The sequence below is a fragment of the Neltuma alba genome, unplaced genomic scaffold (assembly GCF_004799145.2).
Source record: "Neltuma alba isolate B1F8T4 unplaced genomic scaffold, ASM479914v2 tig00005664_pilon, whole genome shotgun sequence".
Taxonomy (NCBI): domain Eukaryota; kingdom Viridiplantae; phylum Streptophyta; class Magnoliopsida; order Fabales; family Fabaceae; genus Neltuma; species Neltuma alba.
Window position 1 is genome coordinate 296,669 of NW_021634192.1, and position 72,089 is coordinate 368,757.

At 33.5% G+C, this 72,089-nt stretch overlaps 1 protein-coding gene and 2 long non-coding RNA genes across 6 annotated transcripts; 1 reads left to right on the forward strand and 2 right to left on the reverse strand.

The window, feature by feature from the left end:
• Positions 1–20,724: 20,724 nt before the first annotated feature.
• Positions 20,725–23,606, reverse strand: LOC114748285 (uncharacterized). 4 transcript variants are annotated; one of them, XR_003740449.1, is made up of 5 exons: positions 23,105–23,606; positions 22,736–22,849; positions 22,506–22,592; positions 20,983–22,259; positions 20,725–20,806 (listed from the first exon to the last, which is right to left on the reverse strand). It is a non-coding gene; the product is annotated as an uncharacterized LOC114748285 (long non-coding RNA). The 4 variants fall into 4 exon arrangements; XR_003740448.1 differs by having other exon boundaries at positions 20,725–20,809; XR_003740450.1 differs by lacking the exon at positions 20,725–20,806 and having other exon boundaries at positions 20,847–21,092; positions 21,827–22,259.
• A 9,797-nt stretch (positions 23,607–33,403) lies between these two features.
• Positions 33,404–37,840, forward strand: LOC114748280 (receptor-like protein kinase FERONIA). Its single transcript, XM_028936636.1, has 2 exons — positions 33,404–35,222; positions 37,007–37,840. The coding sequence occupies exons 1-2, from the start codon at positions 33,413–33,415 to the stop codon at positions 37,723–37,725; spliced, it is 2,529 nt and encodes an 842-aa protein (XP_028792469.1). The 5' UTR covers positions 33,404–33,412; the 3' UTR covers positions 37,726–37,840.
• LOC114748281 (uncharacterized) lies at positions 34,156–46,654 on the reverse strand. Its single transcript, XR_003740445.1, has 3 exons — positions 46,643–46,654; positions 41,620–41,627; positions 34,156–34,229 (listed from the first exon to the last, which is right to left on the reverse strand). It is a non-coding gene; the product is annotated as an uncharacterized LOC114748281 (long non-coding RNA).
• Positions 46,655–72,089: the final 25,435 nt, after the last annotated feature.

Here is a 72,089-nt window from a genome sequence, read left to right on the forward strand (position 1 = left end):
AATTTTGTTTCAAATGTTCACAGAAGAAGGAGGATCAGAGCATTGCACGTAATCTCTCCAAGAGTACGAACTCAAACCATTCACAACAAATCTCTGAAGAATCTCATCGAGCACATGACGGAGGAACTGATAATAATACTCAGAAAGTCGAAGAGAAAGGCAAAAGGAGTTTCCAGACTGAAGAAGAAGAGGTTATGAACTTCGTGCGCATGGATTACGGGGGAATGGCTCGCCGCAAGCCACCCATCAACAATGACGAACCCAGAAATTGATCACACATATATATATGTATGTATTTATAGTGATGGCCTGCTAGATAATATATCGATATATGTGTAGCTAGGCTCACAATTTTGCCCCCTATTAACAAGTAACTACGAGTTTGACCTAGATATAATATATATAGAGGCCTTTTTTTTTTGGTTTGGTTTTGATGAATCATAGGCAGTTATATATAAGATCTAGTTTTTTTTTTTACCTGAATATATAAGATCTAGTTAACGTAAACTTGTTTAATTTGTTTTTTCTTTTGTTCGTTCAATCACACCGGTGTAGGAAAAGATTAAAAAAAATTATAGTAGGGGTTGGTGTACATTACATGTATTGTGGTTAATTATTAAATTAAAAGACATTTTTATTTTTATCCTCAAACCATTCTTGTAGTGATATTGAGCATCCTAAACTATTAAGTGGTCTAATATTATTTGATGGAATATGGGATAAGGACAATTATTATTAGATGGGTTAATATAATTTTTATTTCTTTAAATTTGTCTTCATTTTAGTTTTGATCCCTAAAGTTTCAAACAATTAGATTTTGATCTCTCAAGTTTTTTTTTATATTTAAAATGTTGATTTCTATAATTTAGTAAAAACCTATAAGGACTAAAACATATGGTTTTGAAACTTAAGGAAAAACCAAAATGGGAGCAAATTTGAAGAATTAAAGATTACATTAACTCTTATTAGATTAAATTTAAAATTTTATTATTAGGATATGATTTAGATTATTATTTTAATTTATTATTGTTTTATGATTTTAAGACTCTTAGGATTAGCATTTATTATTATCATTACTATTATTATTATTATTTACTTTATATTATATTGTTAGTATTGTCAAATATGGGAGATTTTGAAAGAAGGGCGTGTTGGGAAGCACCAACTTAATTTTGATGCCAAAATTGATGTGAAACAAACAAAATAGAGGAGAAGAGATCAAGAAAAGAAGGCATTAAGGAGAATTGAGAGGGAAATTGAAATCTGGATAATTCAATTAATATTCAAAATCTACACAATCTTGACAATACTTATAAAGTAAATAATAACAACAACAACAATAATAATAATAAATGCTAATCCTGAGACTTAAAATAATAAAACAACAATAAATTAAAATAATTCTAAAATAATAATCTAAATCATATCCATATAATAAAATCTTAAATTTAATCTAATAATAATTATTATCCTCATCTCATATTTCATCATTATCACTTTCAAATTTTAAAAAAATTGCAATGTGGTCCTAGCTGTTAAAAGAGAATATTAAATATGTGGTGTCGGGCATACCTATATGTTCATGTATGCCTTTAATAGATGTTTGCTTGCCTGTAACTATTGTAGGGCTTTGTGACATTTTATTATTGTCTTTTGTTTAGTTTGTATGATACTTGCATAGTGTATGATTCAAGTCAAATCCTAGGCTTTTATATTTTATAGAATAAAACTCTTCTCGTACATTTAGATTGTATAACGCCAAATTACTTAAAGTAAACTAATCCAAACATCCATTTAGTGCTTATGTGAGAATGGTTCAGGCTTCATTTTGTGAGATGGCATTAAATATTAAAAGCACAAGTAGTTTGTGTTTTCCAATTTTATAGTTGATTTTGACATGCACGAAAATATTTATTAAAACAAAAGATAATCATGATTTTAAGTCTTCATCTTATGAATTAACTTTTAATTTAGTTGCAACTTAACTCTTTAAATTTAACTTTGTAATTTAGTTTTTAAAATTTATATTCCACATAACAATTTCATCCTCAATAATAGCAGCTAAGATGAAAACTTTTTCCTAAGCCACCTTCATGCGGATCATTACCTCAATTCAAACTTAGCACAACGGTCATAAGGTACATATCGTATAAAACAGTAATTAAATTAACAAGAGTAAAAATAAAACATGATTTTTTTAAAAACTAATTCCACATTTGCTTCACATATGTTTTTTTTTTTTTGCGAGACACATGTAAATATGCAATTATTATGAGGATAGGTAACAACTAACAGTGATAATTGTTTAATTTATTATTACTAATTTCACCGGCTAAATTGTTAACCGCAAAGACGCTCCTCCGTACCGCTAGAGGCTTCGTTTGGATTGCCAATGGAGACGGAAAAAACACATGGGAAAGTGTGTAACTAAGGTTTGTGACTTATTTGGAGTTAATTGATTGTTTGGATGGCCTTCTTCGCCAACCGACTTATGGGGGGAAAATGACTTCTACATTAACGCTGGGCAGAGCAGCTTCTCAGCGTTTGAAAATGCAATCTACCGTTAAATAAGCATTGAAATTTTCACCTGTCAAATTTACCCCTCATATTTTTCCCTTCTTGACCGAGCTCTTCTCCTCTGTAAGGTGTGCTTCTGTTGCTCTCTCTCAGAACAGAAAGATTCGACCGTTGTTCTCCCTCCCTCACTTTCGGCAAGTATTCTCCTCTCGTTGCTTTCACCGGCGCTTGTCCGTCCATCGCTCTTGCCGGCTGTTCTCCCTCCGTCACTGTTGCCACAGCAAAACATATCTCTCTTTCTCTACTGCAGCGACTGGGTTTGGCTGAGTGGGGCTAATCTTGCGAGTGACGAGGGTGGGGACACGGAGTGTCAAGGGGCTAACCTCTCTCTCTTTGGTTGGCTATATATCAATGTCTTGGTTTTGCTTTATAAATTTTGTATAATATCATTGTTAAATAAAGAGAGCATCGGTGTAAGTATAATGTTCTTCCAAATTTTTTGGGTAACAAACGTTTTTATTTTATAATTTTCCAAATAAACTATTTTTATTTTATCATAATAATTTTATGTATTTTTTAAAACTATTATCATATTAAAAACATAAAATTTCAAATACTATTATTCAATAAAGTTTATGTCCTTTTCAGTAATTTTACAACTAAACTAACTTTTCTATTAATCATCCAAACAACTTTTAACTTTTTTAACTGACTTTTTAAAAGCACCTATCCAAACATACCTTAACTGACTTTTACTCTAACTTAAGTTATAAAAGTCAGTTGGACTAAAAATCAGTTTTGCCCAGCGCCAATCCAAACATACCCTCTGAGAGTGCATATCACGCCGCGCGATCTTCCCGTCACCGCCTCTGTTCACACACTCGATACAAACACAACGGCTTTTTCAAATCTTTCAATATAACTCAGTCCCTCGCACTTTCCGTCGCCCTCCTCTCAACGGTTACTTCTCCTCTCGGCTCTCGATCTCCTCTTTCTCTCACTTTCTACTTCCTTCTCTGCCTTGTTTTCTCTCGGTTCTCGGCGTGAATACGTGCGGCGATTATTAACAATCAAGACGCACAACTTTCTGCCGGATGCTCCGTTGAGCCGCCATATGGCGAGTATGGCGCCGTCGTCGCGTCACCGCCTCGGTTCAGATACCTAATACACAAACGCACAACTGCTTCTTTAGATCTTTCAATTTACTCCCCATCCCATCACGCTTTTTGGATCCCTCCTCTCAACGGCCTCTTGCTCTTTCCTTTCTCTCTCTTCTTTTTTTTTTTTTTTAAACCAAAATCTCGGCTTTCTACCTTTTCTCTGTTCTCTCAACTCTCTGTCTCCTCTTCCTCGCTTTTCTGCTCATGGCATGCCGACTTAGTCGAATCAAGGGAAAGAGAATCTTGCTTCCTCGCCCTTGGAGACTGAATTCACAGTCTGGAGAAACTTTCAAGAGAAAATTGGCTGAGGCCTTTTTCGTGAATCGCGTCAGAATGCTGGCCTTCAAGAACAAGCCATCAACCCTGAAAGAGCCTTCTTCTCCTACTCTTGGTTACAAATCCTCCAATCGCTTGCGAGATATTCCTCAGGTAACTATTTTGTTCATAATCGAAGTTTTCTAGTTATACATTTTCTTTTTGCAGTTTTCTAGATATTCCTCCAGTCGCTCCTGATGGATGGAATTTAGCCATTGTTCTTAACGATTCTCATTGGGATTTCATCATAGATAGGAAGGTATAACATTTAGGTTCTGTGAACAAGTGAAAACCTTTTATTTATTCTAGCTTAACAATAAATTGCAACCTTTCTTCCGTTTCCCACGGTTTTCCTGATAATCAACTCAGATTTTGTAGATGGCAGAGCTCCCTGGTCATACATCCTCAATTATATTTCTCTAATAGGATTGATTCAGCTGGAGAGAAAGGATTATTTAAGACATTCAAAGTTACTTCCTATGAACCGAATGATTGTCTTGAACTTTTTTCTCTTAGTTGAAATTTCTTGAACCTTTGTTTTCCAAACAACGTTATAAAGATCCTAGGTTTTAAAACAGTTAATGTGATTACGAGGGAGCTAAATGTTACAGCATGTACTCTGTTGTCAGACTAATTGCGGGAGACCTAAGTAGGCAGGGGGAACTTGCCCTCAAAGCTAGGTTGCAAGAGGAAAGAGCAATCTTCTTAATAGCCAGTAGCCTATTGTCTTAACGGGCATATATGTGCTTTTGCTAAGCTGGGCTTATATAATTAGTATATATCTAAACTCTCTACTTTTTGAAACATTATCGTATAAAACCCAAGTCATTGATATTTTGTAATGTTCTCCTACTAAAGCTTTATACCTGGTTTTTGTGGGGCATGCTTTCTAAATTTAATGTACTACCCAATGTCAATTCTAGATTAAATTTCTATTCCATGTATGAGGTCTCCATACCGTAAACAAATCATATTGTGCAATTTAATGATTCCTTTTATTCTCGCTTCTGTCATATTTCTGACTGTTTTCCATGACCATGTTTAATTTTCATTTTCTGCTCCCTCAATATGATTGGTAACTTATTTCTTTTAATGGATGGGCAGGATCAATAAACTGTAGGTTCTCGTTCTAGCCCATGGCGATCTTCTCCTGCATCTAATGGGGAAGCTATATCATCTAATTACAATACGAGGTAGGCCGTTCACCAAACTGCACTGTATTATCTCTCCGTGTTTCATTATTACAATGTTAGCTCTTAATAATGACTTTTTAGCAATTTGCTCGTTGGCTTCAGATTTTTATTTTCTTTAAGTGCCAATTATGAATTTTGACTTTTCTTAACTATCATTCTTTGAGTAGGGCAAGAGATTATGCAGCTGAGTTTGAGCTTTGCTTTAAGCTTGAGTATCTAAGTTGGATGTCGGAAACAACTCTGAAAATATTACTAAAGTTACTCCTAGAGGGAATCCATAAAATTATATACAATTTCATTATTTGATCCTGTTCTTAAATGATTCCTAAAGCAAACATCTAAAGAAAAGTAGTTGTAGTGACACAAGAATTTGAGAATTCTTAAAATCAGCAATAACAAATTAATTAGTTAAGTAAGTTAATATCTAAAAAAAGCGGAAAGGGAGAAGAAACAATGGGTATGGTTGAAGGTGGTAGTAGTAGTGACAATAATAATAATAATTAGATTTGCATGTTTCATAATTATATTTAAATTTTAAATTGATTGCAACAGAGTAGGTATAACAACCTAAAAATGATAAGGATATTAATGAAAGAAATAATTTTGAAATGAAAAATAATGAATATTAATATCTCATTGTTATATTAATGTTTATAAAATTATCAAAATATCTCAGTAAAACCCACGCTTGTTTTCATGGCTTTGATTCATGCTTGATTGGTTTTTTATCCTTGTAGGCTAGGTGTCTACGCTTGTTCTCGTGGTTTCAAGTCACACTTACTTGGTTAGTTACTCTGATGTATGTGCCCACTTTTGTTGCTTCATTCTAAGTCACATTTGATTGTTTATTTACCCTTGCATGTCCGCATTTGTCCTAGTGGTTTCAAGCCATGCTTGCTAGGTTCCTTACCTTTATGGACTCTCTGTCCATGCTTGCCTAGTTGGTTACCTTCATGAACTGTGCATCCACATTTGTTTGTTCGTTCTTTTTAGCCCCCACTAAAGAATAAAATTTCAAGATTTTGAGTTGCACTTTTCGGTACAAATAGTTTTGTTTATTTAATGTTGTTTATACGAGTAATTTGTGCTATATTTCATACATGGCAAAGGCAATGGTTTGGACGTGTTATGAAGATAAAGGTAAATTCATAGGGGGAGAAAAGGGAAAACTATCACGCCACTCTTCTCTGGTTCTTGAAGTTTATCTTCCTTCTTACCTCAATTTGTAGCCTTTTCTTTCACTATTGCAAGTGACAAGCGGGATTCCATTTTCTACTCTCCCCATTCAAAGTAGAAGAGGATTTGTGGTATTGATTAGTTGAAACCATTGAAGGAGAAAGAGAACAGCTTCTTTTGTGAGGTATTTTTGTAGCATTTTTTTTTCCTGGCTTTCTTTATGAAGATTTGAAAAATATAATCTCATTTTTCAAGTTTGATTTCCTCCTTTTCCAATGCTAAATTATGTCAATATCTTTAAGGGCTTCTCTTTCTTTTTGTTTGTTAATGGTAATTTAATTCCATACATAATTGAAAATGTTTTTTAGAAGATTGAGTACAAATTGCTGATTGTGTTGGCACATAGAGCTAGCAGGACTCAATTGATTATGTGTCCACGTTTGTCACTCGTAGTTTTAAGCCATGCTTGATTGGGTACTATGCGTCCCCACTTGCTTGATAAGTTATTATCGTGGATTATTTGTCCACGCTTGTTATTTCATTCTTAGTCATGCTTTATTGGGTTTTTATTCTTATGAACCATGTGCCTGTGCTTGCCATGTTTGCTTCGTTACCTACCTTTGTGGACACTTGGTTAGTTGCTCTCATAGATTCACATCTGCTTGATTAGTTACCATTAGGGATCACATTGCCTATCAATTTGTTTTGGGCTTGCTTTATACGTCCCCACTTGCTTGATTAGTTATCCTTGTTATTTCATGCTTCAGTCATGCTTCATTGGGTTTTTATTCTTGTGAACTATGCCTAGGCTTGCCATTTTTGCGTGGTTACCTTCATAGATTAATTTGTTTTGTTGCTGAAGAATCAAATTTCAAGATAAGTTAGTTAGATTTAGGTTAAAAAAAAAAAAGATTAGTTAGTTAGAATTATATTATATTTTTAGAAAATTTTATTATTACTTTCAACAAATAAACATCATGTAGAACGAGAGAGAAACAAGAAGAAAAAGGAAATTGAGAAGGAAAGTTGAGAGAGAAAGTAATTGCAATAGGTAATTTAATACCTAATATGCCATCAAAACGAAAACCTTAGAAATACTTATAATAAAATAATATTTAATCGAAATAAAAAAAATTCTAAAGTATTATAAAAAATCTGCACAAGTAGTAAAATCAAAATGATGATATACAAAATAAATCCACACCAATTAGTTTAGATATTGTCGCATCACCTCATAACTCACCACCGGGGGAGTCAGGCATTTGTTGAGGAAGGCGGGTCCACATGAAACGCATCTGCATGATCTACTGTGAAAGATAAAGGGGACCCATTGCCTTAGTAGTCGGCATAACATTAGGCGATGGTGAAGTTGAGGCACCGAGCTGAGTAGTTGTAGGAACAAGAGTCTCAACATTATTGGATTGATAAACATGTTTTACTTAGTGCTAATATATACTTTTTTGATCCTTAATATAAGACCTATTTAATTAAATTGATTAGATTAAGAAAGTTAGGTAAGTTAATTAATTATAAGAAATATGATATGTTTTTTCTAAAATACTATAATCATCTTTCTTAATATCCTCTCTTTCTCTTCTATTTGATTATGGTTGAGGGGTAGTTGTCACTCATGCTGATGTCCTTAATATAGGATTTATTTGTTGAGTTGAACATATCTAAGGGTGTGTTTGGATGAAACTAAACCGTGGTTTGGAAAAGTAATTCTGGAGAATAGATTCTGAGAAAAAGTAATTCTGAGAAGTGAGAGTGTTTGGATAGTTATTACTAGAAGTGTTTTTTACATGTAGAAATTACCAAAAAGGGTATAAGTTAATATGATAATTATATAAGGGATAGATTTTATGATTTATTTTGATTTGAAGAAATAAAATTGTTAATGAAATAATTTTTACTAACATAATTAATAATATATAAGATAATATAATTAATACATAATTAATATGTGTACATATATTTATAAAACATAATATTAAATATGTTTATAGAAAAATAATTTTTTTTATAACAAAAAAATATTAATTTTGTTTAAAGATTGTAAACGTGAAATCCCATAACATTTTTTTACAACTACTTTTTGTAATAACATACTACATGTATAATAACCTCTGATGTTTAATACAATTAATTAATTAATTGTCACCACACATATATTCATAAAATATAAGAGTGAAAAATATTTTTAGAGAAGATGAATTATTTTGTTGCAAACAGAAAGTCATGTATTTTTCATGAAGATTATAAACATAAAATGGGATGATATTGTTTGATAAAATAGAATAAACACGTCTTAAAATAATTTATTAATTATTCAAGTAAGTAATAATTAGCTTGAGAATATAAGGCATAATATTAATAAGAGAAATATAAATAAAGAAGTGTCATAATCATTAAGATGATGCATCGATACAAAGCATTTGTAATAGGTTTTGTTTTTAACTACATATTACAATCTATGATAAAAGGAAATAAATAAGACATGACTACTATCCTCGTATTGAATTAACAAGTTTGTCTCTTATGCTGTCACGAACCTGAACCATGTAAGATGAAGATTGAGTTGATGAATGTATACGTGAAAATCTAACCCCATCATCATCATCTTCTGCATAAGTACCTTCTTCTTCCAACTGAACGAATCCAGGATCAGTAATAGATGTCGTTCTAATAAAATTATGTATAGCCATCGTTGCACAAACGATTTTAACTTGTGTTTCATAATCATAGGATGGCATGCTTTGTAAGATTGCGAACTTTTTTTTCCAAACTCCGAAAGTTCTTTCAATTGTACTCCTTAAACTTGAATGGAAATAATTAAATATCTCATTGTCATTTTCAAACCCAGATGTCCTTCGAAAATCAGGCAGATGGTAACGCTCCCATCTGTATGGGCCGAGATATCCATTCGGTGTTGGGTATCTAGCATCCACCAAATAATATTTTCCTATATAAAAAATGAAATTATTGTAAATTATGTTTCTATTGTTAAACTAAATATAACAAAAATTTAGGAAATAAAAAAAAACCTTCAGGTGGATGGGGAAAGTTCATTGAAGGAGTTGTGAGGGCATGATCAAATATCCGAGCATCATGTGCGTTACCTTCCCATCCGGCCAAAACAAAAGTAAAACACATGTCCCAATCACAAACCGCCATGACATTTTGTGACACTGTTCCTTTCCTAAAGATAAATTTAGTTTGATCTGTTGCACTGACAACGCAGGAAATATGTGTGCTATCAATTGCTCCAATAGCATGTTTAAAAAAAGGCCAGTATTTACCAAACCGAATTTTTGTATGAACATGCCGGAATGTTGGATCTTTTGGTTTGATATTAGACATGACAAGTCTACAGCATGCCATTAGGACATTATGAAAATGTCTGCTAATTGTCTCCCCTGAATGTTGAAATCTTTCTTGTTGCATTCTGCTACTAAGTGCATGGCCAATGGTATGTAAAAACATTGCAACTGATTCATGTAAACCTATATTTTTAGTTTCTTTTAGACCATGTTGTTGTAATTGTTCCACCAGACTTAAGAACACACCCCGTTCCATCCTAAACATGTTATAGCAACGACTGGGATTGCCATGTAAAACATCCCTTACCAATAAACAACCTGTATAAACACTTGTATGCCGAGGTTCCTTACACAAGTTCAAAGTAGCGTATGCACCAACCAATGCTGCAACTTTGTTAACCCTTTTTTTCGTCCCTTAGCATGCTCTTTCACATGTTTAATTTCATCATCCATATTCGTTTTATCCTGTGCACATACACATAAAGTTTAGAATTCCTACGTAGAAATTACGATAAAAGTAACAGAGTTGTCTGATTCATATAACAATCCACTAGTCACATAAAACGATACACATATGAAACTGTCTAATATAATAAACAAGTCATAAATCCCTAGTGTAAAACTCCAAAATAGGCAGAAGTTGTTCCTTCTGATCCTTCAGAGCTGCATACATTTCCCGTGCCTCTGGCCGTTCCATAAGGAGTTGTGTGCACCGTCTAAAGAAATTAGGATCACTGACAACTTCAGGAACTGTTTTGAGGTGAGACAGGACTCCCCTAATTGAAATCTCATAAGCACGCGCTTCTTCTGCCAACCTTCTAGCTTCTACTCGTGAAATGATCTCATTGCCACGCTCAGCCTCAGAAATATTTGTTTCAGCAATCTTACTAAGTGCATCTGCTATTTTTATAGAGGGAGATGTGCGTTTCTTGATGACTTCACTCTTCCTTCTGACCCCCAGTGAACTACTAGGTCGACTCCCACCTCTGCTCGTACCCCCACCACTTTTATCCTGCCTCAATTCAGTGTTGCCCCTACTACCTCCACTATTGTCATTGAAGTTCACTGAGTTAAATTCTCCACTTATACCAGTTGGTGCATCTAAAATTTCATCATTATCTCCAGACCCTTCTTCCAAATCTTCATTCGGTGTTCCTTCACTTGGAAGTGTCATGGAAGAAGGTGCCCATGCTTGTAGACCAGTTGCAGCCACACTCCCAAATAGTTGAGTTAATTGATCCCTAAATTGAAGTCCTCTTTCTCTGAATTTTTCGTAGTTTGGAACTTCTTGCACATTGGAACTTCTTGCACATTAGACACCAATAATATCATACAATATTCCAAAAACAGTAAATATATACAAAACATTAACAAGTAGAGAAAATGTAAGATTAAAAGGTTCAATAATTACCCTTATTTTTCTCTCCCACCAATCATCAGTTGCACTGACAGTATTCCTTTCAGTATCCCATCCCAATCCCGTCTCACGAAGCAGCCTATCCCATGTTTGCCTTCGTAGGGAATCATATTTATTCTTAAATTGAGCTTTTTCATACACTCTTCCAGTTTTGGCATTAAATTTATCACCAAGAATATCCCAAGCTTTCTTTGTTAAGCTAGTACCTTTTCTTTTCCCTTGTTGCACAAGTTCAATGCATAGGTCAATAAACACTTTCGTGGTTCGTAGGTCCCAGGAAGCTTTCACCGTATTCTTACCCATTATGCTATAGCACAATTACAGCTCTTCAGTCATCACAGGTTAATCAACTCAAAATCAATTGAAATAACAAGCGTCATTGTTACCCAAATCAACTATGAATACCATATTAACATTTTTCTTTCCTTCATTTTTATTTAAAACAAAAAGAAATTCATTCTATGTTTTTATAACATGTAATTAATTTTTTTAATCCAACATAAAATGAAACTATGTTCCCATTCCTTTCATGACAAGAAAAAAAATTAAATAAATTAATTTTGATTACCACAAATACAACATCCTATAATTTTGTTTAAAACAGGATTACAAATATATCTCTAGAAAAACTAGTCAAACTATATGAACTGAAAACTGATCCTCTGGCTCTGAAAGCAAAGACCATCCCTGAGAGTAGCACGATGTTTCGGTTTCAACAAAGGAAGCAAACTGAAATCAGATAAACCAAGCTACACAAATGAATCCATGAATGAAAATTAACCCACCATTGAAAGCAAAACGTCAGCCACAACTATCAATGAAGAAAAATCAGCAACAACTAAACACCTCAAGCCAGCACTGAAAAAAAAAATTCACTACAGTCAAGCGACAAACCGTGATGCGACAAAAATTATAAATGTTGAACATTTTTGTTATCATGATTCAAACATTTAACACAAAGATTTGCATTTGGTATATTTGTGCATAAGATAAACATATCTCAGAACCAAAAAAAAAATCAGACATTATAAACCAACCGAAAATACCATATATTAGGCTCAAACCAACCGAATAATTTCTGTCCTATGCCACGCATAAACCAACCTAATATTAATAAGCAAGATTACTAAACAACATCAATATTCAAATCAAAATTTTTCCGAACGGATAATTAACGGGTCAAACTCTTGTGGCAAGTTCACGATTCCTAAACCCAGCAAGCATCAACGACAAACGATTCCTAAACCCAGCATCAACGATTCCGAACGGATATCATTTCACAATTCCTTACCCAAAAAACAATCCAACACATCAATTATCTGAAAATATAATAAACCATCCAACATCAATTATCTGAAAATTAATCGGAAGATGTAAAACAATCCAATCAATCGAATCGGACGAAGCTGTGAGCGAAAGGGACTATCGAAAGGCAGAGCTGGAGCATGAGAGAAAGAGCTAACAGAGATTGATGGAGTTTGTGGGTGAGGCGCCGAACAGGTGAGGGACAAAGGGAACTAGAAGACCCTGTTATTTTTCGGTTTCATTAAAGGCAGAAGAAGACCCAGAACCAGAAACAGAGGAAGAAACACGCCGATTAATTTACAGAGGAAGAAACAGAGGCTATGGAGAAGAAAATTGCGGATCTGAGCCACCTTACCTGAGCGACGGATCTGAGCCAGGGAACACCGACCACAGCCAAATGCTTCACACCAAACCTAGGCGCCAGAAATAGCTGCAATCTTCTTCAACCATGGAGCTGCGATTTCTCTCACCGGCGGTGACTTCTTCAAACCGTGGCTAGACAACGACTTCTTCACCGGCGGCGACTCGTTCTGTGAAGGAGGAGAGGAAGACCGTGGACTCGACTGGTGTTCTGTGAAGGATGGTGTTGTGTGGGGTGCGGGGACCGACGGGAGAAGGTGTGAACCAGAGGAGAGGAATTATTGAACACATTCAGAGCAATAATTGGAGCCTTTGGTCATTTGTGGAAGGGCCCACCGTTCCTTTCAGCAAATGATCCGAAAAGCAGATGAGATATGCTGCTACCCAAACCATGGTTTCACTGGTTGAAACCATGGTTTTACCAAAACCTTGGTTTGTTTAATTTGCATGACCGTTTGGATGGCATTTTGGCCAAACCTTGGTTTGGGCTTCCAAACCAAGGTTTGCAATGTCAACTTTAAAGAAATCATGCATACATAGATGAGTCCAAAATCAAAGCGTGACACATATTTTGTCATGAGATTGAAAAGGTGGGCTCACCTGCTAGCATTAACTAATTGTTTTCTAAATAAACTCAACCTTAGTAATTCTTAAATGAATACGAGATAAGTATAGGAAAAAAAAACATTTTCTAGGCTTATAATCATGATGTTTTTTTTGCTTTAAGTACTGATTGAGAAACTTCAATGCCTTAATAGTTTGTTTGAGTAGTAGTGAACTCAATGTGTCCGAGCCTGCCCCACAGATGTATTCGAAATGGTACCTTGAGACGGATGTAATAGCTTCTGCTCCAAGACCAAATGCTTATATGATTTTTTTTTAAAAAAATTGATTAATTTATTTAGATAATAATTTGTTCTATTGAACTTTAGATAAAGATTTAATTTCTATTAATGTGCCAATATTTGATAAGAGAGTTTTTATACTTATATAATTTTATGATTCTATAACTTTAATGCCTCACATTAAAGTTGGGTACGAAACCTAAAAAAGTTGGCCCATTTAAGCTCATGGGAAGTAAAAACTTTCAAAACAAATTTACACTTTAGATATCTTTCACAGGTACTTGATTTTGAAAGTCCACCAAAATGATTATAATAGAAGGAAACACTAGAGTTTATCACAGATAACTGCTATATAGTAGAAATGAGAATATTAGTTTGGACTCTTTTAAGAACAAGCAAGCTCAATGATATTATTAAATGAGACTTTTTGGTTAACAGTACCTCGAAGCCCAAGATGCTCATCTAATTAGAAGTAGCTTCAAAGTAAAGGTGGAGGATGCTTTATGAAAAGGCCATGCGAAGCTTGACGTGATTCTCATCTTGAAAAAGTCTGAAAAAGTCTTAGGCACCGTTTGGATTGCATTGCAAACCTTGGTTTGGAAGCCCAAACCATGGTTTGTACAAAATGCCATCCAAACAGCCAGACAAATTAAACAAACCAAGGTTCAGGTAAAACCATGGTTTCAACCGGTGAAACCATGGTTTGGATGGCAGCATATCTCATCTGCTTCTCGGGTCCAATTGCTGAAAGGAATGGTAGGCCCCTCCACAAATGACCAAAGGCTCCAATTATTGCTCTGTGTTTAATAATTCCTCTCCTCTCGTTCACGCCTTCTCCCTAGTCGGTCCCCGCAACACCCCACACAACACCATCCTTCACAGAACACCAGTCGAGTCCACGGTCTTCCTTTCCTCCTTCACAGAACGAGTCGCCGCCGGTGAAGAAGTCGCCGTCTAGCCACGGTTTGAAGAAGTCGCTGCCGGTGAGAGAAATCGCAGCTCCATGGTTGAAGAAGATTGTAGCTATTTCTAGCGCTTAGATTCGGTGTGAAGCATTTGGCTATGGTCGGTGTTCCCTGGCTCAGATCCGGCATTTTCTTCTTCTCCATAGCCTCTGTTTCTTCCTCTGTAAATTATTCGGCGTGTTGCGAGCTGGACCTTCTTCTGGTTCTGGGTCTTCTTCTGCGTTCAATGAAACCGAAACATAACAGGGTCTTCTAGTTCCCTTTGTCCCTCACCTGTTCGGCGCCTCACCCACAAACTCCATCAATCTCTGTTAGCTCTTTCTCTCATGCTCCAGCTCTGCCTTTCGATAGTCCCTTTCGCTCACAGCTTCGTCGGGTTCGATTGATGTGTTGGATTGTTTTATATCTTCCGATTATATTTTCAGATAATTGATGTTGGATGGTTTATATCTTTTTGGGTAAGGAATCGTGAAATGATATAGATGCCGTTTGTCGTTGATGCTTGCTGGGAACTTGCCATGAGAGGTTTTACCCGTTAATTATCCGTTTGGAAAAATTCAAGAGCGAGGTTTGGAAAAATTCAAGAGCGAGGTTCTGATTTGAATATTGATGTTGTTTAGTAATCTTGCTTATTAATATTAGGTTGGTTTATGCGTGGCATAGGACAGAAATTATTCGGTTGGTTTGAGCTTGATATATGGTATTTTTGATTGGTTTATAATGTCTGATTTTTTTTTTTTTTTGGTTCTGAGATCTGTTTATCTGACACACAAATATACCAAATGCAAATATTTATGTTTAATGTTTGAATCATGATAACAAAAATATTCAACATTCATAATTTTTGTCTCATCACGGTTTGTCGTCTGACTGTAGTAAATTTTTTTTTTCAGTGCTGGCTTGGGGTGTTTGGTTGGTGCTGATTTTGCTTCATTGATAGTTGTGACTGACGTTTTGCTTTCAGTGGTGGGTTAATTTTCATTCATGGATTCATTTGTGTAGCTTGGTTTATCTGATTTCGGTTTGCTTCTTTTGTTGAAACCGAAGCATCGTGCTACTCTCAGAGGATCAGTTTTCGGTTCATATAGTTTGACTAATTTTTCTATAGATATATTTGTAATCCTTATGTTTTATTTTTTGTAATCCTGTTTTAAACAAAATTATAGGATGTTGTAAAAACATAGAATGAATTTTATGTTGGATTAAAAAAATTAATTACATGTTATAAAAACATAGAATGAATTTCTTTTTGTTTTAAATAAAAATGAAGGAAAGAAAAATGTTAATATGGTATTCATAGTTGATTTGGGTAACAATGACACTTGTTATTTCAATTGATTTTGAGTTGATTAACCTGTGATGACTGAAGAGCTGTAATTGTGTTATAGCATAATGGGTAAGAATACGGTGAAAGCTTCCTAGGACCTACGAACCACGAAAGTGTTTATTGACCTATGCATTGAACTTGTACAACAAGAGGAAAGAAAAGGTACTAGCTTAACAAAGAAAGCTTGAGATATTCTTGGTGATAAATTTACTGCCAAAACTGGAAGAGTGTATGAAAAAGCTCAATTTAAGAATAAATATGATTCCCTACGAAAGGAGTGGCAAACATGGGATAGGCTGTTTCGTGAGACAGGATTGGGATCGGATACTGAAAGGAATACTGTCTCTACTTGTTAATGTTTTGTGTATATTTACTATTTTTGGAATATTTTATGATATTATTGGTGTCTAATGTGCAGGAAGTTCCAAACTACGAAAAATTCAGAGAAAGAGGACTTCAATTTAGGGATCAATTAACTCAACTATTTGGGAGTGTGGCTGCAACTGGTCCACAAGCATGGGCACCTTCTTCCATGACACTTCCAAGTGAAGGAACACCGAATGAAAATTTGGAAGAAGGGTCCGGAGATAGTGATGAAATTTTAGGTGCACCAACTGGTATAAGTGGGGAATTTAACTCAGTGAACTTCAATGACAATAGTGGAGGTAGTAGGGGCAACAGTGAATTGAGGCAGGATAACAGTGGTGGGGGTACGAGCAGAGGTGGGAGTTGACCTAATAGTTCACTGGGGGTCAGAAGGAAGAGTAAAGTCATGAAGAAACGCACATCTCCCTCCATGAAAATAGCGGATGCACTTAGCAAGATTGCTGAAATAAATATTTTTAAGGCTGAGCGTGGCAATGAGGTCATTTCACGAATAGAAGCTAGAAGGTTGGAAGAAGAAGCTAGAAGGTTGGAAGAAGAAGCGCGTGCTTATGAGATTTCAATTAGGGGAGTCCTGTCTCACCTCAAAACAGTTCCTGAAGTTGTCAGTGATCCTGTCTTACATGGCTCAGGTTCGTGACAGCATAAGAGACGAACTTGTTAATTCAATACGAGGATAGTAGTCATGTCTTATTTATTTCCTTTTATCATAGATTGTAATATGTAGTTAAAAATAAAACATATTACAAATGCTTTGTATCGATGCATCATCTTAATGATTATGACACTTCTTTATTTATATTTCTCTTATTAATATTATACCTTATATTCTCAAGCTAATTATTACTTACTTTAATAATTAATAAATTGTTTTAAGACGTGTTTACTCTATTTTATCAAACAATATCATCCCATTTTATGTTTATAATCTTCATGAAAAATACATGACTTTCTGTTTGCAACAAAATAATTCATCTTCTCTAAAAATATTTTCACTCTTATATTTTATGAATATATATGTGTGGTGACAATTAATTAATTAATTGTATTAAACATCAGAGGTTATTATACATGTAGTATGTTATGATAAAAAGTAATTGTGAAAAAAATGTTATGGGATTTCACGTTTAAAATCTTTAAAGAAAATTAATATTTTTCTGTTATAAAAAAAATCATTTTTCTATAAACATATTTAATATTATGTTTTATAAATATATGTACACATATCAGTTATGTATTAATTATATTATCTTATATATTATTAATTATGTTAGTAAAAATTTTTGCATTAACAATTTTATTTCTTCAAACCAAAATATATCATAAAATCTATCCCTTATATAATTATCATATTAACTTATACCCTTTTTGGTAATTTTCACATGTAAAAAGTGCTTCTGGTAATAACTATCCAAACACTCTCACTTCTCAGAATCACTTTTTCTCAGAATCTATTCTCCACAAAATTTATTCTCCACAGAATCTATTCTCCAGAATCACTTTTTCAAACCACGGTTTGGTTTCATCCAAACACATCCTTAGAATTACATATGTAGAAGATTCAAGTCTAAATACATTGTGTTATGGATCATTTTGAACCCAATTCTCAAGAATTATGATTTGAAAGGAGTCTATTAGAGCCATAATTTGAACTACAATTGCATAAAGGTCTAAGAAGATTCGAGAATACAGATTTTCCTTATTTTAATTAGTTAGTATTAGGATCATTTTGAACCTAATTCTCAAGAATTATGATTTGAAAGGAGTTATTAAGCCATAATTTGAACTACAATTGCATAAAGGTCTAAGAAGATTCGAGAATAAAGATTTTCCTAATTTTAATTAGTTAGTATTAGTTACCAATTACGGTTTTGATGCTAGGGTTTTCAAGAGTTTTAGTTTATAGATAATTCAGCATGTACTCTTTTCAGGGGGAGATGGAGATGATTTGAATAATTTACAATATGGAGATGATTTGTGGTAACTTCATGACTGTCTGGGGTTATAAGAGGCAAGCCCTCTTAAGATTTCATTTCACTCAATACTTGTTTCTAGCAGGTCCGTATCCGTACGTTTCCTTCATATTAATAGACTTGGTTATTGACAATCCTACCTAATGAAATAAAGCTTATTACACATAATAACGCTACTAATAGTTTGTCACACTTTGTCACACAATTGAGAATGACAACCTAGAAAATCATTAAATACAAGTAGTTAATAACTAGACTTTTAGCATTGAAGGTCACAATAAATTCTTGAAGAACAAACTCTAGAACTATCATGGCTAAAGTATACTTTTAGTCTTTTAATTTTAGTCCTTTAATCCTAAAACTAAATTACTAAGAATTTTAAGTTTAATTTTCAAAACAACCATAATTGTTATAAAAAATCATTTACAACAAATAATTTTAGAGTTAAAGGACTAAAAGCATATTTTTTAAAGTTATTAATGGATTTTTTTTTTCTTAGAACGAGTTTGCCACCGGCTAAAATCCATTTTTTGCTGGTAATGTTTATTTTATTGTAATTAACTTATTATAATTGAATAAGTTAAACAAAAACTACTAACCATATTAATCATTAATTACTTTTAAAATTATATAATTATTAATTTAAATTTATTATGTTAATATTGCTTAATCACCTGATAAAAGGGGGGGAAAAATTATCAACAAAAACTGTCACCTTAAAAAAGAGTTTTGTGTATTCAAGTAAGGGAGTTTGACCGAGTATCCGGAAGCACCATGAAAATATGTGTACTAAATTGTACATCACTAAAATGATAAGAGTGGAGTAAGCTGAGAAGAGCAATGATATATAAAGGAATTTTAACATACCTTCAACAAGTTAATATAGTGGGGAACACAACTATTTTCACTAGCAACTATTTTCACTAGCATAGCCAACAACCAGAAGTGTGGAAAACCAATAAACCACACAATCAAGGAAATTTTGCTGAGCAATTGACAACTAAACTTGATGGTAGGATCTCCGCCAATAACTTATGAAAGGTATTAACATGATGGTAAAATGGATTAGTTATAAAATCGTTCCTATATTGATCCCTTCTATGAAAACTAATTACAAAAGTACTAGAGTAGGTTGAAACGTGTATCCATAAGGGCTGTTAAACCTACATGGTTTAACAGAGGTAAAAGATGGGGTGGAAGAGATTATGCGATAGTAAATAAATTTCCGAATGGTTTCGAAGGAGAGACCTCTTTTTGTAATGACAACATTTGCTTTCCTCCTAGACATTCGAGGGTACATTAGGCATTATTTAAGGAAGATCGTAGTCGCGGTGGCTAATCTTATCCCCCTTTAAGCTAAACATGCCTTCACATTAGTATTTTGGCAAATAAGATTCTAAAAACACTCCCATACCACAGATGGGAGAGCAAACATAATCCTCCCAATGCTTATGGCTAATCAAATTGTGAGAGGAGGGGAGCATGCTTGAAATGTTAATAGAGTCACACTTCAAATTAGGATACTGTGAGTGAATTTGACTTAGCCTTGGGAGAAATCCTACAGTGAATATGGCTAAAAAAAGAGGTAAAGAATTTAAAAACTCACTAGGTTTTAGGATATGATACTTCTAGCCAACCTCGAGGAGATTGTTACTAAGCGGGGATGGATTTGACTGAATGTGGGAAGAGTCTCCTATGGGATAGAATTAGGTTGAAGAAGAGATATATAAGTGGAGCCGTCTCATATGCTTCATGTTGTTGGTGTTGGCCCACTCTCTCTTTTCAGAAGAGAACAATTGTGCAAAGCAAGAGATATGTAAGGATATAAATTGCTTAGATTTTTTTTTTTTTTTTGACAGTAATAATCAAATGCAGAAACTCATTAACTAGTTCTAGTTCAAGAATAAAATTATATTCCAAAACTAGATAATATATTGTATGTCCCACGCTTAGAATATATCATAGAAACAGAAGCGGTGAACACACCATAAGCCCTAAAAGGGACATTTTGAATGCGTCACAGCTAAAAGGAAACCAGAAACATTTGTCAATGGTAGTTGCACTCTACATGCATATTAAACGGGGAAAAATCATTTGAAATAAATTAAAATGATCCGTACATCTCTCAAAGGACAAGGATTAGTTTTGAATTTCAAGAGCTTGTAAAAACCTCGTCTGATTCTCTCTAAGCAGGGGCCAAAAGGAAAAAGGTTCTATAATAACCAGGTTCAATAAACATTACCACTCCTCTCTAGATATTAGTTTTGAATTTCAAGAGCTAGTAAAAACCTCGTCTGATTCTCTCTAAGTAGGGGCCAAAAAGAAAAAGGTTCTATAATAACCAGGTTCAATAAACATTACCACCTCTCTAGATATTAGTTTCAAAAATTATTCAAGGACAAGATTAAAGAATAAAATTATAAACGATTTTATGGATTATCTCACGGAGTAACTTTACTAACCTCCTTGGAGTGCTTCCCAACATTCAAATTTAGATCCTCAAGCTTAGAGTAGAGCAAGGCTCAAACTCAACAGCACAGTCCCTCACCCTACTGACAAAAAAGATATAAATTATAGTTTTTAAAAAAAAGCTAGAATTTATAATTGGTGCTTAAAAAAATAAAAATCTAAAACCTATAAGTTGCTATAAAGTCATCATTAAGAGTTAATATGGTAATAATGAAACATGGAAACATAATACAGTGAAGATTAGTAAACTATCTACCTCTTATTAGATGATACAGCTTCCCCATTAGATACAGGAGAAGATGGCCTTAGGCTAGAATGAAAACTTACAATATATTGATTTTGACCATCCATTAAACTAGCATTGTGCTGCCAAATATATTGAGGGATCAGAAAATGAAAATCAAACATGGCTATTGAAAATAGTAAGAAATATGATAGAAGCGAGAAGAAAAGAAATCATTAAATTTTGTTTACTTTATAGAGACCTCATGTAACTTAATCTGGATAATTGACATTTTGAAGCCAAAGAGTATCATGGTATTAGTAGCATGTTAAATTAGAAACAACGCCCTCCAAAAACCAAGTTTACAGAACATTACAAAATATCAATTACAGGGCCTCTATATGATCATATAAAGTTCAGATCACTTTATCACTTTACAGTTATATGCCAATTATATAGCACAACTTAGCAAAAGGATATATATACCATGTTAAGACCGTAAGGTAATTTATGTGGCTCTTTAGGGGGTGGCTCTCTCTCTTACAAGCTGGTTTTAAGGGCACATTCCCCCTTCCTGCTTAGGTCTTCGCTAATTAGTTTGACAACAGAGTAGAAGCTCTACCCTTATTTGGAAAACAAAGTTTCAGGAGATAAAAGTTCAAAACATTCATGCGGTTCAAATGAAGTAACTCTAAAGGTCCTAAAGGTCATTATAAAAAATCCTCTCTCTGCAAGTGAACCAATCCTATTAGATTAATATAACTGAGGATAAGCAATCCTACGAGAAGATGGCTGATATTAAACAAATATAACATGATGCATTACACCTAATCAAATCAAGAGATCAAAAATAGAATGCTCCATATACATCTACTACTTATGTGTGAAAGCAAACGAGATGGCAGCCAGTCTTATAATGGGTCAGGAGAGCAATCGTAAATACTGATCCAATGAAGACATTACGGGAGACGTAATGTTGCATGCAAAGCAAAAACTATTCCCACATGGCTTTCAACAAATCAACACAAATTGCTTAGATTAAGTAATAATCAATTCAAGAAACTCATATGTAAACTAAATCAGCCATAAAAAAAAAAAAAAAAAACTCTAAAACTACATTAGATAATAAATTATATGTTTCTCACTTAGAATCTACATATCAGATAAACTGAAGAGTTGAAAGGACCATTGGTCCTGAAAAGGAGTTTTAAAAGCCTTGAAAGCTGAAGGGGAACCAGAAACGTTTGTTGGTAGTATCAGCACTCCTCATGGCAACGACAATCGTAAAAGCACTGCAAGTGGTGAAATATCTTGATGCCCCACATAGGACAATTGAAATGCACACAATTGGCGATAGGACAAGTTAGCAATGCCAATTAAAAATGCAGTAGAAAAAGCTATTTTTCATCAAACAGAAATGAACACAGGAGAAAATAAAGAAAGTTAAAGAAATACCCTTTATATATATATAAATATATATATATATAAAATATAGACCAAAGTGATTGCCTTTAACTTCAAAACTAAGCCCTTCCTATCCTCAACGGATACAGTACCTATTTTTGGGTCTCCAAACACATCCGAGATATGCAAGCTTTCCTCAGCAGCCACTTATTGGACGTATAACCAGTAAGCTCTGCCATCTTGAGGATAGAAGGATATTTTCGAAGTGAGCTGATTATCAGGAAAACCGTGCAAAATCAATAACGGAAGAAACGTGGGAATTTATAGTTAAACTAGAATAAATAAAAGGGTTTAATTTGCTAATAGAACTTTAATATTATACCTTCCTATCTATGATGGAATGTCAAAAATATGCATGAAAATCGTTAAGAACAATGGCTAAATGCCATCCGTCGGGAGCCCAGCTACACTTGTAAGCGGACCATCTTCCTCATCGCTTTAGACGATTTCCGAAACAGAGACGTCAAGTAATTCCATAAAGCTACAGCACAAAGGATATTGCTGGTAACACAGACCAGTAAACTTACTGAGAAGTTGTCTATGCCATAATGAAGATGATGTGATTTCTTCTGTGGTTTTGAAATCATTTTAACAGGCAAAAACTCAACACTACGAACAATTTATAATTAGACCGAAAAACTGAAAAAAAAATGCATAACTCGAAAACTTGGATTATGAACAAAAAAGCTACCTGAGGAATATCTCCCAAGCGATTGGAGGATTTGCAAGCCAGTGTGGGAAGGAGGCTCCTTCCAGGTCGATGGCTTGTTCTTGAAGGTCAGTATTCTTGATTTGCAAAGCAGGCATGCAGGGTGCAGAAAAACGAGAACGAGAAGACTGAGAGTAGAGAGAACAAAGAGACAAACAGGAACAAAGCGGGGGTTTCAGTTGAAAAAAAAAAGGAAAGAACAAGAAGCCAAGGAAACAGAAAGAGAGATAGCGTGGGAACTGGGAAGTAAATCGAAAGATTTGAAGAAGCCATTGTGTGTTTGTCCATTAGGTATCTGAACAGAGGTGGCGACGGGAAGACGGCGCCGCACTCCCCATAAGGCAGCAAAGCGGAGAGTCCTGAAAAAAGTTGTGCCTCTTGATTGTTAATAAACGCCTCACGTTTTCACGTCGAGAACGTCCTCTCTGTGGATCCATCACAGCCGAATGAGGGAACAGGCAGATAAGGAAGCAGAAAGCGAGAAAGAGGAGATTGAGAGCTGAGAGAATAGAGAGTCGTGGGGGAGAAGGCGAGCTAGGGATTTCAGTTTGAAGAAAATCATCGAGAAACAAGTAGCCGTTGGAGCGAGAATTCAAGAAGGCTGTGCTTGTGAGCCGTTGGATTGGGGCGTGTGAACAAAGGCGGTGATAGGAAGATGGCGTGATTCGCACGCACCCTACGACTGTTGGGCAGGAGCGTCTTGGCATCTTGACCGTTGAAATTAATAATAATCTAGTGATTATCAGTTTACCCATGCTAATAGAATGCTAATAATTGTATTATATATATCTGAAACAATGGTTTGATAAGAGTGCCTTGAGAATTTTTAGTCTTGGGATCTTCCAACACTTTTAGTCTTCATAATAAAGTTACGAGGGTTTAATTTGGAGATCCCGAGCTCGAAACCAAGAGGGTCTTGACATCTTGATCATAAAAATTAATAATAAACGGCTAAAGTATATGCTATTTTCAATATTTAATATAAAAGCTAGTTGATTAATTTGAGTAGATTAAAAAAATTTATTGAGCTAATTAGTTGTAATAATTAGGTGTTGTCTTCTCTAAAATATTCTTACTAATTATGTATTAGTTAAAATTATTATTTAATTAAACATTTAACATGTGCAATTATTATAAGAACTATTTTTAAAAAAAAAGATAAATATGGTAGATAAAATAGATTAAAGTATTATATTTAGGATCAAATTAAAAGTCAAATTAGCTCTTATATTTGGGTTTGTTATTGAATAGGTAAGAGTTGAACCGAACAAACCGGTGTGAGTTGGTGAAAAACTTCAAAAACCAATGATGAATTAGTTTGGATAATTATGTTATTATTGGTCATATTTTTTCTCATTCAATTCTTAATATCTCAGTTACTGCAAATTTGAATGAATTTTAATAATAATTTTGATATTAAAGATTATTAATTTTAGTTATTGATGAATCTCAAAAATCAAAATTCTCAATATTGTTGTACTTTGTTATTGTTACAATCAAACTATTATTATATTTCTTTGTATTTTGTTATTAGTGATTATTAATGTTGTTATATATTCTTACTTTTAATTAAATTATATTATATTAATATAACTGGTTTGATTTTGAGTTGATCCCAATCCGATCAACTGACTTTTGAACCACAATCTCAACCAAGTTAGTGTCCAACCTAGTTTTTTGTTTCTTGTTATTTAGGACCAGAATAAAAGTCAAATGAGTTCTTATATTAAGGACCAGATGTAGTATTTAATAGTTTGACTTTATACAGGTTTTAGTTGTATCCTTAATTCTAAAAGCTATACTTTTAATTTTCTAACCTTAAAATTATTAATAAAAATGATGTTAAATATCAAGAAGCAAAAAACCGAATCAGACACTAAATCGATTGAGGTAATGATCCAAGGATCAAGCCGGTTATATTAAAATAATATAATTTAATTTAAAATAACAATATATAATAACATTAATAATCACTAAAAACAAAATACAAGGAATTATAATAGTAGTTTGATTGTAACAATATAAAAGTACAACAACATTGAGAATTTTGATTTTAAAATTCATCAATAACTAAAGTTAATAATCATTGGTATCTAAATTATTATTAAAATTCATTTAAATATGTAGTGACTAAGATATTAAGAGTTAAAAAAGAAAAAATAGGATCAATAGCAATATAATCATCTAAACTGGTTTACTTGTTTTCGCTGGTTTTCACCAGTTTACATTGGTTTAACGATTCAGCTCCTACTCGGTTCAATAGCAAACACAAACCGAACCATTGGCCGATTTAACGGTTTTTCGGTTGAACCGACCGGTTCTGTCCGATTTTTTTCTCTGTTAAATATCGATAAAATATCAATTATCATTGAAGTCAACATTAAAGGACAAAAAACAATTGTTTTTGCCAGGGGAATTAATTTTGTACTTTAGCCGTAACAAATTAAGCAATTACCACTCTTTGTTGGTGCTCATACTAATCAAATTAATGTTTTCTACTTTTTGTATCTTATCTCGTCCTAACATTAAGACGATCGGGAAAAAGTTTTCCTGAACTGAGTGTTATCAAACTTACTTTTAGTAATTTATAAATTTGAAATAAGGATTTGATTAGATTATCTTTAATATTTTTTTTTTTTGGAATTAATCTTTTGGACAACATAAGTTAATGTTTTGTACAATATAAGTCTCTTAATTTTTATAGTTTAATAATGTTAATAAAAAAATCTAAAACTTTGACCGTTATTTCACTGGGCCAGAAGGAAGTTCGGCCTTCTGAGGACATTTTCCAGCGATGACTTTTCCAAGTATTACGCAAGGAAGATTTGGACCTCCTTTCTCTTGAGTAATAGAAAACTTGTCACTTTTGACACATCCATACAAACTTACGCCAAACAGGTTTCGTTGATTGATGAATTCAAATATTGATCATCCACAATTAGTAAAATATTATTTTTGGTAATAATCTAACAATCTAGTTTTTTTGGTAGAAAATAGGATACATGCCCTTCGATATTTAAATAGAAACTTAGGCTACTAGTACTTATATTACATATGCGGAAACTTACATATAACATACAGAAGCGGCGTGCTCTGGCTACATCCTAAAAGACTTGTTGTGAGCTAAACATCTATACCATTTTTGTTGAACTAGTCCAATCCTTAAGGATTCAATTGGTATGAGGGAAAATGAGGGGAGGGGAGGGGAGAAAAAGATTTAATAAGCTCGATTTAAAAAATTAATAAAAAAGAGTTAAAAGTTTTTAATTAATTATTATTATTATTTTTATATTACTTACTCTCTTTATAAAAATTTCAAAACCCCACTTTTCTATTTTTTTTATATACAGCTCATTAAAATTTTTCTTCCCCTCTCCTGCCTTCTATTTCCCTCATACCAAACAATACTTAATATAAAAGTTAGTTAAAAATTTAATTTGAGTCTAAATATAAAATCTTAATTCATTTTTTTCTATATTTATTTATTTTGCATCCAAGTAATCTTTATATTGATGGCAAGAATTTTTTTAATACACATGATTAGTAATTATATTTTAAGAAATATATAACCTATTTACTATAAATAACTAAGGTAATTAATTTTCTTAATATTTATAAATTAGTTATCTCACTCTTATATTAAAAGGCGGGGGTGTAGTATATGCTATAAATGCATTAATAAAGGATTACAAAATCGATTGCATCTTCCGAACAGTTTCTCAACTACAGAGAAGGCATATAAAATGCCGCAAGACGTTTGCCTCAATTCTTACACACAGATTGCTTTCATCTGTTAGTAGAGGACTCTCAGTCTTTCTCGGGTTGGCTAGCTTCCCATGTATTCAAATTTCCAAACCTTTCTAACATCTTCGAGCTTTATATTTTCTTGTGTAAAATATTTTTCAGAGCGCATCAAGTATTTTAAAAAGTATTTTGTGGTACCATTATGTTCTTAACTCATTATTTTAGAAGCAATTTTGCCCTTAAAATTGCTCCCCAAAATGTAAATTTTTTAAGAGCAAAATTGCTCATGAAAAAATATTTTAAGAAAAGGATTGCATCATAAAATATTTTAAAATATTAGATGCACCTGGAATAATACCTCAAAAATGTTAGATCAACCTCAACCTATTTTTTCTTTAAAGAATTTGATTGAATTTTTGTACTTTTCTTTGAAAAAAGAAAATAAAATATCCTAGAAATTAGTAAAGAAAAAAAATTAGGGTGGGTGAATTTCAAAATCTTAATTCAAACTTCTTGTACTATTTTGAAATCTTCAAATCTTGTAAAATTACACAAATGTCTGTCACTATTTTTTGTTAAATATTGTCACCTTAATACCCTTAGTTGGTTTCCAACAGTCAGAGCTTTGGCACCGGTAACATGTCACCAGGACTCTGGTGACCAGTCACGAGAGCTTCAGTGACTACTCTTTCTTATATATTGACTTTTTTGTTTGTTATTGACTACATTTATTTTTAAAATTCTAATGACTATTCTTGTTTAGCTACTAATTACTCCAACATTGTAATTGACTACTTTCATTTTTCAAATTTTGGTGACCACTCTTGTTTAGTGTAACATCCTAAATTTTTTTATCTCCGCGACTAAAGTAAATTTATAAGTAAATATTTACTAGCATCAATTTAACAGAAATTATATAATAAGTAATTAACATAATTATGATCATATGTATGTGTGTATAATTATATATATATGAATCAATGAATAAAATAACAAATTCGAGAATTCCCATATTGACTAAATGATGAGAGAATAAGATTCTACGAGCCCATATCGGTGGTAGTGGGAGAGTTGAGAACAAGTCAAATAATTTTCATACACAACTGAAATAGTCTTAGTAAAGTGCCATGTATAAGTTTGTAAATCGTTAGATTGAGCTAAAATTTGACCTATCAGTCTGGATATCTAGCTTTGTAATTTCAATGGTTGGATTATCGATTAGATCTCTAAGGTAAAATTTATTACTATGCATTGAACTCATTTTTTCAGATTTTGAACTTAAATCTCTGAGTAGTAAATTATTGTTTTTAACTATGTTCACCGTTAAATCGAGCCAAAATTTGGAGAATAGATTGGAGACATCAAATACTTTAATTTCAATGATGAGATTAATAATTAAACTTCTGTAGTGAGAATAGTTTAACTTGTATTAAATATATTTCTCTTAGTTCTTCAAAAATAGAACATAGTGTTGGAAATTGTGCCCTAGGGGCCAATCATTCTGTTTTGAACATTGTTAATTTATGAATTTATTAATTAAGTTATCATATTGTTTGCATGTTTACTGTGATGACTATCCTTGGATAACTTATGGTTTATCCTAAATGTCCCTGGTCGGTCATCTATGTGGGAGCAAAGATGAAATAAGACCAGTATGACTTTAAAGATATATAGAGATATAAATTAAAGTCATAGGCACATGTAAGAGTACAAGGTGTTGGACCGACCCGCTATGAGAGAGCTGTATGGGTTAAGTCATAAGCTTCTCTCATATACAAACCACGTCACTATGCCCTTTGACCTGAGATCATCATGGATTCCTACATGAGAAACGCTTAGCTTTGACCTAGTCAAAAGTCACTTTTGACCGAGTGATCATAAAGACTATGTTCAGGCTTAGTGTTTTTTTTCATGCGGAGGAATGTGAATGGTCAAGATGGAATTTGTCCCTCACATTCGTAGAGAGACATTACTGGGCCCCTCGATGAGTGAGTCTGAGAAATGTATGGCCATACTATAATGGAAAGGTAGTTCCGTTTCTATACTCAGACTACTCAGGGATCGAGAAAGTAACGGTCATGAATAGGAGGATGACGTTCTCCATGCCTCATCCATGACCAAAATGTCGTGTGACAAAAGGGACGTGATATGGTTGTATGAAAGGTTGCATCGTTCAATGATCCTCATATGTTTTGGGTAGTCGTGATGTCTTGCTAGAGACCGCTTACGACTTGTGAGTCATTATAGTTAATGGCCCACTGCCAACTTCATATGGGCCTACAGGGTCGCACACAAAATAGCCCAACACGAGTTATGATGTCCAGATTCATTGAATCTAAGATATGTCCAGATTCAATGAATAAATAGGGTGGACGTGTATATATATATATAAATTCGTATATATATATATAAATATAAGAGATATTAATTTATAAGGATAAATTAAATATATAAATTCCGTCATCTCTTTATTAAATAAATAAGTGAATTAAATCTGTGAGACGGATTTAATTTAAACCATATTTATTTAATTGTTCTCTTATCTGATTAGGCAATATTTGATATTGTATTAATTTCGGAATTAATTTAGAGTTAATTTCAAAATTAAATATTATTAATTAAACCTATATAGCATCCTATATATTTGATATGAGGAGCTAGGGTTTAAGAGTGAGAGAACTAACAGATAAGAGACGGCCTAAGAGAGGAGAGAGGACGAATTCCTAAAACCCTAGACGGACATAGGCGCTAGCACGCCGTTCGAGGTTGAGGGCTACTCGTGTGGATACCGGTAGAGGAAGCCGACCGGAGTTGTCGACTTCGAACGACAAAGGAGGCGAGCAGAAGCATCCTGAACGGCCGAATCATCGAGTCACCAGGAAATCGAACGCCTGAAGGTAATGCTTCTTACTACCTGACTTAAACGCGATCGGTAGATCCGGGAAAGGGATTGAAAGTTTTTAAAATTTTATGTCGTTTTCCGCTGCGCGTCGTCTTTCAATTTCCTTCACATAGACCATAAATTGTGGTTTTTCTACCTAGGTTATGATTCAATTGTAATTGATGATTCTAATGATATAATTTATTAATTGAAAGATAATATAAGCTAAAGGAACTTAAAATTAAATCTAAATCATGGTAACCCTATTTTTACTCCAAACCTTCAAAAAAATTATACGAGTCAAAATTATAAGTAACAATCCGGAAACCTTAGAGAGGGAGTTATGGGTTGAAATTTAGTATATAGCTTACCTATAAGATACTGTAATAACGTATATTATTCATTTGTAGATCTAAAATTTGGTTTGATGACCCCAAGTTCAGGGTCTTAATTTTTGACTCATAAGCACTTATTGAACACCAGGTAATGTGAATTCTTACTTGTTTCTCTTATTGATTTCTCTATGAGGAGTTTTTAATCAAATTGAACTTGTTAAGATGGACCTTGAATAATATGGAATAGGAAAACTATTTTGAAATTACGAAAAAACTTTCTAGAAATTTAGAACATGCCTGGGTGGATTGATTTGTGAAAAACGAATCAATTACTAGAACTTTAGAACTAGATAGAAGCTTGATTAATGATTTTTGAATGAAATTACAAAACTATGGCATATTGTGTAGTCCATCACGGCAAAGTATCCAAGCTATTGTTTTGTTTGACTGCGTTTTGTATGTTGGCATGAATTTCTAGGATCATATGGTTCTGCCTTGATTACTTGAGAGTACTTTTGTATGGCATGATATAAATTATCTGATATAGTTAAGGTATGTTTTGAATCTCATGTGATACATGTTCTTGTGATACCTGATGAGGATTAAAAAATGCTATGATTATGATTAATTGGCTTAATACTCATGGGAGATGTTGTGATGGAGAGTGATATACATATATTATCACGTGGCTTGCCTCCATAGCGTGCACTATGGTTAGCCTCTTAGAAAGGGCTTTATCCCCTCATTTGTGATACTCTAGGAGTATCCTAGGGCAGTATCCCCCCAGGGCAACACCTCACTAAGATACTGGGCAATAAACTTATTGGGACAACATCCCCTTTTTTCGAAGGAACCCATAGCCCACGTGTGCTTTGTCAACTGTAGCCAGTCCAATCACATGTGTGGAAAGGTTGTGAGAGTCAATAGTCATATGATTAGGACTTTGCCCATGGGTTTAGGTCGGAAGGTATAAGAAGGATATAAGGCTAGAATTGAACTATTAGTAATGGATAATGAATTATGATTAAAGTATGCATATATGCTGATATTTCCTTTAACTTATATATTTGTGATATTTGTTTCCTATTATGTCATAGTAATATGTTAATGATTATTTAAATTATTAGTCCCACTTGGCGCCTTTGAAGAGTGCTAGTAGGTAAGGTGAGTAGGAGTTTTCGTTATTAAGATGATAGTCTCGTTCCATTATTTCTACCATTTTTAGTAAGAGCAGTAGAGGAGTTGCGATGGGGAACGAATTAGAGGCATGAGATCACCTTCACTGGTGCTCACACCTCGAACTATACTCATGTTTAGTCATTATTTATTTGCCGCCTAAGATATTATTATGCATTTCTTTTTATATTCTCTATGTTGAAACTATTAATATGTCCTTTTATAAATTTTCTTTTGAGAGAGCTTAGGTCTATAGATGCATGATTGAACATTTCTCAGGAGTTCTTTGAAATAAGTTAAATTTAATTTTGTTATATTATTTATCACGTACAAACTGTGTCAATCAGGTCCGTGAAAGACTTTGTTTTTAATTATTTACTATTCTTGTGTAATCAATAGTTATATAAAAATAGTTACTGGAATTTTGGAAATAAAAGTAATTAATAGTTAAATTAGACTAGTTAATAGCTATGAGAAAATAGTCATTGAAAATAAGGATAATGTTATTATTTCACAATATTTTAATATTTTAAAATAGTACAAGGGGTCTGATTTGAGATTTTAAAATTTACCTACCTTAATTTATCATTTAGGATTTTTAAAGGCGTTTTAGTATCTTTGGCCAAAAAAAAAAAAGGCGTTTTAGTATCTTTTTCCCTTTTTTTTTATCCTTATATCAAATATCCTTTGGTGAATATTCAATCCTGTCATATACAAGCGAAGACTTTTCCAAGAATCACAGGACGAAGACTTAGTCAACTTAATTGGAATCATATTGTAATTTTAAATTAACTTATTATTACAAATAAATAAAAAAGCTAATTTGTTCTCATTGGAAAATTAGACAAATCAATCAATTCTATCATATATAAGAGTCCCAACAAATAAAAGAAACCCTGATATATAACTTTCAACATCTTAAATATATATATATATATATATATATAAAATTTTCCATTTAACTTGAATTATTGCTGCTACAACTTAGACATTTCACCAAGATTTCATATTTACAATATGAGACTGGGTCCTTCATGATAATTTTATTTATTCAGGTGACTTCTGCGTACTTTTGATAATTCGAGAGTCTTTATTCGTGATTTTTCCAATATTCAATCCTATCATATGCAAGCCAAGACTTTTCCAAGAATCACAGGACGAAGGCCTTGTCAACTTAATTAGAATCATACTGTAATTTTAAATCAACTTATTAATAAAAATAAATAAATAAATAAGCTAAGTTGTTGTTATTGGAAAATCAGATAAATCAATCAATTCTTTCATATATCAGAGACCCAACAAATAAAAGAAACCCTGATAACTTTCAACATCTTAAATATATATAATTCTCTATCTAACGTGAATTATTTCTGCTACAACTATTATCATGGCTTGGCTTGGCGAATAAATCCTAAACCCTATTCTCTTTTGGGAATCTGACTGAATTTTATTACTTTTTTTCTTTCTCTTTTTTTCTGTGTGTAATTAAGACTTTTCCAACAACCATAGGAGGAAGACTTAATCAACTTAATTGGAATCATATTGTAATTTTAAATCAATTTATTATTAAAAAAAAATCTAGGTTGTTCTACTCATTGGCTTGACTTGGTGAGTAAATCGTAATGTCCATCTTGTTATATAGCCCCACAAACATTGCATGGAAAAATAAACAAACTGAAAAGAAGCATCGGGCTATCAGTCGCAGATGATGGGCATCATTACTTTTTCTTTTTTCTTTTTCCCCCTTTTTCTTTGTATAATTAAGACTTTTCCAACAACCACAGGAGGAATACTTAGGCAACTTAATTGGAATCATTTTGTAATTTTAAATCAATTTATTATTAAAAAATAAAAAATCTAGGGGGAATTGCAATCAAGTCTTACAAAAGAGAAATAATTATCAAAAAGTTCCAATAATAACCTCAATAGCCTATAATGACAAGCTCTATAGTGAGAATAACAACCTCTGAAACTTGTCTTTCAATTGTTTTCCTTGTTTAGAATCTCATTGTAATTCTCCCAAAAATCTAATTTGTTCTACTCATTGACTTAACTTGGTGAGTAAATCGTACTGTCCATCTTGTTATTAAGCCCCACAAACATTGCATGGAAAATTAAACAAACTGAAAAGAAGCATCGGGCTATCAGTCGCAGATGATGGGCATCATTACTTTGCTGGTGATGATCTTGTCACTTCAACGCATGTTCGCCGTCAACGGCGATAACTTCTCCGACACATACAAAGCCACAGAAAATATCTTAGTTAACTGTGGCTCCTCCACCTCCGTTCAACTCGGTGAACGGAGAGCCACTCCTGATAATATAAGCTCTCCACAGTTTTCTCTGATTCAAAATCCCCTCTCGTTATCAATTCAGGCCAACTCATCCTCACTCAACAACATCCGTTCTTCCGTTAACTACGTCCTTTATACCACCGCACGCCTTTCTCGCTCAGAATTCACATACTCGTTTCTGGTCACTGAGGGCCCTAAGTTTGTTCGTCTTCATTTTTACCCATCTTCCTATTCCAACTTTGATCGCTATTCCTCACTCTTCTCTGTTAAATCAGGTCCCTTCACCCTTCTTAAAGACTTTAACGCTTCACTCACTGCAGATAACGATGATGATTCCAGAACGATCGTGTTCCGAGAATACTGTATCAAGGTCCAACGTGGGGAGCAGAGGCTGAATGTTACCTTCATACCCAACACCGCCATGAGTCTGCATGCTTACGCTTTTATTAACGGGATCGAGGTTGTTTCTGTTCCCTCTTATCTTTACTACACAAAACCAGAAGACCGAGGTTTTTATATTGTTGGTCACAGCTCCCTCTACCAAATCGAAAGCAACATGGCCCTGGAGACAATGTATAGAATTAACGCTGGTGGCCGTCAAATCTCACCAGATCAAGACACAGGAATGTTCCGTCGTTGGGACGAGGAGGAGCAATACTCGACGGAGTATGGTCTAACTCGAGTTTATTTCGGCCCAGACAAACTGAGATACACGCAAATTTCCAATTACAGTGCGCCAGAGGAAGTATACAGAACTGGCCTTAGCTGTGGTCCGGGCGAGAGGGCGGAAACGTATAACGTGACTCGGGAATTTGAAGTGGACTCACAGTTCTTGTACTTGGTGAGGCTCCACTTTTGTGATATTATGCCCTATACTGGAAATACTAGCGAAGTATTTTTTCAGATATTCATTGCTGATAAATTGGCTCAGCATCACGCTGATGTGTTGCTGTGGGCGCAAGGCAATCCGACTCCTTACTATAAAGACTACGCGGTGTGGATGTTGAGCAATGATCAAAAGTTGAAGAAACTTAATCTTTCCATCAAGTTGCAACCATATGATGGCGGAGATATAAGCTTATACAGGGACGTGATATTGAACGGAATTGAGATATTCAAAATAAGTGATGCCAATTCCAATCTCCAGGGTCCCAATCCCGACCCACGTCTAAACCCATACTCACCACAGATCAACTCCCAAAAGCCTAGAACCTCCAACAAAAGGACAAAGATCTTCGTCGTTGCTGGAACAACTTCAGGACTCATTCTACTATCTATCATATTTCTCATTATCTGGCAACTTAGAACTCGGATACAGTACTCCGCAGCCACGTTGGAAAGTAACAAGCACAGCTCGTCATCTCTACCATCCGATTTGTGTCGATGCTTTTCAATCGCTGAGATCAAAGCGGCCACAAACAATTTCGATGATATCTTCATAATAGGCGTTGGAGGTTTCGGTAACGTGTATAAGGGTTACATTGACAACAATACACTACCGGTCGCAATCAAACGGCTCAAACCCGGTTCGCAACAAGGGGCTCAGGAGTTCCTAACTGAGATTGTGATGCTCTCTTATCTTCGTCATGTTCATTTGGTGTCCCTAATGGGATATTGCAATGAAGGTGACGAGATGATCCTGGTTTATGAGTTCATGGCGCATGGGACTTGATAAAGCCCAATTTTTATATATTTTATCCATTTTAATTCAGGATTTAAATGATAATTTTGAGCTTAATTAGATTTTTTATGCATTATTGGATAAATTGGTTGATTTTTGGATTTTGCATAAAAATTGAGGTTTTGGATTAAAAATATAATTATTTTGGGATTTTCTATTTTTGACTTGGAATTAATTTTTCTCATTTCTTTGAAAACAAATCTCATATTTTTAGAAAGACTATTTTTAGAAAGTTTTACACTTTCTTGCCTAATTTTTGTGCATACCTAATATTTAATTTTTGATTATATTTGGATATAATCTACATTAATGAATGCACTTAAATTCTTGTAGGTCAAGAAAGAGCATATAGGAGATCCAATGGTGCAATATTGTTTCTTGGGATTTAAGCACAATCCAATGACTAATATCAAGTGGGCCAATTAATTACTAATGGGCTTGAGCTTTAGATTCATAAAAATTTTCTTTTCCCCCATCAAAATATTTTCCTTATTTGAGAGGACAATTCAACGCCATATATCATATATATATCCCCTCATATATTTGATTCATTGGACGGTCACAAGAGGACGAAGAAAATTTCTTCCTCCACCAAGCTCTCCAGACGCGCCATATACCATCCGTTCCATAGTCACCATCTTTGAATTCCCACCATATTCCATCATCATCATCCATTCATTTTTTTCTCACTACACGCACAGCTTCTCATCTACACCCATCATTCATGGCCGTGGCATCTAACAACTTTGGAGGAAGAAACAAGTTGATGGAAGCTTAAGCTTATTTGGGAGGCAACTTGGAAGGAGCATGGAGGAGACTAGAGTCTTGGGCTAGCACTTGAAAACCAGAAGGGAGTGATGTTCCATTTATCTTTTTAATTCAAGGACTTGAAATTATTTAGTTTTAGATAATTTTAAGTTGTAATTTTGTGAGACAATTTAGTTCTAGGTTGTCACTTTTATTCTTGGATTGAATTGATATTTGAATTTTATTTGTGTTGAGACACTTGTTGGAATTTATGTTTAGAACCTTTGCGTTGTTAATTGAATTTATAATTGAGTTTTCATTATGAGTTTAATTATCAATGTGGTTTGAATTGCAAAATTTGGGTTCTTTTGCCTCTTAATTGTTTAATTAAGTTGGTTAATTGTCTAATTGTTTAATTGGATAATTTCAAACATAATTTCCAAAATTAATTGAGTTAATTTTTCATTGGTTTTAATAAGCTTAATCAACCAACCTTATACTGTTATGAGTTCTCTAATAGTTTAAGGGCTTTTGAAATTGAGGGTTCCCTTTGTTTCAAGTAGGTAATTAAGTTTATTAATTTCACACTCTTATCACTTCCCTTTGGTCTAATTAACTAATTAAGGTTATGAAAGTTAAATTCATGCGAATCCTGAGTTGTCCCCTCTACTGTACCTGAAGAGAAATTTCTGAATTTTTACTTGCTAATTCTCTTTGCTTTCAGATTAATTTTCTTTATTCATTATTTTTATTTTCCTTCAAAAAACCCCCCCAAAAATTGCATTGCATTCATTTAGTTTAATTTAATTTTCATACATATTTTAGGGCATTTGCATCTTGCATTTAGAATTAGAATTTTGCATTTTAGTTTAGGTCCAATTTATTTTATTTTTTTTATCACCTGAATTTTTACCTAAAGAAACCCATAACTTGCTCCTTGGAAGTAATGACCTAGGTCGACCCTAAACTACAAATTAATTGGGACCTAGTTTAATTGAGTGCTTAACGACAAAAAGCATCATCAATTTTTTGACCATCTTTATGGGTCTGATTGTAAAGAACCTCTTTCTTGGAAGCAAAGATTGGAGGTAAGCCTTGGGGCGGCGCGTGGATTACACTACCTTCATTCAGGAGCCGGCCACAACATCATTCATCGAGACGTGAAGAGCACAAACATCTTACTGGATGAGAAATGGGTGGCCAAGGTTTCCGATTTCGGACTATCCAAAGTGGGACCTGCCGGAGTGTCTCGGTCTCACATAAGCACAGTGGTGAAAGGGAGTGTGGGGTATTTGGACCCAGAATACTACAAGCGTCAACGTTTGACTTTAAAGTCTGACGTGTACTCATTTGGGGTTGTGCTTCTGGAAGTATTGTGTGGACGACGGCCCTTGCTACGTACGGTGGAGAAGCAGAAGGCAAATTTAGTGGACTGGTTTAGAAGATGCCACCGTGAAGGAGTGATTCATGAGACAGTGGATCCGTTTCTGATAGAAAGTATAACACCAGAGTGCTTGAAAGCCTTCAGTGACATGGCGTTGAGTTGTTTGGCTGATGATGGCAATGAACGGCCATCGATGAACGATGTGGTGTGGGGCTTAGAGTTTGCGATGAAGTTGCAAGAGAGCACAGAGGACCCAGTTATGGATGCGAATAGTGGGGCCCAAAAAGAGGAGGAAGAAGAGACATTGTTGATGAAGAGAGTGATGGAAGATGATGCAGATAAGTGTTCTGAGATTCACTAAAAGTAAATCCTTATATATATAGCAGGAATCCTAAAGAATAAAGCTAGATGTCAATATTAATTTTCGAGTGTGTAGAAGCGCATGTCCTAAAACAGTTATGTTACTTCTAATTTTTCGCTATTGATCGATGTGGTCTCTGCAGATAGTAGTGCGGGCGCACAACGCAATCTAATCAAACCTTAATTCCTTAACTACTGTAACTAATTAATAACTAACAGTGTACAATATTCCTCACACCCCCTTCGAGTTTGGGACCATACAAGTTTATGGTTCTTGACTTGCTTATTATTCTTTTATGATCTTCCTCTCCAAGTGCTTTGGTGAACACATTTGCTGGTTGGTCCTTGGAGGCAAATTGATCACTCCTTGCTGCAAGTTTTCCCATACTCTTCCGTCCTAAATTATACTATAAAATCGGTCTCATATTTAGAATTAGAGGAGTATTATATTAGAATATAAACACTGGTTAAAATTACCATTTAACAAGGGTGGGTGGTACTTCCTCCAATCCTTGATATAAGACCTTATTTGACTTTTATTTCCTAAATATAAAAATCAATTTATTTTGTCTCTCATATTTATTCATTTTTTAAAGATAATTCTTCCAATAATAGTAGTTCTAACCAACTTGATTAATAAGGATATTTTAAGAAAGATAAAACATATTTATTACAAATAACTAACTTAATTTGTTTTATCAATCTACTCAAATCAGTCAACTAGCTCTTATATTTAGCATCAGAAGTAGTATTTCTATATGTTTATAATCGACAATCCAATCTCGGAATAAATTTCCGAGAGTCTGGGCACCAGAATAGTCAGGGAAATACTAATAAGCATCCAGTGATCAGTCAGCTCCATAGCCAAGCATATATAGACATGGTTCCAATTGTTCGACATTCAAATGAATAAAACGCCACGAGTTTCTCCTAATAATCACGTTGGGAAGTGGACCCCAACTCAACTATATGTGTGCGTTGTTTTCCTAATTCGTTCCAATTTTATTGAAGGGACGTCGTTATCCTCAATGCTTAATAGTGACATCATGCAGACATTCAAAACATGCGTCAATAATTGATATCACTTTAGCATAAAGCAAATTAAAAAAATTGGAGTGGGTAATTAATTAAGTTGAGGCATCAATTTTTGACCAAATAGAAAATAAATGAACTCTTGTAAAAATATTAACCTAAAGAAAACATAAATTTTCTGTGCTATGTTAATTGAAGATACTACTTCCAATCTTTGACATAAGAGCTAGTTTGACTTTTAATTTGATTTTAAATACAATATTCAAATTTATTTTCTTTTATATTTATTTAATTTTTATAAAGCAGTCTTGTAGTAATTATATATATATATATTAAATGTTTACTCAAATGACACTTGATTAGTAAGTGTATTTTAGATAAGATAATACCTATTTATTACAAATAACTAATTTAATTAATTTTCTTAATTTTTTTCAAATTAATCGATTAGTTTACTATTAAATTTCTCAATTGATGCTGGTTAACACAACAGGGACCACATGGAGATATTAACATTGTACTGTCCATCCGTGACGATCCACCACCTCACGAGTCCCGGTTACTATTCCAACTTTTTATCATTTAGGTACCTACGCTTCCATATAAAGCCGTGAACATAAAAAAACCTGACAAGCGGCTAATCAATTAATTTGAGTAGTGAAAGAGTTCATCGATATATCAGATCGGCCAGGAAGAATGAAGAAAAGCTACTGCTCCAAATCGCTTTTGTTGTTTCTGATGATCATATCGCAGATCAAGGTTTTTGCAGATTCATGGCAGAGTAATACTAATCATCACCAGGCCAAGGCCTCGCACAAGATCAACAACAATGTGAGCTATGTGGTGGAAGATCGTATAATGGAGAGCAGTTTCTTTGTGGATCCTCTCGTAGTCTCACTTAGTTCGGATTACACCAAAGTTTTGCGTTCCCAAAATAGAAATAAACCTGCTGTTCAATGCCCTCCAAAGAAAAGATATACTAGCTGCCTTCAGGAGCAAAAATTTAATCCAAAGCTACCGCGTTGTGGCATGTATAATAGAGACAAGAGGTGCAATCCGTGAAATTTACATTGTACGTGTTAGATTTAATTTATCTCTATGATCATCATATCAATGGTAGGTGGCTTGTGTTTTGTAATGGACGATATTTACATTTTGTGTTAAAATATTCCCTTTTTGTTGCTTCCTTCCTGAACCATAACATCAGAGTCTAGTTTTCTATTCTCATCTGCACAATCACGGAGTGGTCTCTGGCAAGAGAGCTCAACTTAACGCTGCAAAGAACGTAATTATAAAAATATAACATATTTTTCTTAAAACACTATAATTATCTTTCTTAATATCCGTATTCACTCTTCTACTTGATTATAACTGAGAAAGTATCCATAAGGATAATGTAGAAAAAATTAATAAGTATGAGAAATAGATGTTATATTTAGGACTAAAATTAACTTAAGAATTAAGTCTTATATTAAGAATAGGAGAAGTATAATGATAAGTTGATTCAATGGAGGCAATAAATGTAGATAATTATATACTCATAATTTTTTTGCTAACGTAATATATAAAAAAATTTATGGTCATTTTAAACATATATTCATATTTTTTTGCTGCCATTATTAAATATTCATATAAAGTATATAAAGTATGAAGAAAACCTTAAATAAAAAAAGGGTGTAGTGCTTTATATAAAATTATTTTTACTAGCGTTAAAATTCCTCCGTTTTTTGGCTTTGTGAACATAAAAAGTAGATCCCAACCACAGCAAAGACCGACTCGCCTGGATACTTAAGCGTAAAGAGTAGAACCTTTCCAACTAATTTTTCTTTCTTTTTTTCTTGGCCAAAACAGTCGATTTTATTAATCAACCAAAAAAACAAGTACACGCGCTAATAGCCAATTAAGGCCCGAAAAGGAAAAAGCACTCCAAAAGACGTAAAGATACAACCTGCCACTCCACAAAAACAGAAAACAACAGAAAGCAAGTAAAAGAACAAAACATTGAAGCAAAAGACACCAAAAACCAAGCACCAGTGAAGTAGGAAACATCTACTTAACCAATACCACATTTATCAAAACCAGTGACAGCAGTAAAATCCTCAGGCCCTACAGACCTTCTTCCCCACATAACATCAGTTACCAAAATCCAAGCCAAAGCAGATGCTGGATCAAAAATCCACCCAATAGGGTATACCTCTCTTCTGCAACTCACAGCAATCCAGTTTGCTGCCTCATTACCCTTTCTAGGAGTCAAGGCAATGTCAAAGGACCTATGGACATCCAGATCAGAGAGAATAGTCTGCAGTTCCCACTTGCACTGCCAATCTGCATTCTCAGATAATTTCTTCCTGCAACACTAGTAAAGTTCTACACAATCTACCTCAAAAATCACATCACTCAAACCCAACTCCTTAACCACACACAAAGCTCTTTGCAAAGCCAGAACTTCAGTAGTGAAAGCCGAATTGGAACTTACTTTATCAGCAAATCCCCATTGCATCTCACCAGCCTTGTTTCTGCAGATAATACCCATAGCAGCTAAACCAAACTGCACTTCAAATGAGCCATCACAATTAACCTTCAACCAATCATCCTCAGGAACTTTCTAGACCTCCTCACTAGGTTTATTAACCTCTGGTCCCTCCACTCTTTTGCTCCACCCTTTAGTGTCCCATAGCATCCTCATAGCTCTACCAACTTCAAAAATTACCTTAGCTGGGTTCACTTTTTTATATTCAAATACTACACTATTTCTTTTTTTCCAAATGAGCCACATTAACCAAACAACATAGGCCAATTGGAACTCAGCGAATACTTTCTCTTCTTCCAGCATTTTAGAGCACCATCCTCCAAAATTCTCAACCTTCTCTTCTTCAAACCTCAGACAGTTTACTGCCAAACCAAACACACTTTACCCAAGGACATGTGAAGAGGGCATGCTCAATCGATTCTAACTCTTCATTGCAAATGGGACACATTGTTGAGGTTCCACACTTCCTTCTAACAAGTTCTTCTTTGACTGGCACTACTCTCACCAAGCATCTCCACACAGAATGGATGATTTTTTACAGTGTTTTAATCTTTCATACTTTCTTCCATAAATCTGCATTCAAAACCACTGAAGTACTTCCTTTATCAGAGATCACATCCTTCTTTTTTTTAGCAGTTTGATATCCTTTTTTAACCTCATATCTACCACTTCTTGTAACTTTCCAGATTAGCTCATCTTTTTTGCCATTGAAGTTTAGAGGCACCTTCAGAATTTTCTGCAACACTTCCTCAGCCACCAAATTCCTCATGCCTCCCAAGCTCCAGTAGTCATCCTAAACTAGTTTAGATACACACCAATTTTATAGTGATCAGGTACCTGAATAAAGTCAACAAGACACCCCTTCAACTCTGGAATCTAGTTGTCCTTCCACACATTAACATTCTCTCCGTTACCAATTCTCCAAAGGATTTCCTTCTTCAAAAGATCTCTACCTATCAGGACACTATTCCAGACCTAAGAAGCCTTGCCTCTCTTCTTTGCCTCAAGAAAATTAACTTTAGGAAATAAATTCCCTTCAAAACCCTTACCCATAGATCATTAGGGTTATTACGTATTCTCCAAGCAATTTTAGCTAGAAGAGCATCATTCATAATCTCAAAATCTCTAAACCCCATCCCACCTTCTGCCTTTGCTTTAGTCATTGACTTCCAATTCTTCTAACGAATCTTCCTTGCCTCCTTTCCTCTACTCCACCAGAAATGAGCAACTATACTATCTAATTCTCTACATGTCTTCCTTGGAAATTTACAGCAATGCATCAGATAGATGGGGATTGCACTAATCACTAATTTAATCATAACTTCCTTGCCACCTTGAGTCAATAGTTTACTATTGCATCCCTCTACTTTTCTTCCCACCCTTTCTTTAATATAAGCTAGAGCTTGCTGCTTTGTTTTCCCCCAAACATTAGGAAGACCAAGATACTTCCCAGGTTCGTCTATATCTTTAATATTCAAAATGCTACAGACCTGATTCTTAACCTCTAAAGGGGAGTTTCTAGAGAAAAGAATCCCAAACTTAGCCAAGTTTGCTTGTTGACTTGAAGCAACACAGTAGTCATGCAGAGTGGCAGCCAGTCTCCGACAATTATTCTCATCTGCATTCATAAAAAAACAACACATCATCTGCAAAGAAGCTATGAGTCAGAATTGGGCATTTACTTGAAATTCTGACTCCCTTTAAGAAACCAGAATCTACTTGCTTAGTAACCATACTTGACAACACTTCAACAACAAGAATGAAGATGTAAGGAGACAAAGGATCTCCTTGCCTTAACCCTCCCCCAGGTTCAATCATTGCTACCTTTCTTCTTGAGAGACACAGATTCAACTTCACAATAGAGATGCATCTCATAACCTAACTAACCCATCTCTCATTGAAACCAAACTTCAACAAAATAGCCTCCAGAAAGTCCCACACAGCTCTATCATAAGCTTTGCTCATATCCATCTTTAAAGTAAAGTCAACTCTTCTTGTCTTTCTTTTTCTTCTCAAAAAGTAAAAAACTTCATGAGCTACAATCACATTATCATGAATAAGCCTACCAGGAACAAAAGCACCCTAATTTTTGGAGATACGAACGCTTAAACAAGGTTTCAATCTATTAGCTAGCACCTTAGATATGATTTTATAAGCAAAATTGCATAATCCAATAGGCCTGAACTGACTAATTTCCTCAAGTTTATCTACCTTTGGAATTAGAGTAATATTTGTCCAATTTAGGTCCTAAATACTCCCTCTTCCTTCAAAGAAGTCATTCATCATTAACTAGACTTCTTCTTCCACCACTTGCCAAGATGCTTGATAAAATTTGCCATTAAATTTGTATGGCCATGGAGCTTTACTTCCCCCTCAGTTGAAAAACTGTGTCTTTAACCTCCAATCTACTCACAGGACAAAGAAGAGCTTCATTAATGTTCTCACTTATGCAACAGTCTACATAACACTTTCTCAAGATTTCTTCTTTTAAAGGATATAAAAAGATTAGCATAGTATTTGGCAAAACCACTAACAATTTCACTTTCTAACTCCAACCATGTACCATCACGTCTTTTGATCTTCAAAATAGTATTTTTGCCTTCTTTGCACAGGGGACAAATAGAAGAATCTAGAATTCATGTCACTAGTCTGTAGCCATGCAATTCTAGACCTTTGCCACCGATAAATCTCTTTATTCTGCCAAAGCTTATTCAGTTCAGTCTCTAAGTCAGCCACCTTTCTCATCCCTTCCTCAGTGAAATTACCCTCATTTTTTATCGTTCAGAAAAGCTATCTTCTTCTATCTCATCAATTCCTTCTCACAGCTTCTCAATCTCCTAATCACATCCTTAATACAATCTTCTAAGCCATCCACCTCTTTCCACCCTCTTCCAACAACTTCTTGATACTCAAGGTGTAAAACCCAGTTGTTTTGAAATTTAAAAGTCCAAGGAGTTTTAATTCCATTAAAGCATAGGTCAATCACCAAAGGGCAATAGTCAGAGCCAATTGGTTCCAAATGGAAGACCTGAGCTTTAGGAAATCGCTCTTTCAACTCAATATTCCCAAGAGCTCTATCTATTCGTTCTTTAACATGGTCTTCATCCCTTCTCTTGTTACACCAAGTGAAGATTTGACCCCAGAAACCCATATCAATCAGTTCACAATCAGCCATGAACCTTTGAAAATTTAGAATTTTCCTTATTGCTCTTGGATGCCCACCTTTTTTCTCTTCTTGAGCAGTATGGTCATTAAAGTCTCCTATGCAAAACCACGAGCCCCTTACTACATGAGAAAATTCCCTTATAACATTCCAGATTCTACTTCTCTAGTCCTCTCCTTCACATCACTATACACAAAAGTTATGAAATCTGGAACATCGACAGCATCATAGTTAACTTTCATATTTTTAGAAGTATATAACACTTCCACCTTGATATCTCTATTCCACCACGCACAAAGTCCTCCACTCTTTCCTGCATGATCAACTTCCAATCCATTTTCCATCCTGTAACCTCTGTTCAACTTATCTACCACAACTTTTTTTTCAGTTTGGTTTCCATCAAGTAGATTAACTGGGATTTTTTACTCTCACTGCCTTCTTTAGATTTCTTACTGTCAAGGGAACCCCTAACGCTTGATAGTTCCAGCATAATATGCTCATGGCTCCTTGGTGGCTGTTTGAGGCCAGCCACTAAAACCATCAGTAGTACTATTTGAATTACCATCTATGCCTAATAAACTCATATCAAAACAACAAGTAACCTTATTACCAAAATCAGCCTGTCCTTCTTTTTTCAATCTTCCTTTTCTTCTACTCTGCCTCTTAGCATCCTGACACTTCTTCTTACCTCACCAATCAATATTCCAGGCTGAACTACTTTAGGTTCAAACGGTTCAGTTATATCAAACTCCAATCTTCTTCTTTTGAACACTCCCTCAGCTTCTTCCTCCTCAAATCTTTTCTTCAAACCAACCTTTTCCAGCCCTTTCGTGACTTCAAACATGGGGGAGATACTACCATACCAGACCACAGCTTTTGTAAGGTTCTCAACAGCAACACCCTTCCTCTTCTCCACTTCCCTTACTCTCTTCTCAATTTCTGCCTTTCTTTCCTCTTTCTTCTTAGTTGGTAGTTCAAAAATGACCAACTGCTTGCCATCCATCTCATTCTTCCTTGAAACATCTTTCAAACTCTTATTCATCTCACAGCTTTCTGTCTCTTGACTAGAATAATCTTTTTCTTTATCCCTGCTAGCTATATCAAAAGCTTGTTCATTCACAAGGCTGGGATTTAGACATCCTTCTTTACATCTATTATGCTTAATTGGTTCCACTTTCCTATACATTTTTCCAACTCTCCCTTCCCTTACTTCATCCCAATCCTCCTCACACACTCTAATTGTATCATCCCTTGACCTCGCAACTTGAATGCCAAGCCAACTTCCATATTCAATATTAGTCCCTTCCTCCTTTCTTTCAGAACAAGACCATAATTCATGTCTAATTCTACCACAAACATAACAGAAACTCTTTAACCTCTCGTACCTAACTTTAATCATCAAAGGATCCTTCCCTGGTCTCGATGATTTTAAACCAGATATTAATGGCTTCCTTAGATCCACTAGGACTGTGACTCTTAGAAGTTCTTTGCAATCAAATTATTTCTCTGCGGATCCTCAGCCAATTTCACCTTACCAATCTTCTCTCCCAATCTTATTGCATTCTTAGAATCAATAACAGTAGGAGGAAGACCATGGAATTGAATCCAGAAAGGACAAAAGTTAAAATCTACCTCATGAAAAAGCATATCCTCATCCCAACACTGCACATTCAAGAGGCATCCGTTGATCAACCAAGGCCTTCCATGTAGAATTCTTAGAAGCTCATCTATAGTTTGAAGTTGAATATGAATGCCTTTCGATCAGTCTCCACAATATCTAATTCCTCTCCACTCACCAGATTGCAACCTTTTACGAATCATCTGGATTGTTGTGGCTGGATTCAGATTTTTCTCTGTTGGCATCTTTCTGACAAGAGTGCCACCATTCAGTTGTTTCACGTCCTTCTCCTTCCAAACCAAATACACTTCTATCTCTTTCGATCTCTTCTTCAAGCCTCCACCACCATCATTAACTTCCCGATCCATTCTAACCTCCTCAATCACCACACTCACTTATTCTTTATTACGATGAATAACAAAGAACCACACTCTTTACCTCCGCCACAGTGGGCAATAGTGCTCACTCAAATCTCCCTCCTCACTGTCGCAGGCGGCGATAGGGCAGGAAGGGGGGGAAAAGCTACAATAAGCATCATAACAAACTCTCACTTTAGGATAGAGAAAAGCTCCCACCCAACTAATTTTTCTTTCTTGATAGAAAAATTTTAGGTAGGCACCGGGCCTTATCTAACGCCTATCAAGTCATATTATGTCAGGTAGGCCGAACCTACAACAAACTCTTGAGCATTTATTAAGACACCAATAAATCTTGGATGTCTTCCCAAACGGCGTAATGAAAATCGAAGCCTTCCCTTATTTAAAGAGAGTATAGTTCTTATTGTTGAACTCACGGACCATTGATTTCCAAAATCATTACTCACATACAAATTGTATTGCTCGTCACTTGCTTAATTAGTTACTAGAGCTTAGCTTTTATCACTTATATGCCAACTTAAGTTGCTAGAGGAAAGAAATTTTAATGTTATACGTATTTTTAACAAAATTACATGTATTTCTTTTAATTCAAAAAGTAATAAATTATATGATTCTCATGAGTTTTGTTAAAACTGAAAATTTTTATTTTGAAAATATGTACTAGCCGATCTTCCTCTAAAATATGAAAACTAAAAGAAAATAGTAATAATTAACAATATAAATTTATACCTTCGATATCATTGTGCTATATCCTTCATGCACTCTTCCGCGTCCCCAACTCCCTGAGGCCACGCGACTGTTCCGTTCTATTCAAACCAAAACACTAGGCAAATTATCGTTAAAAGTAAATTTGTTATAACTTATACTAATTTTGATCATTAATATAAGAATTAGTTGAAAATTTAATTTGATTATAAATATGAAATCTCAATTTACTTTACCTTTATCATTTTATCTTTAAGTAATTATTATGACGCTTACACATGTCAAGGAATTACTATCAAAAAATAATTCAAATGCACGTAATCAAGTAGATATTTTAAAAGAAACAACATATATTAATGAAATTAATTAATTTAATATTTATAAATTAGTTATCTAATTTTTATTTTAAGTACTGACGATAGTAACTAGCATAAGAGTATATGTAAGAATGATATGCATTTTATATTTTATATCCATACATGCAGATGACAGCAAAGAAATGTTAAATTCACAACCAACCAACCAGCAACTAACCAACTTCATCTGCATTGACCAGCATGGTTTGGGAGGTAAAACCATGGTTTGAGTGGGATGTCATCCAAATAATATCAATTTTTTCAGAACCTTGGTTTGATGCAGTAAAACCATGGTTTGCCCTGCAGTAAAACCATGGTTTGCCCAAAAGTGGAAATTTGGCATTTTTGGGGACTGAAATTTGAAGCCCCAGAGGGGCGCACGGTATATTTGACTGAAAACACCCCGATTATTTCACCCATTATTTCACCAGCTCGAAATTACACCCACTGGTCACGAACATGCCTCAATTATTTCACCCATTACCCAGCTCGAAATCACTCATCGGTACCCAACTCGAAATCACTCACCGATGGTTTCAGCTCCCCTGTTCGCCCTTCCTTCGCCATTGCTACTCTGAATTATTTTATATAATTAAGATAATATAATTATTTATTAATTATATTATTTTATATATTATTAATTATGTTAGTAAAAATTATTTTATTAACAATTTTATTTCTTCAAATCAAAATATATTATAAAATATATCTCTTATATAATTATCATATTAACTTATATCCTTTTTAGTAATTTGCATATGTAAAAAGTGCTTCTGGTAATAACTATCCAAGCGATCTTACTTTTCATAATCACTTTTTCACAAAATCTATTCTTTACAAAATCTATTCTCTTCAAAATCTATTTTTCAGAAACTATTCTTCAAACCATAGTTTGGTTTCATCCAAACACTCCCTAAGTGAGTTAGGTCAAAAGTGAATAAAGGGCCGGTCTTTGCAAGAGTAGTACTACGGGAAGTGAGAAGCAAAATGAAGTGAATAGTCAGACAGGGAGAGAGAGAGTTTTGAAGTCATCATCAAGAGAATGAAGAATTTCATCTCCAAAGTGCTTTTCATTCTAACAACGATGACCATATCAGAGAATCACGAGGTTATTTTTGCAGATTCATGGTAGAATATTGTTAACCATCACCAGGCCAAGCCCCTCGCACAACCTCAGCTCTGTGCTGCTGGAAGATCATATGGAGAGCAGTTTCTTTGTGGATAATCCTCTCGCAGTCTCATCACTTAGTGTGAATTTCAGCAAAGTCTTGGCTTCCCAAAATAGAAATAAACAAGCTGTTCAATGCCCTCCAAAGAAAACATATACTAGCTGCCTTCGGGAGCAAAAATTTGATCCCAGTCTACCAAAATGCAACACTTATAATGGAGATAAGAAGCGCAATCCTTTAAATTTAATGTATCTGTTATTAGATTTATGTAGCTCGAATCATATCGATCTCCTAGTTAATTGATAGTTAAAATCAGTTCTTTTCTTTTGAATGGTCATCAGTATTATCTACTCTAGCTCGGTCCAAGCTATCATCAGTATCACTGTCAGATCAATAGAAAGGTGGCGTTTATGCTTGTTTTGTAATGGACAATATTTGCACTTTGTACATAATATATATTCTTCCTTATTGTTCCTTGTGGCCTGAACTATAACATAGTATCAAATCCCCCCTCGATTGAGTTAGACCCAATACTCTCAGTTGAGATCTGAGAATTGAGAAATGTGTGAAGCGAGCTCTCTCTGTGTTGGTTTTTCTATGCTGATCTGTACAGTGATCTCGGCGAGTGAGCTCAAGTGCTCAACTTGATGCTGCCAAAGCAAAACAGAAAACAAACAATACAAAACAAAAGACCAAAAAATACTACATCTGCCCTGGATATAAAAACTGGTTGACTAATATGAATAAATTAATTACGAAAGTTTGTTAAGTTAGTTATTTGTAATAAATAGGTGTTAAGTATTGACTTTCTTAGAATATCCTTGCTAATCATGTATATTAGCTAGAACTATTATTTGATATAATCTTTAACATGTACAACTACTAAAATGACTATTTAAAAAAAAGTATAAATATGATAGATAAAGTAGATTGGAATATTACACTTAGAATTAAATTAAAAGTTAAACTATATTTTATGTTAAAGAATTGAGATAGTAGTAAATTGGGCTGTGAATCCACTTAAAACTATACCCACTTAAGCGTACATTCAAGAGTCGGCTCAAAAGTTACCAACTTAACATTAGCGGTTATCTATTTATGCCAACGGCTAAAAAGAAAAGGCACTACATAATAATATTCCTTTATTTTTTTTAAATTATGTAATTTTTGAATATAAACAAATTAAATATATTTTTCATAACTTATAACAGTCTAGATTTGATGAGTTTGAAGTACTTATCTCCTAGATGAACAACCAAATTGGTTTCGATAGGCACTAAATTATTGTATATATAGGAGATTTACATATTTCCAAAAACACAAACAATTTGTATACTTAAAAAAAGTCCACACGAATATATTTTAATAAAATTAAAAAAATTAAAAGAAAAATTAATCTTTTAATCTTTTAATTTTTAACTCACTTATAATTCAGTCCTTCAAGGATGATTCAGTGCAACTCAATCCCTATATTTTGACTCAGTTAAAACTCACTCCCTCATCTATTTATTATTTATAATTTTGTCCTTTACCATCAATAACTCATGCTGACTCATCGTTACATCATCTTACATGGCAAAAAAGTTGTTAATATCATCTCACAGGGCACCATTGCCGTCCACATCATCATCATATTAGAGCACCGTCCGAGTCTCAAAACAGAGTGTTGCGAATTTGGCGTTTTTTAACTCGATGACCAAGCTTGCTTCTTATTGCTAGGCATTACTTCTCTATTCTTCTCTTGGAGCTTAAGCACCAGCAAGGCCTACTGCTCTATTTCTGGTCATACGCTTCATGTGGTCTTTTCTTTTTTTTTTCCCTTTGAAAAATTTATGTATTCTCATGAGTGGTGACCCATTAAAATGGTGAACACCAGCACACCAATACACCAATACATAAGGAAAAAGTTTGAAGAAACGCTAAAGAATGAAACAAATTAAGACAATCATTCGAACGTGTTTCAGCAACTAATAATGTATTACTCCTCGAGTTTATCATCAAAGGGAGAATTTCAGTTAGATTTCAAGGTAATAATTTAATAACAGTGAAGTCTCAAGACAATCTTCAGTTGCAAGATTGTGGAGGAGGAGCTGCAATATTTTGGCACCTTAAGTATTTTTAACTTGGATTTTAGGATCTAATTGCAATTCTCCCATTTAAAGAAAACCAGAAAATGGAGGAAGAGATCACCTGAAACCGCAATGGTCAAGTCTACTACAAAACGAGGCCTCAATTTTCATGATAGTTATTATGGAGACAAATTTTAAATTCCTCACGCACTCCCCTGATTTTATATACGATGTTAAAATGGCATGGAGGACATATAACCGAGAAATAGTGTAAATACTGTTGAAGTGATGAGCAAGAACACTCAGTACGTTGGTGAACTTGATAGATGATGATCATTCAAACTTAAGTTGTTCGTCTGGTTCTGGATTTGTTGTTCTCCGCAATTTTAACAATCTTTTCACTATCATATGAGTAAATAATGAACACAGACACGTGACGCAAGTGAGGATATAGTGCCTATAGTCTAAGACAGAAACAGAGCAAGCCAAGCTCTGCAGAAAGAGAATAGAGAACTAAGAATGCTTAAGACTAACAAGCAAGAAAGAGTCAAGAAACGCCAAACACGTAACACTCCATTTTCAGACTCGGACGGTGCTCTGATGATGATGAGGACGGCCATGGTGCCGTGTAAGATGACATTAATAAATTTTTTTGCCATATAAGCTGACGTAACAATGAGTCAGGATGAGTTATTGATGGCAAAGGAAAAAATTACAAATGATAAAAGGATGAAGGACTGAGTTTTAATCGAGTCAAAAGTATAGGAATTGAGTTGTATCAAGTCATATTGAGGGATTGAGTTATAAGCAAGTTAAAAGTTAAATGACTAAAAGATTAATTTTTCCAAAATTAAATTATATTAAATTTTAATAAGCATCCAGTGAGTAATCAGCTCTGTAGCCAAGCATATATAGACATACCACTAGGGTGCCAAAAAAACGACCACCACTACTAGAATATTAAACAAGGTTCCAATTGTTCATTTGATGTTCAAATGAATAAAACGCCACGTGTTTCTCCTAATAATCACGTAGGGAAGTGGACTCCAACTCAACTATGAACCTCTTTGGAATAGTAGCGAAAATCCCTTATAAGCAAACAAAACTCCTCTCACATACTTATCTTGTATTTCGTAAATCACGATTGAAAAACTACTTATAAGCTATTCCAAACAGGCTCTATATATGTATGTTATTTTCCTAATTCGTTCCAATTTTATTGAAGGGACGTCGTTGTCCTAATTCAACGCTAATAGTGACATCATGGAGACATTCGAAACATACGTCAATAATTGATATCACTTGCGCAAAAATCAAATTAAAAAATTGGAGTGGGTAATTAAGTTGAGTCATTAATTTTTGACCAAATAGAAAATAAATGAATTCTTATAAAAATATTAACCTACAGAAAACTTTAATTTTCTGTGCTCTATTAATTGAAGATACTACTTCTAGTCCTTAACATAAGAGCTAGTTTGACTTTTAATTTGATTTTAAATATAATATTCAAATTTATTTTGTCTCTTATATTTATTTATTTTTTATAAAGTAGTTTTTGTAATAGTTATATATATTAAATGTTTAATCAAATAACACTTGATTAATAAGGATATTCTAGGTAAGGCAATATATATTTATTATAAATAACTAATTTAATTAATTTTTTTAATTTACTTAAATTAATCAATTAGTTTTTATACTAAGACGCTACTCCTCCGGTCCTTAATATAAGACCCATTTCACTAATTTGATTAGATTAAGAAAATGTTAGGTAAGTTAGTTAATTATAAGAAAAATGACACATTTTTCCTATATTAAGGACCGGAGGAATATTAAATTTCTGAATTGATGCTGGTTAACACGACAGGGAACGCATGGAGATATTAACATTGTACCATCCCCCCGTGACGGTTCACCACCTCACATGTCGCGGTTACAATTCCAACTTTTTATCATTTGGGTACCTACGCCTCCATATAAAGCCACACGAACATCAAAAAAGCTAACAAGCGGCTAATCAATTTATTTTGAGTAGTGAAAGCGTTCATCGATATATCAGATCGGTCAGGAAGAATGAAGAAAAGCAACTGTCCCAAATCGCTTTTGTTGTTTCTGATGATCATATTGCAGATCAAGGTTTTTGCGGATTCATGGCAGAATAATACTACTCACCACCAGGCCAAGCCCTCGCACAAGATCAACAACAATGTGAGCTATGTGGTGGAAGATCATATAATGGAGAGCAGTTTCTTCGTGGATCCTCCTCTTGTAGTCTCACTTTGTCTGGATTTCAGCAAAGTTTTGGCTTCTCAATATAGAAACAAACAAGCTGTTCAATGCCCTCGAAGAAGAAGATATACGAGCTGCCTTCAGGGGCAAAAATTTGATCCAGAGCTACCACGTTGTGGCATATATAATAGAGATAAGAAGTGCAATCCGTGAAATTTGCAATGTAGCTGTTAGATTTAATTTATCTCTATGACTTGTAAGACAGATTCACAATACAAATAAATAAAACAGTAAAGAGATGTGAATCTTCTCATCAAATAATACAGCGGAAGAATTTTCATATACCTCTTGCCATTTGTCTTATCTTGAATGATCTCGGGATCTGAGATAAGGGAATAGAGCTACAAAAGAGAACAACAGTTAGAAGAAAAGAGTTGCTCAGGTCTCTTCTGACTGGAATAGGGCACAGTGATGGCAACTGGATCAGCTGTCACCTCAATTGATGTGTCTCTCACCATCAGAGAGTTAACAACACATATATAGACTGAAAAGCTTAACCCTACTGGGCTTGGGTCTTGTTTGACTGAAAGTGCCACACTCAGAGTATTTTATTAATTTCCTAATATATATATCTAAATAATAATTATAATAAAATATCTAACAAATTTAATTTATATTTTGCCTTTTGTAATGGACAATATTTATATTTTGTGTTAAAATATTCCCTTCTTGTTGCTTCCTGCCTGAACCATAGCATCAGAGTCTAGTTTTCTATTCTGATCTGTACAATCGCGGAATGGTCTCTGGCGAGCGAGCTCTTGATGCTGCAAAAGCCAAACATGAACTTAATCTACCTGCTTCTTGTAGATGACTGATCAAGTTACATATGATTCTTTGTTAAGATTTAGCTGCAAATAAAGTCCAAATCCTGTTTATGCAGAAGATGTTCATAGTTTTGTATCAGTAATGATACATGTTACTCCCTCCATCCCATTTTATAAGCAACAACTACCATATCCCTCTGGTCTCTAAATATAAGCAACATTTGCAAGTTGTCTTAAATTTTTATAGTGAATTTCCTATTTTGCCCTCATTAATTACTTATTTTAATACTCAATATATTTATTATCTCACTTCTCAAACCATCATCTCTCCATCACTCATTCTTTCTCTTTTATAATTCTCTTTATTATAATAACTTTCTTATTCCTCGCTTATACTCTCTCTCCCCATAAATAAAGAGATTTTAGTGGAAGAACTTTTAATTTTTATATATTTATTGTCTTTAACTGATTTTAACTAATATTTTGATCTACATGATGAGTTCCAATGTTGCTTATAATAAGAGACAGAGGAAGTAACTCATAAAACGCGTTCTGTGCATCATCTTGTTCCTCTCTTGCCGCGGCTCAGCTTGGTTCGTTCTGGAAGGGAAAATCGAAGAAGAGGAAGCTAGCAGATGTAGAAGACAAGCCAATGCGAAACGGTTGGGCAAGGAATTCATGGAGCTTCGAGGCTGAAGAAGAGGAGGAAGGAAGAAGATGATCAGGCCTCTATTGGATCTTACCGTGGAAGATGTATTGATAATAACGACATATAATGATAAGTTGATTCAACAGAGGCAATGAACTCATAGTTTAGTTAAAACTGAAAATTTTTATTTTCAAAATATGTACTAGCCGATCTTCCTCTAAAATCTTAACTAAGAGAAAATGGTAATAATTAACAATATAAATTTATACTTTTGATATCATTGTGCTATAGTTTTCATGCAGTCTTCTGCGTCCCCAACTACCTGAGGCCACGCGGCTGTTTCGTTCTATTCAAACCACAACACTAGGCCAACTATCCTTAAAAGTAAATTTGTTATAACTTATATAAAGTTTGGTCCTTAATATAATTATTAGTTAAATATTTAATTTAATTCTAAATAAAAAATCTTAATCTATTTTATCCCTAATTTTTATTTATTATATCTTTAAATAATCCTTATGATGATTACACATATTAAGAGTTACTATAAAAAGTAATTTCAACGCGCAAAATAATTAGCTATTTTAAAAGAAACAACAATATATATTTAACTAATTTATTTAATATTTATAAATTAATTATCCAATTTTTTTGTTAAGAACTAAGAGTATTAACTAAAATGAAAAGTGCATGTAAGAACGATATAAGTTTTATTGTTTATATCCATACATGTAGATGACGGCAAAGAAAAATATATCGACAACAAAATCCAAAATATTAATGCAAACAAAATTAGTCCTTACAAAAACCTTAAATTCGCAACCAACCTGCTTCATCATGCATTAAATGAGTTAGGTCAAAAGTGAATGAAGGGTCCATCTTTGCAAGAGTAGTACCACGGGAAGGTGAGAAGCAAAATAAAGTGAATAGTCAGAGAGAGAGGGAGGGAGAGAGAGAGTTTTGAAGTCATCTTCATTAAGAGAATGAAGAATTTCATCTCCAAAGTGCTTCTCATTCTAACAACGATGACCATATCAGAGAATCACAAGGTTATTTTTGCAGATTTGTGGCAGAATGTTGTTAACCATCATCAGGCCAAGCCCTCGCACAACCTCAGCTATGTGCTGCTAGAAGATCATATGGAGAGCAGTTTCTTTGTGGATAATCCTCTCTCGTAGTCTCATCACCTAGTGTGGATTTCAGCAAAGTCTTGGCTCCCCAAAATAGAAAAAAACAAGCTGTTCCCAAAATAGATTTATATAGCTCGAATCATATCGATCTCCCAGTTAATTGATAGTTAAAATCAGTTCTTTTCTTTTTAATGTTAATCAGTATTATCTACTCTAGCTAGGTCCAAGCTATTATCAGGATCACTGTCAGATCAATAGAAAGGCGGCGTTTATGCGTGTGTTTTGTAATGGACTATTTGCATTTTGTGCTTAACATATATTCTTCCTTATTGTTCCTTCTGGCCTGAACTATAACATGGTATCAGATCCACCCTCGAGTGAGTGAGATCCCATACTCTCAGTTAAGATCGGAGAATTGAGAAATGTGTGAAGCGAGCTCTCTCTGAGTTGTTTTTTCTATGCTGATCTGTACAGTGATCTCGGCGAGTGAGTTCAACGGCCCAACTTGATGCTGCGAAAGCAACAAAAAAAAAAAAAACAGAGAGAGAGAGAGAGTTCTGACTAAAAGATTCTAGCTTCTTCTATCCGTAATATAAGAACTAGTTAACTAATTTAAGTAAATTAATTAAAAAAGTTTATTAAGTTAGTTATTTATAATAAATAGGTGTTGATTTTTCTAGAATAACCTTACTAATCATATGTATTAGCTGGAATTACTATTTGATAGAGTCTTTAATATGTACAACTATAACAAGGATTATTTTAAAAAAAAAAGATAAATATAATAGATAAAGTATATTAGAGTCTTATATTTAATATCAAATTAAAAATCAAAATAGCTTTTATATTAAGAATTAAAGGTACGAGTAAATTGGCCCGTGAATCCACTTATAACTATACCCACTTACGCATACATTTAGGAGTCGGCTCAAAAGTTACCAACTTAATACTAGTGGTTATCCATTTATGCCTACGGCTAAAAAGAAAAGGACTAAATAATAATATTTCCTTTTTTTAAAAAAAAGTATATAATTTTTTAATATAAACAAATTAAATATATTTTTCATAAACTTGAACAGTTTAAATTTGATGAGTTTGGAGTACTTATCTCCTTGGTGAACAACCAGATTGGTTTTGATAGGCACTAAATTATTGTATATATAGGAGATTTACATATTTCCAAAAACACAAACAATTTGTATACTTAAAAAAAAGTCCATACGTATATATTTTAATAAAATTAACAAAAAAAAATTAAATTTTATTAAATTTTAATAAGCATCCATTGATTTGTCAGCTCCTAGCCAAGCATATATAGACATACCACTAGGGTTCCATAAAAACGACCACCACTAATAGAATGCTCCTCTGATCTTATTTATAAAGCAGAAAGAGAAGATAATTTTTGGTCCTACTTATAGGATAATTAGAGAAATTTTTTGTATAGATGTGTAATTTTACCCTCATTTATTATTATGTTGACTTTGTTTACATGAGATATGATATATATTAAATAGGAATAAAGTTGAAAAGTTATTAGATTTTAAATGAAAGTTAATATAGTTTAAAGTTTTATTTGGTCTGTATAAACTATACTGGAATTGTCTTATAAATAGACCGGAGAAGTCTTAAACAAGGTTCCAATTGTTCATTTGATGTTCCAATGAATAAAACGCCACGTGTTGTTTTCCTAATTCGTTCCAATCTTATTGAAGGGACGTCGTTGTCCTAATTCAATGCTTAATAATGACATCATGCAGACATTCAAAACATACGTTAATAATTGATATCACTTGAGCATAAATCAAATTAAAAAACTGGAGTCGGTAATTAAGTTGAGTCATTAATTTTTGACCAAATAGAAAATAAATGAATTCTTAAAAAAATATTAACCTACAGAAAACATTAATTTTCTGTGCTCCGTTAATTGAAGATAGTACCTCTTGTCCTTAACATATAAACATTTAATTACTAAGATAGTATTAAACATTTAACATATATAACTACCACAAAAACTATCTTATAAAGATAAATAAATATAAGAGACAATACATATTTATTATAAATAAATAATTTAATTAATTTTCTTAATTTACTTAAATTAATCAATTAGTTTTTATACTAAGGTACTATTAAATTTCTGTATTGATGCTGGTTAACACGACAGGGATCACATGGAGATATTAACATTGTACCATCCATCCGTGACGGTTCACCACCTCACAAGTCGCGGTTACAATTCCAACTTTTTATCATTTGGGTACCTACGCCTCTATATAAGCCACACGAACATCAAAAAAAGCTAACAAGCGGCTAATCAATTTATTTTGAGTAGTGAAAGCGTTCATCGATATATCAGATCGGTCAGGAAGAATGAAGAAAAGCAACTGTTCCAAATCGCTTTTGTTGTTTCTGATGATCATATCGCAGATCAAGGTTTTTGCAGATTCATGGCAGAGTAATACTAATCATCACCAGGCCAAGCCCTCGCACAAGATCAACAAAAATGTGAGCTATGTGGTGGAAGATCATATAATGGAGAGCAGTTTCTTTGTGGATCCTCTCGTAGTCTCACTTAATTTGGATATCAGCAAAGCTTTGGGTTCCCAAGATAGAAATAAACAAGCTGTTCAATGCCCTCCAAAGGAAAGATATACTAGCTGCCTTCAGGAGCAAAAATTTGATCCAAAGCTACCACGTTGTGGCATATATAATAGAGACAGGAAGTGCAATCCGTGAAATTTACAGTGTATCTGTTAGATTTTTATTTATGTCTATGACTATCATATCAATAGTAGTTGGCGTTTATGTTTGGTGTTTTGTAATGGACAATATTTATATTTTGTGTTAAAATATTTCCTTGTTACTTCCTGCCTGAACCATAACATCAGAGTCTAGTTTTCTATTCTGATCTGCACAATCACGGAGTGGCCTCTGGCGAGAGGGCTCAACTTAATGCTGCAAAAGCTAAACATGAACTAATCTATCTATCTGCTTCTTGTGGATGACTGCTCAAGTTACATATGATTCTTTGTTAAGATTTAGCTGCAAATAAAGTCCAAATCCTGTTTATGCAGAAGATGTTTATAGTTTTGTATCAGTAATGATACATATTAACTCGTAAAACGCGTTCTGTGCACCATCTTGTTCCTCTCTTGCCGCGGCTCAGCCTGGTTCGTTCTGGAAGGGAAAATCGAAGAAGAGGAAGCTAGCAGATGTAGAAGACGAGCCAATGCGAAAGGGTCGGGTGAGGAATTCATGGAGCTTCCAGGCTGAAGAAGAGGAGGAAGGAAGAAGATGATCAGGGCCCTACTGGATCTTGCGTACCGTGGAAGAAGATGTTAATAATAATGACAAGCTGATTCAACAGAGGCAATAAATGTAGACAATTGTATACTCATAATTTTTTTTGGCTAACGTAATATATCAAAAAATTTATGGTTATATTAAATATATATTCATATTTTTTTGCCCCCATTATTAAATATTCATATAAAGTATATAAAGTATGAAAAAAAAATTAAATAAAAAAGGGTATAGTGGTTTATATAAAATTATTTTTACTAGCTTTAAAATTCCTCCGTTTTTTGGCTTTGTGAACATAAAAAGTAGATCCAACCACAGCAAAGACCGACTCGTCTGGATACTCAAGAGTAAAGAGTAGAACCTTTCCAATTAATTTTTCTTTCTTGATAGCAAAATTTTAGGTAGGCACGGAGGCTTATCTAACTCCTATCAAGTCATATTATGTTAGTGGGCCCAACCGACAACTAACTCTTAAGCATTTATTAAGACACCTATAAATGTTGGATGTCTTCCCAAACGGCGTAATGAAAATCGAAGCCTTCCCTTGTTTATAAGAGAGTATAGTTCTTATTGTTGAACTCACGGACCACTGATTTCCAAAATCATTACTCACATACAAATTGTATTGCTCATCACTTGCTTAATTAGTTACTAGAGCTTAGCTTTCATCACTTATATGCCAACTTAAGTTGCTAGAGGAAAGAAATTTTAACGTTATACGTATTTTAATAAAATTATATTTATTTCTTTTAATTCAAAGAGTAATAAATTATATGATTTTATTTTCAAAATATATACTAGCCGATCTTCCTCTAAAATATGAAAACTAAAAGAAAATAGTAATAATTAACAATATAAATTTATACTTTTGATATCATTGTGCTATATTTTTCATGCACTCTTCCGCGTCGCCAACTCCCTGAGGCCACGCGACTGTTTCGTTCTATTATTCAAACCAAAACACTGGGCAAATTATCGTTAAGAGTAAATTTGTTATAACTTATGCTAACTTTGATCGTTAATATAAGAATTAGTTGAAAATTTAATTTGATTTTAAATATAAAATCTCAATATACTTTACCTTTATTATTTATTCATTTTATCTTTAAGTAATCATTATGATAATTATACATGTTAAGGAATTTCTATTAAAAAATAATTCCAATGCACGTAATTAAGTAGATATTTTAAAAGAAACAACATATATTAATTAAATTAATTAATTTAATATTTATAAATTAGTATATGTGGATGACGGCAAAGAAATCTTAAATTCACAACCAACCGACCAGCAACCAACCAACTTCGTCATGCATTAAATGAGTTAGGTTAGAACTGAATAAAGGGTCCGTCTTTGCAAGAGTAGTACCACTGGAAAGTGAGAAGCAAAATAAAGTGAATAGTCAGAGAGAGAGAGAGAGAGGAGAGTTTTGAAGTCACCTTCATCAAGAGAATGAAGAATTTCATCTCCAAAGTCCTTCTCATTCTAATATCGGTGACCATATCAGAGAATTATGTAACATCACCACTTACTAATTAGAACTAACCATGATAGAAAGGACTAACGCTAGTAAACATACCCTATCATGGTTATTTAAGAACAATCACATCACTAAGGGGCTAACTATGATGAAAAGCATTCGACCTTAATTAAGGTTATCATGATTAGAAAAAGAATAACCTATATTTGTAATCATGCAAACATGGTTATAAAACAATACGCCTCTAAATGATAAATTATAATAGCAGTTTAGATTTGACTATATTAGTCAATACTAGCAACAATTAAACTTGCAAAAATTACCATTATCACATCGTGGATCCATAATAATTTAATCACATGCAATCTAAGGGCCTTAGGCCCACTACCAGCACTCTAGTCCAATGTCTAGACAAAATAAATCAAAGATAGAAAGTATAATGCATTCATTAAGTCAAACGACATAAAAATATAAGAAGGTAAAATAAGTCCAAATGAATGCAGTCCTGATACGTGGCAATATACAAAAAGATTGCATAAAATAAGGTTCAAAAGCTCTACACTGTCAGCTACAGCTAATGAGCCTCAGGAGTCTTCCCCGAAGGTCCCGCTAAAGTATTGTTTCCTGAAAATGGTAAAGCAATGGGAGTGAGACAACGTCTCAGTAACTAAATCCCTACCTATTACACACCCTAGCATGGGCTAGCGAGGTGTCAGGTAGGATACACAGAGTTAATAATAATTGATAAACATTTATTTAACATTTAAACTCACAATAATTATATAAGACAAATATTTTCACCACTCTCATGCAATTGATACATTTCAAAAGAGATAACATACTTGTCATTTATTTAAAAGATATAAATATCGATGAATATCCCATGTCATACGCAATTCCTGAACCCAAATCCATCCTTATATCCTCCTTATTTCTGCCGACTGGACCCATAAGCTAAGTTCTTTCCATTTGACTGGCAACTCTGACAAGCTCACCACACGAATGATGTGGACCGGCCAAAGACCACAGAGCACTCGGTAGACCATGGGTCTCCCCTCGAAGAACTAGTGGGGTGTCGAAGTCCCTCGAAGAATTAGTGAGACAATAATAGCAGCCAACCATAAAGCTCCGTATGGAGGCTAATACCACGTGGCAAGTATATGAATTTTAATAACTCTAATTATCTCCTTTTCCCACCCAAAATAGATGCACAGAGTTCAAAATGACACATTTATATGCATAATCAACAGAATTTCATAACAACACATCATAATCATGATCACCAATTTCTTGCAACACAAACTATGTCAATCCTTTTTAAAATAGCATCCCACAAGACAGTTTATACAAAACGTAATATACTTTTATAGAATTAGTTATAAAGCCGCTCACCAACTTCATACTAGAGCATGTAACAAATAGAAATTTAGTTACCTCGTCTCCTAGCTAACAGTCAACTACAACCAGAGTCCAACTCGAAAATGCCACAATAGAGTTTATATCTACAAACAAAATTAAAATATTATCTCTATAGTATTAGAGTACGCTACTCACAAAATTCTAGCCTCTAACTCATCCTCTAAAAGCTTTAATTTTACTCAGAACTCTAGCCTAAAAGACATTTCTCTAAGGTTTGGAATGAGAACATATATATATATGATTTAGACTCGATTCCTAAATTTTCCTTACTTAAATATCCTTTAATTATTAGATTATATTATTAGAATCGTCAAATTTATAATGTAAATAGAAAAACTATAAATTTATAACTTATATTCCATCTTCGAAGGACTTAGACAAATAGACTTAGTACGAATCAGGTTATTCTTACTACAGAAGTTAAACCCTTAATCTAACCGTTGAATTTAATTTACTATCTATCATGATACTATCCTCCAAATTATAGCTCAATCTAACGGTGAATGAACTTTAAAATGCTAATTTACTATTCAGGACTCTATCTGCTAAATCCAAAAGATATAAGTTAAAAACATACCTAATAACTTATAACTCAGAAATCAAAATGATGATCCAACCGTTGAAATTAACGATTTGGATGTCCCAAATGGGCTGACCAAATTTCAGTCCGATCCAACGGTTAATAAACTCAAAACTAGCACTTTTCTGAGACTACTTCAGATATGTGCGAAAATTATTTACTCACTTCAAGCTCCACTCACTATCTCCTATATATAGGCTCCTCAAACTCCTTCATTCTAAAAATTAGTCGATGTGGGACTTCTATACTATGGTACAATTTTCTAGAATATCATCCACACACACACAATCACACACAAAAACATTATTAACATAATAATAATAATAATAATTTGCCTATATCTAACTTTTTTTAATTAACTTAATACTAAAATATATTTATTTATAAATTTAATTAAATACTAAATAAAAATAAGGATGTTACAAATTACAGGGTTATTTTTGCAGATACTACCTCCGATCTTAGTTATAAGAGCTAGTTGACTAATTTGAAGAGATTAAGAAAATAAGTTAAATAAGTTATTTATAATAAATAGGTGTTGTCTTTCCTAAAATATCCTTGCTAATCAAGTGTATTGGCTAGAACTATCATTATTAGAAGGACTATTTTAGAAAAAAAATGGATTGGGGTCTTATATTTAAGACCAAAGTAAAAATCAAACAAGATCTTATATTAAGGATCGGATGCAGTACATGGCAGAATATTATTGACCATCGCCAGGCCAAGCCCTCGCACAACATCAGCTATGTGCTGCTGGAAGATCACATGGAGAGCAGTTTCTTTATGGATAATCCTCTCGTAGTCTCATCACTTAGCGTGGATTTCAGCAGAGTCTTGGCTTCCCAAAATAGAAATAAACAAGCTGTTCAATGCCCTCCAAAGAGAAGATATACTAGCTACCTTCGGGAGCAAAAATTTGATCCCAGTCTACCAAAATGCAACACTTATAATAGAGATAAGAAGTGCAACCCGTAAAATTTAATGTATCTGTTATTAGATTTACGTAGCTCGAATCATATCGATCTCCCAGTAAACTGATAGTTAAAATTAGTTCTTTGCTTTTTAGTGTTCATCAGTATTATCTACTCTAGCTAGGTCCAGGCTTATTATCAGTGTCACTGTCAGATTAATAGAAAGGTGGCGTTTATGCGTGTATTTTGTAATGGACATTATTTGTATTTTGTGCTTGAACTATAACATGGTATTGGATCCACCCTCGAGTGAGTTAGATCCAATACTCTCAGTTAAGTTCTGAGAAACGTGTGAAGCGAGCTCTCTCTGAGTTGGTTTTTCTATGCTGAACTGTACAATGATCTCGGTGAGTGAGCTCAACCACTCAACTTGATGCTACCAAAGCAAACCATAAAAAAAAAAAAAACAAAAAACAAAAGACTCCTAGCCAAACCATACTACATCTATTCTTAATATAAGAGTTAATTGGTTAATTTGAATAGATTAATTTAAAAATTTTCTTAAGCTAGTTATTTGTAATAAATAGGTGTTGAGTGTTGACTTTCTTGGAATACTCTTACTAATCATATATATTAGCTAGAACTATTATTTGATGAAATCTTTAATATGTATAACTACTACAAGGACTATTTAAAAAAAATAGATAAATATAAGAGATAAAATAGATTGGGGTTTTATATTTAGGATCAAATTAAAAGTGAAACCAAAGTAGTAGTAAATTGGCCCGTGAATCCATTTATAACTATACCCACTTATGCATACATTCAAGAGTCGGCTCAAAAGTTACCAACTTAGGTTATCTATTTATGCCTACGGCTAAAAAGAAAAGGACTACCCAGTAATATTCCCTTGTTTTTTCAAAAAAAAATTATATACTTTTCTGAATATAAACAAATTAAATATATTTTTCAAAAACTTGTTGAATGGACTAGATTTAATGAATTTGGAGTACTTATTACCTTGATGAACAACCAGATTTGGTTTGGATAGGCACTGAATTATTATATATGGACTAGATTTAATGAATTTGGAGTACTTATTACCTTGATGAACAACCAGATTTGGTTTGGATAGGCACTGAATTATTATATATATAGGAGATTTACATATTTCCAAAAACACAAAATAAATTTGTATACTTAAAAAAAAAAGTCCATATGTATACATTTTAATAAAATTAACAACAAAATTAAATTATATCATGCCTTTTAGGTAGATCAAACGCTAGAGTCCCACATGTCACATGATATGAAGACATCTATTTTCTGTCATCTTTCTTCGATCAATCTCCATCACACAACTCACAATCCCTCTTCTGGTCACTTCTATATATATAAGGCCAAGTCTCTACGTACACACAGCAAACTAACTAAGAAGCAAAGTGCTTAATAGCTAATATATATAATCAGAGTGAAATCCGATCGTCAGTACTTCTTCATCATCTATCGATGAAGAAAAGAATAATCTCCAGATTGCTTCTTTTCCTGGCGGCAACGACGATGATCATATTACAGACCAACAAGGTTTTTGCAGATCATTCATGGCAGAATATTAATCATCATCAACAGGCCAAGCAACCAGCAGTGGACACCAACATCATTATTAACAACGTCAACAACAGCAAAAAGAACAACATCAGTTTCGTGGAAGATCATGTGGAGATGAATTTGTTCGTAGATTATCCTCTCATCACAGTTTCTCTGATTACGGCGCGAATCGCAGGCCGTTCCGGTGATCCTAATAACCCAGCTGTTGCTTGCCCTCCAAACAAAGATTATAGCAGCTGCCTCCCCAACAAAACTCCGCAGTCAACTGCTCCAAATTGTGGCGTTTATAACAGAGGAGGTTGCCATTGATGGACCGTACTAAATATGAGAACTAGTTTATTAGTTTGAGTAGATTAAGAAAATTAGTTAAGTTAATTATTTGTAATAAATAAATATTGTCTTTTATAAAATATCCCTGCTAATCAAGTGTTATTTAATGAAATATTTAATATATGCAATTATTATAAGGACTACCTTAAAAAAAATAGATAAATATGAAAGACAAAATAGATTGAGGTCTTATATTTAGGATCAAATTAAAAGTCAAACAAACTCTTATATTAAAGACCAAAGTAGTACTTTAATTTTGACCCTGTGCTTCATATTATATCTGCTGAATTGCTAGTACCCGGGTTTGAGACTTCTAATGTGCTTTTTTTTTCTTACTTTTTTTTTGGTAATATCCAAGGTTCTTAGATATTTTATTAGATTCTATATAAACGACATTTGATATCTTACGATTATAAAATAGTGCTGTTATGAATTTTTTGATGATTTTTTTAAAGCAAAATATTTTTAAAATTCGCATTTTTAATTTATTTTCTTTGAAATATTTATAAAAAATCAAAAGGAAAATGGAAAGAAAAAATTTGGAAAGTTAGAATATTACAAATGACATTAGAAAACACATTAAAGAGAAAGGCATATTAGAAGCGCGCAAGGTTTGTAGGGCGTATTTTGACAAGCCAAGTGCTCACCTAAAAAGATCAAAACCTATATATAAACACACACACACACATTACCTCCGATCCTTAATATAAGAACTAATTGACTAATTTGAGTAGATTAAGAAAACTAGTTAAATCAATTATTTATAATAAATATGTGTTGTCTTTCCTCAAATATCTTTACTAATCTAGTATATTAACTATAATTAATATTATTACAAGAATTATTTAAAAAAATAAATTTAAATTTTATATTTAGAACTAAAATAAAAATCAAACAAGAAAATTACTGGAAGTAGTATGTATGTATCCTTAATCCTCTTCTTCATTTCACTTTTATATCTTTTTTGGACCTGGCTTCTCTCCGCTGCCAAGGTCCCTCCGCTGCCCTCCTATACCCAAAACACTGCTGTTTTGGGTGCAAAATGAGGGGGGCTGATTGCTTTTTTTTTTTTTTTTGCATTTTGTATTTTGAATTTTTTTAGTAGCATCTAAAATATTTTTTTGGTAGCACCTAATGTCTCATAATAATTTTTGGTACACTTAATACTCTAAAATAATTTTGATACATTTAGTATCTTAAAATGTTTTTTTCCATGAGCATCAAATATCCTCAAATAACTTTTTGTTACACCCAGTATTATAAAATATTCTTCTAATGACCTGGCTTCAAAAAATACAAAAATACAAAAAAAAAACAAAGCAATCAGCCCCCCTCATTTTGCACCCAAAACAGCAGTGTTTTGGGTATAGGAGGGCAGCGGAGGGACCTTGGCAGCGGAGAGAAGCCAAAACAGCAGTGTTTTGGGTATAGGAGGGCAGCGGAGGGACCTTGGCGGCGGAGAGAAGCCAGGTCCATCTTTTTTCTGCATATATGATATGTTTTGAGTCACGCATCTCGGTATCTGTGATTCTTTATGGCTTTGCATCACTGCGTAATTGGGATCTGTTATATGTAAAGCATGTTGATATATATACCCATGGGGTGTGGTTTAATTAGGTGAAAGGCGCTTCATTTTCTTCAAGCGAAACTGGGGATTGTAGGCATGTGTGTATAATAAATGAGAGTTACCATGGGCCTGTTGTTTCTGTTCTTTGTTTTTTTTATTCTCAAAACAATTTTATAAAATTGTTTTTAAGAACAAGTTTTGACAACAAAAAACAAAAAAATTAGTTTGGAAAATAATTTTTAAAAAATATATTTAAAAAAAATAAAAAATTACATATTAACAAGTGGTAATTATCACCGGAAGTAATAAGTAGGAGGTAGTAGAGGAGAAGAAAAGAAGATTTCTCTAATTTTTCAAAACAAAAACAAAAAAAATGTAAAAGTTTTTTTGGTTTTTCAGCTTTTAAAAACATATTTTTGTTTTTTTAAAACAATTAACTAAAAACAAATTGCTAAACAAGTTTTTTTGTTTTTCTATTTTTAAAAACAACAAATTGTTTTCAAAACAAAAAATCAAACAAGCCGCATAATTCGCAATATTCCCAACTAATATTGCTACCAATATATACTACTCATAGTTGTATTTAAAAATGTTCACGGCATAGCATTTCATCTCTGAAATAAGGTTTAGTTTGCTTCGGCAGCATTTGATTTTTATTGGTACATGTTTGATTCGCTTAACTTATTAAAAAATCAATGAGCTTTCCGAGTTTGACTGAACAACTTGTGAGTATAACCGTGCTCGCAACTAGCATTAATTTAAGATCGAGTTGATATAATTTTATATACCAAAAGATGCGACAATAGTAAATTTGGCAAGTCATTTTACGAGTTTACCCAGGGATATATTCGGCTTTTGATTCTTATGATGGGAATAAGCGCAAATTATTTGTCTCCATGTTTTGCAACTTTTCACATTTGTTTTTTTTCCTCCAAAAAATATACATTATTTCAATTTTGCATTTTTATTTAATTTTCCATTTCGCTTTCTAAAATTTATAATTTCTCCAACTTCTTTAAAATTTTATAATTGACCCCTTTTCTGATTATTTGTTGAATTTTCTCATCATGATTAACTATATAACAATATAAATATATTTAATTTATGGCATAAGATAAATTATCAATATTAACGTTAAATTAACTCACAGATACAATTAAAATATTAATAAAATGATAAATATTAAACTACGAAAATAACTTAGACATCAAAATATAATTTCTTTGTCTTATTTTAATTAATTACATTATATGATTGTAATTTATAAATAACATGACATGCATACATTGATACACTTTTCTCGCGAGCGACAAACATGGTCATATTATCCGTGATTGTTTCATTTGTATCATTCTATATTATCATATTCTTTTTTCTCTTTTATTACATGACGATCAAGTTTTAAGGGCAATTTATGATAATATTTTTTTTCCTAGTGATAAGCGTTGGATTGTTCTTTGGAAAAATTACAATAAGGTTTCACCCAAGAGAATTAAATACAAAAAGGTTCCTTAAAATTATTAAATTATTCTGAAATTTATAGAAACCTCATTGCAAAAGATTTTATTTGTTTAATTACCAAATTATTCTTATTTTTTTAAGTATGCATTAACAACTGAAGAATAGTCATTAACAACCTAAGGTGTAAAACTTAACAACTATAGCGGAAGGTATTAAAAATACATTTTCTTAGCGCATCATAAAAATATAATACATGAGTTGTTAATATCTGCGGTGATAGTTATTAGTCGTTACACTTTAAATTATCAGCGACTGCACTTTCAATTGTCAATGCATAGTTTAAAAAAAAAAAGATAATTTGGTAATTAAACAAATGGAATCTCTTGCAATAAGGTCCCTTGAAATTTCAGATTAATTTGATAATTTTAAGAGAATTTTCATGGGTGAGATCTTATTGTAATTTTTCCTTTTTTTTTTACCTGCACGGTGTTTAATTTATTTACTAATTAATATTCTTCCAGTCATTGATATAAGACCTATTTAACTAATTTGATTAGATTAAGACAGTTAGGTAAGTTAGTTAATTGTAAAAAACATGACATGTTTTTTTAAAAAACACTATAATCATCTTCCTTAATATCTTCTATTCTTCTTCTACTTGATTATGGTTGAAAGAATATCTATATGGGTAATTTAGAAAGTATTAATAAATATAAAAAATAAGTCTTATTTTTAGGATCAAAGTTAACTCAATAGTTAGATCCTATATTAAAAACAGGAGGGGTACTTAATTTAGCACTTTTTTTTTGTGCCAGCACTTTTCTTTAGGCCAAAGGCATCCTTTTGATTAAGGAATTGAACTATTGAAGTGCTAGTATTAAGCCCACACTTCCTCCTCTGAGTCAGTCTTGTGCTCGAAAACTGTCTCTTTCTTCAACTGGGTCGCTGCTTATTGGTAAGGTTTTTTTTTTTTTTTTGGGTGGGGGGGTGTTTGCTGTTCTCCGTGTGCTTTTGTTGGGTTTGATGGATGTTACTGGCTAATGAGCAAATAAGGAGAATAAACTAACATGAAGGAGCAGAAGAGAAAACGAATAAACACAGTGATGGCAAAGTGTGGTGTATATTTCAATGACAGTAGAATGAACAGTGTTGGTCCTATAAGTAGGCATTAGAGCCCAATACAAGTGTGCCACGTATAGACACAAGAAAAACCTAGAGAAATACATATTTGAGCTACTTGGGCCTGAGTTTGTGTTGGGCTTCAATACTAGTTCTTGGTTTTGTTTATTTTGCTTTTGATTTCGCTTGGTGAGGATGTTGGGTTTGTTTTGGAGGTCCTTGCTTGTCCTGTTTGCTTTTTGTTGATTGAAGAAAAGTGACTTCAATCAAGTTCTTGAGTTCAAATCCTGCTACCGATATGAGAACCTTATTGGTAGGTGATTTATTTATCTGTAAGTATCTCTGTAAACGCTCTCTTAGCCTGGAAACATGTCCTGGTCCTAATGAGCTCTCGGGATCTAACTCACCTAAACTTTTTTGTACAAAAAAAAAGTGACTTGATTGGATGAATCGTATTCAATGAAGAGACCTTTTTTCTTTTTGAACAGTATTATATAAATGGATATTGAGAATTATCTCCTCCTTCATAGGCCTATTCAACTAATCTCTAGGTCGTAGAATATCTCCCCGGTGATGGTTTGAGTTAATCCATCTTGACAGTTCGAAGTCTTTTTGGTATGTGAATAACTGAATAACAAATGGATAAATTATAAGAGTGACAACAAAATGACCTCAAGATTTCAGTTTCTATTGGCAAATTTTCAAGTGTTTTAACTTCCTAAAGGTGCTGCTGTAATTTCTTATGTAAATCATAAAGCAACAATAGGTAGAGATATTTCACTATGTTTGGAAGCTTTTCCTTGCGTTGATAACCGGAAACACTTGATGCATAAATGTATAATGCTTGATGGTTCATGTGCTTTTTTCACCATCTTGAGAGTTCAGTTTTGTCAGTACCAGCTGGTCAGTCAGTATTGGATTAACTTTGTGCCAACTTTTTGACAGTGAACCACTCTCGCGTGACTCTCCTGCAAGATTATTCCAGTCTCCTTTGGGGTCTCTGCTGGTTTGGCCTTTGGAATTTTGATAGCTTATCTCATATGTTTGGTCATTAATTGGTACAGGAACCACTTAATGAGGTTGGGTAGTATTTCTGGTGGTATTTCTATACGTTTATGATCGACGGTCCAATCCCAGAATAAATGTCTGAGAGTCAGCACAGTCGGCACCAGAATAGTCAGGGAAATACTAATATGCATCCAGTGATTAGTCAGATCCATAGCCAAGCATACATGCATACCACTACAAAAATAATACCTCCAGTTCTAAATACTACCTCCGGTCCTAATTATAAGAGCTATTTGACTAATTTGAAGATATTAAGAAAATGAATTAAGTTAGTTATTTGTAATAAATAGATATTGTCTTTCCTAAAATATCCTTACTAATTAAATGTATCAGCTAGAACTACCATTGTTAAAAGGATTACATTGGGAAAAAATTCATAAATGTAAGAGACAAAGTGGATTAGAGTCTTATATTTAGGATCAAAATAAAAATCAAATAAGGTCTTATATTAAGGACTGAAGGTAGTATAAGATTTAATTGACTGTCCTAAATATAAGATCTCAATTTACTTTGTCTCCCAAATTTTTAATGTGTTCTCAAAAACATCCCTATTGATTGTAAGGTATTTCTATTTAAGTATAGTTTCATGAATAAAGGTACTTTAAGAAAATTAACACACATTTGTTACAAAACTAACTTAACTATTTTTTTTAATTTCTCTAAATTAATTATCTAGCTCGTATATTGATGAGCAAAGGAGGGAATATTAAACAAGTTTCCAATTGTTCATTTGATATTCAAATGAACAAAACGCCACGTGTTTCTCCTAATAATCACGTGGGGAAGTGGACTCAACTCAACTATATATGTGTGTTGTTTGCCCAATTCGTTCCAATTTTATCGAAGGGACGTCGTTGGCCTAATTCAATGCTTAATAATAACATCATGCAGTCATTCAAAACATACGTCAATAATTGATATCACTTGAGCATAAATCAAATTAAAAAATTGGAGTGAGTAATTAAGTTGATAACATTAATTTTTGACCAAATAGAAAACAAATGAATTTTTACAAAACTAATAACTTCGGTTTTTAATATAAGAGTTAATTTGACTTTAATTTGATTTTAAATTTGATCCGACATCAAATTTAGATCCTTAAGCTTAGAGTAGAGCAAGGCTCAAACTCAACGGCACGGTCCCTCACCCCACTGACAAAAAAGATATAAATGATAGTTAAGAAAAGCCAGAAATCATAATTGATACTTAAAAAAATAAAAATCTAAAACCTACAAGTTGCTATAAAGTCCATATGTATATAAACAAAAAAAAATTAAATTATATCATGCTCTTTAGGTAGATAAAAAGCTAGATCGGAGTCCCACATGTCCATGATATGAAGACATTTATTTTCTGTCATCTTTCTTTGATCAATCTCCATCACACAACTCACAATCCCTCATCTGGTCACTCTTGTATATAAACACAAAATAAATTGGTATGCTTAAAAAAAAGTCCAAATGCATGTGAACAAAACAAACAAACAAAAAGTAAATTATATCATGCCTTTTAGGTAGATAAAAAGCTAGAGTCCCACATGTCACATGATATGTGAAGACATTTATTTTCTGTCATCTTTCTTTGATCAATCTCCATCACACAGCTCACAATCCCTCATCTGGTCACTCTTATATGTAAACACAAAATAAATTGGTATGCTTAAA

What these genes read in the sequence shown, in the direction of transcription:
- LOC114748280 (XM_028936636.1), top strand. Translation starts at nt 33,413, where the DNA reads ATGATGGGCATCATTACTTTGCTGGTGATGATCTTGTCACTTCAACGC. An exon ending in GTTCATGGCGCATGGGACTT is followed by an intron (nt 35,223 to 37,006) that starts GATAAAGCCCAA and finishes AGCATCATCAAT; the next exon opens with TTTTTGACCATCTTTATGGG.